Raw genomic sequence first — 62,372 nt, 5'->3', positions numbered from 1 at the left:
TCTCCTTTTTTTAAAAAATATTTGTATGATTTCAGGATTGTGACTGTGACAATAACCCCCGCTTAATTAAGGCCCCTCCCCCCTTCTTAGTCTTTGTAAAGTGTAAGAAATTCAAGTTTAGTGTAATAGTTTTTCATATTCTCTACATAACATCAAAAATTGTCTGGTAAATGTCCCGCAAAATTTAAGTGCATGTTCAGAAATCGTATATTTGAGACAACAAACCTGCATATCCAGAAGCAAATAAGAGCCCAATACTGGTCATATATGGAAAGTGTCATATTTGACCATGACTCACAACCTGGTAAAAACAAAAAGTTTTACAGCTTCATCAAGCACAACAAAAAAGAAAATGTCGGCATTGCCCCCCTTAAATCAGATGGTCTTACCTACACAGACCCCATCCAAAAGGCTACTATCTTAAACAAACAATTTGAATCTGTCTTTTCCCCTCCCCAGCCCCTTAGTCTGAAGCATATATGTTCCAACGTCCTCTCATCCCCAGTCTCCATGATGAATAAGATCCAGGTCACCACTGAAGGTGTGGAAAAACTGCTCTATGGCCTATCCCCACATAAAGCCTCAGGACCTGATGAATTATCCCCACGCATCCTTAAAGAACTCCACCATGAAATTGCTCCTGTACTTGCCCATATATACAGGTTATCCCTCGAATCTGGCCTAGTACCCAGTGATTGGAAAAAAACCACCGTAGCCCCCGTATTTAAAAAAGGTCTCAAGTCTAAACCTAGTAACTATCGCCCAATTTCCCTAACATGCATTGCTTCCAAACTCCTTGAACACATTGTTGTTTCCAATTTTTATGACCTATTTTGACAAGCATAAGCTACTTAGCCAGTTCCAGCACGGCTTTAGAGTCAGTCACAGTTGTGAGACTCAGCTCATTAATTTCACTCAGGCACTTTACAATATACACTGAACAGGGTCAACAAACAGATGTTATTGTCATGGACTTCTCCAAGGCGTTTGACAAGGTCGATCACATTAGACTAATTTATAAACTACAAAGCCTTGGTGTCAACCCACAAATTACCAAATGGGTCAAATCTTTCCTGTCCAACCGCTCCCAGAAAGTCGCTGTTGATGGTCATTTTTCCAGTGAACTTCCTGTACTGTCTGGAGTTCCCCAGGGGTCTGTTCTTGGGCCATGTCTCTTCCTGGTATATATCAATGACTTACCAGATTCCGTCAAATGTAACGCAAGAATGTTTGCAGATGACACCATAATATACCTTACCATCAACTCCATTTCAGATAGTATATCTCTGCAACAAGACCTGATTAGCTTAGAAACCTGGGAGAAGACATGGTCCATGGAGTTCAACCCGGACAAGTGTGAAGTCCTTAGAATTTTTAGAAAGAAAAATCCTGTAGTCTACCCCTACAAACTTCACAACATAGAGTTAAAAACTTGTGAGGCAGCTAAATACTTGGGCATAACCATTTCCAAAGATCTAAACTGGTCCAAACACATTGACAGTATCACTTCCAAAGCAACTTCCACTCTTCGCTTCATACAACGAAATGTCAAAACTGATAATAAAAAGGTCAAAATTGCTGCCTATAACACCTATGTCCGCCCTCAACTTGAGTACTGTTCAAGCGTCTGGCATCCTTGGCAAAAACCCTCACTAGCAAAGTCGAAAATGTCCAAAGGTCAGCTGCTAGTACGTCATGTATGACTACAGTTACACCAGTAGTGTTACACAAATGCTGAAAACCTTAGAATGGAATACACTCCAATATAGAAGGTTACACAATTCATTAGTAATGTTTTATAAAATAAGGACCCAGACAGTTGCAGTCGACCAATCTCATCTTATTCCAACTAGAAACCTAAATTACTTAATCCCCATGTCTCACACTCAGTACTTTTCTAACTCCTACTTCCCTAGGACCATCCGACTCTGGAACTCCCTACCAACTCATGTTAAATCTAGCCCCAGTCTCAGTATCTTTAGAGAGAGGCTGGCGGTGGTCAGTATGTAATTCTGTTGCCTCTGTCCCATTTTAACTGTAGCATACTGTCTTTTTTAGCTTTTATTCTTTTAACATTGTAACATATCAGTTCTTTAACAACTGTTTCTCTGACAGCGCCGCCCAGTGATAGTCGGAAATCGACGGTTGGGTGAAAGATGTAGATGTAGATGTAGATGTAGATAAATCCCTAAGCTCCTCTCTCACTAATTATCCGCTTAAAAGTGACACAAATGACAGTAACGCTGTGATCGCGGCGGGGTATTTTTGACCTGAGGCGCTCGGCATGCGCATGTAAACGCGAGATTATGTCTAGTTGCCATTCTGTGTATTGTATTAATACGTTAATTGCAGAGTGGTAAAAGATAATGTTGAATAGAATTGCTATTATGAACTCATTAAAAACTTGCAGTGATTCGCTTGCAATATGGCTGTCTTCATCAAGTGAATAAATTTTATGTCACAATGATTACATGTACACATTCTACGGAATCTGACCTTTTTGTATCAGAGATTGACAAAAAAAATAATAATATAATGATAATTATAATAATAAAGAAAAAAAAAAGAAGTGATAGGATCGAACGCATGTCTCCAGCGTTTTTGTATTGACATAGCAAAGCAGGCGGTGCATACTCATATAAAATGAAGTAAAATACAGATTACAATCTTTGTAATATAACTGATACTTTATAAATTCAAAGTCAGGGTATCTTTTCACCTTTAAAGATGAGCTTATAAGCATGAAGTCACTAATTAGTAACATTTGAAAACATGAAATCCTGGTTAGAGCATCTATAAAAATTTTAAAAATTCATTGCCATTTTTAGAACGATGGAGCGCATCCCTCTATGTTCTTTTGTAGGTATTTAAATACTTCTTCGCCTTTACTGATGTATATTTTATGATTATTTGTACTTTATATTTTTTGAGTTCAAGTTGAATCCCGAATAGTGTAATTTACTGTTTAAGTTTAAAAAACAATTATTGATGTTTTTTATTTCCACTAACCGACAACCGACTTGATACATTGTTTTACATTCTTATTGTATGCGTTTTTCTTTATTGCTGTAACTCTTCTCGCTCTCATTAAATCATTATATTTTGATGAATTAATTTAATACTTGAACAAAATCTTTTATATTGACCTAATTTTATGGTTTAGGATTCCTTGAATTCTTGTACAGGTTGTATTTATTTACAAAATATTCTGCCCACAGCATCCATTGATAAACTTATTATAACCTAATTAGAGATAATCGATTTTCTTATGGTTCAGGTCAAATAGCTTTCACCAACAGACTACCATAATATTTCGTAAGCATAAAATTAGTTAATATGTTGTTGTACTTTTGAAGGATAGTTTGACAAGTTAAATAACATTTCATTTCATTACGATTTCATAAACTAATTGATTGCGTAACTACATTTTAAATTAATAAACTTGCTGAGTACGACAATAGACAAATACACAGACTTAATCCGTTTTGACTTCTGCGAAAACTATCTATAACGGGGATTAATTACACAGTAATGGACATCCTAGAGGTGTGACTTACTTTGTGTCTTTTGAACCTGATGGGCTGAAATAGACAACCGTATAAGCAGGGGAGGGCAATGATATATAGGTTCAGTCTTAGTTATAGTATTGTGCGTAAGTAGTTTAATCGCCGCCATTGATCTTAGCCATTATTTTTCCGGCACCGATTTCGTTAGTTTAACGTAATATTTGTTACCTGTATTACTAAAAAAATACTAGTATAGTAGTTAATACGATGAAAGTGGTAATGTGCAGTCTTCCAGCTACGCAAGCTATCTCGGGTTTTCGAAACGACTCAAAAACCCCCATTTTAAAAACTGTAATGTTGATGTTAACAATATTGCTTTTACACTTACATTTTTTTATGAACTTATTTCACTAAATTTTAATGATTTTCTCTTGTAGTTATTTATTTTTGGGAATGCTGGTGACCAGTAATTTGTCAGTAAAGCGCTTTTTAATCGACATTATCTAAACGGTTAATGGGATAACCGTTAGTGATAACAGCGTATTTCACTCATAATTGAAGTATAAATTTGTCGGAAATGTGAGAATTTGAGTAGTTGTCTATTATTTTACAGAGAAAGTGTGAAAAAATGGCAAGTTTATTGCTTGATTAAAAGTTGCAATTATGTATATGTACATACGTAGAATTTAGTAGCCAGAGATCAGTTATTTTTGCTATTATGTTTATATGTGTTTACTTGGAATTACGGGTATTCAATATTGTCTGAAATCTGTATATAATGTGTAATTTCATATATTTATGGAGGATATTATTATATAAATAATACGGTTAAGAGTAAGTCTCGATTCATAATCAAGTATTACAGGTACAGGTTTTGACCACACAGCTACTGCACATGCAAAATTATATAAGTTCTATCGTGTATTACGGGAATACGGTTAAGGCATATCAAAGGGCGACACATTACATTCAACGCGACGCTCGAAACGTCACACGAAATTGCACGCGACGGACAAAACAATGTACAACGGGCACACGACGTTTTAACATTTGATCTCTCATTGTCGCGCTAGGGTTTGGCAAAAATTGTACGTTTTTAAAAATTGGTGTTGCGACACCACGACAATGAACAAACGACACTCGACATTATATTGGCCAAATGTTAGCGGAATTGTGCATGTCGATGTAATTTTTTTATTTGAGGTCGACCACGCGACAATCAACGCGGCACACGACACGACGAGGACATTCAACGTGACGGTCTGGAACAATGTACAAGAACACACGGAATTTTAACATTTGGAATGTGTGTTGCCTGAAAAACGCGACACCGGCATTAACCGCGACACACGACAAGGTACAACGACACACAACATTAACCTCGACAACGACATTCAATGCGACTCATCGACAACGGGATTCAAGATTGAAGATTCAACGTTTAAAGTGGAATTATATGCTTTTTGTCAAGGTAAAATCAAGCTTAAATAGATGTGTATGTAAAAAGGGTGGAGGAAATTATAGCTTTTACCCAAACATACCAAAATCTTTCTGTTACAGGACAAAAATAATAAATTTCTGAGTTATGACTTTGCTTATTTTGGTGGGACAGTCTTTTTAAAAAAAAACGCCAAACTGAAGCAGGAGTTGCTTCCTTATACTCTGAAATTTCATTTTCAGGAGTAAGGGTGATCATTGCGCAGAAGATTGAAAAATATCTATTATTTTATCTGTCCGATTTCTTTATTTTTAAGCATCATCTTCAAATACTAATGCGGCATTATCATTAATTTAACACATCTAATTGCACAGCAACCGAAAAATTGCTTATATAGAACATCACCCAAAACAACTATGTGCAGTATAAGATGCGCATAATGCACACTGTTAATAGGGCATCGACACTCGAAGGAAATTGTCACATGTCGTGGTAATTTAGGTAGATGTTGTTAATATATTCCTTTTTTATTTTCAAGTATTTTAAGGTATTTTAAATAAAAAGTTACATGCATTTGTAGAAACTACTATGGACCTATTTAAAAAAGTATAGCGCAATTCTCCACCGCAACCTAAGGGTTTCGTTCTGGCTCGAACATGGGTGCCATGGATGTAAAAAAAGAAAAAAATGCGACGAAAATACATCCTTATTTTTCTTACAAAAAAAGGATTTTAAGTGACATCAACTAAAGACTCTAAGCAACAGACTTTTGGTAAAATATCAATTATTTCTATGGAAAAAATAAATCGCTTAGTTCAGTTTTGTCCGTCTGTACGAATCTGCAGACTTGCTATAGGGACTGCATTATGCTAATTGTTTACGAAAAAAAAACAACATTAATTTCATTTTATTGTAAAAAGCGTTTAAAGTAAGGTATCAAAACTTACAATTCTTTTATTAAGTATGTGAAAATATTGTCTAATCGAATATGAAAAATACAATTTTCTTCTCCGACGGACACGCGTCGGGAACTTTGCTGAACTTTGCCATTATTGGTTAAAAATATTAGCCCGTAAAATGAGGAAAAGTGTTATAAAAATTATTTATTTATGGGTAAATAACTGCAAATAAAAAATTGTTTTGATAGAAAGTGACATAATCTGAAAGAATTATGACAAAAAAAAAAGGGACAACATCTGTTCGTCCGTCTGTTATGTAATTATAAGGATTAAGATAAAAGCTATTTTTCCGTGACTATTTCCCACGGAAAAAGTCCCGTGGTTTTTCACTTCCTAAACGTGATCTCACAAAACTTCAAAGTGTCGCCAGTTTACAATAAATATGTAGTTTAATGTCGAACTTTGAAATATTAAAATGTTCAGTTAACAAAGTTCAGGCCTATGGTTTTATTATCCAATAAATTACTCCAATGGGGATCAATTCAGTTTCAGTATTCAAAAATAACAATAATATCTTAAAAAAAAGTTATTTTTTATTTCTGTTTGTTTCTTCGGAATTTGAAAGTTTGTAATTTGACATTATCAAAGTGGCCGAATGGTCAGTATGTAACGGTTACATTTGATAGTAAGGGAGCGGGTGCGGGGGGGGTGTTTTACACTTACATTCTTTATCTGTTCTATTTTGTGCGGGTATTCATGTTTATCACAATGATTCTTTAATTCATCGGATAATGACTTCATTTGCACGGTACATTTTCGAATGAAAATGATCGAGCATGAAAACATAAAAAAAAATAAATAGAATTTTATATAGGCATTTCTTCAGTGTTGTAGTGATAGTCCTTGAGTTGATTCATATCTTACGATTTAGATTTTTTTTATAATACGCTTTCATCTTTTAAAAGGAAATGTCCATTAAAGTTCCAAATATATAGCATAACATATATTCTTACAGATTTTATGTTACTAGATAGTCAGTGAAAGTTTATTTTTTTATTTCACAAAACAGCTCGGCACGTGATATATTTATTCGGTATTATCACTTAAAATAGCACCTCAGTGACATAGAGCTCGACTGTCATTCAAGGCGGAAAAAGTGTATATAACAACTATTTAATGTGTGTGTAAAAATAGGATATTATTTGATAAAAAAATATGAACTTTTAAACGTAAGGAACAAGTTTTTTTTTTGTATGATGTGTGGAAAAAAACTGGAAATGGCTTGTCTTGTTGGACGAAAATAAGAATAAAGAGACTTTGAAGTAAGATATGTATAAATTAACACACATGTCTTTAATCAAGTATACTGTATGATAAACTACTTGAATGAAATTATCTTTATAATGACCAAAACAATTGTAATTATGGAGGATAATTTTATGTAGGTTTTCTTATGGTTGAGTGTTCTTTTGCTCACGTAAAGAGCGCATGCCCCTTAAAATCCAAAAACATCCGCCGTTAGCATAGTTACCAATAGTGTGTAAAATCATCTATACCAAATGTAAGGTTGATGCAAGGACTTCAGTTGTGAACATAAGTGATCGTTCTAGGCCATTTTATAATCTCCGGTTTAATGAAATAAAACGTTATCTCATGGTTGTACATCTCTCAGCGCATGATATCTGTAAACTCAAGGGCCGACATCTTATCTCGAGGAGTCATGACATTTTACCTCGAGCGGAGCATTTTTACTTTCGTTGGCATCTTATGTCTCATTTCGAGATGTGTGAAACATTCTTTTATTATACCTATTTTTTGTCTACAATGATAAAATCTCATTAACCCGAGAACTTAATATTTTGACTATCGAAAAACTTTCAACCTTTAAAACACGTGACTCCCCCCCCACCCACCACCAGCCGGAAAGTGACCGTTAGGTCATGTGACCGCACTGTATTTAGAAGCTCATATAAGGCAATTAACTGCTTCATGGCTATATACCCAATAAAAGAAATTGCTCTTTGTTACATATAAAGTTCAGCTACTTCAGAAACAATTTTGTATTTTTACTGTTTAGATTTCACGCTGAGTAGCCTATTTCCACAAATATCCATACATGTGCTTCGAGGAAAACGGAAATGAAAAAGGGATGTTGTAATATCCTTAGTATTGCAAGTGAAATGCAAGTCAACTGAAAGTCAGGTTCCCTCAATTTCGCCGCATTTCGAAAGAGGTCCGCGAATAGCACTCTACTTTCAAAGTAAACAACTCGAAATCTGCCAATATTGTTGAAAAGTGTACATTTTATGTAAATTCATTTCACAACTGATTTGCCCATTTGGGCCCTGATCTTACGCGACAAATGTGCGAAACGGAAGATCGAGGATCTATTTATCAGGAATCTCTTTTTTCGACTTCTTCACGAAGAAGCACATTATTGGTACGAATAACTGCTATGACAACTCAACGTTTAGCCAAATGATAGCCTTCCCTTGTACACATAATATAGTGTTGACGTCTCTATTTAGGTGTACACAGGCAATAACCGCGCTAAAGATAAAAACTGTTAAATTAGATTAATTAAAAATATTTTAAAACATCTTGTTACAAAAGTTTGTTCGTTATAATAAATCAAAATTTATACAATATGGCAGCGTTATGTGACACTGGTATTGTTCAACCTCGCCCCACCCCCCCCCCCCCCCCCCCAAACAGAATGTCACCACGCGGCATTCGCTCATCGGTTGACATTTGCCCTCGGGTTGACAAAATTCTGTTTCACGCACGCTGCTGTTTGAGATTTATATACAGAAGTGTCGACATCTAATCTCGACAGTATGGAATTATAATTTGAGCGCTAGAATCTTAGTTCATTCGCACTAATCCCTCATGAGGAGCATGACATTTTTATAACGCCAGCACTCGACATGTTAATTCGAACGCACGAAATCACGTCTCGATCACTTTAACACCTTATATCTATGAAATGTATGAATATATGCGTTATAGAAAGGCCTTGCAACGAGGAATAACACTGAATATCTTGATAGACAACCAATGGCGCAAAACTGATTGATATGCAAGAAGTGTAAACTGCACGATTTGAAACGCCTGTGGCCTTTGCACAAATGAGACCTTTAATCTGTCATGAAGTATTCCTTGTGTACAGTGAAGCTGTGGAAACGAAATGAATTTCTTGCAAGGAATCATGGGTTCTAATTCTGTGTTGACATTTTAGTAAATGTTCATTTTGGCGGACTATCCAGCTGAAGATCATGTGTTGTCCTCATTGCACTTTTCAATACGAGAGTGGTGCCTGATATTTGCCATTATCTTTAGTTTCTTGGCATTACTCCTAGTATCACATTATCATTTATTCACATTTCCAAATTGATCTTTAGTATCTACACTCACCCCACAAATTCAATTTCTGTTTCCCTTAAAATTGTTCTTTACTATATTTAAGATTCCTGTATCATTATTAATATAACAATATTATCATTATTATTATTCCTTTCCCACCTTTACCCAATCCTACCAACGCCTAAATGCACGACATTACATCCCGTATCATTTAGTGGAAACTTGACTCTCCCTGTCACAAACATCTCCCTATTTCAAAATAATTTCACCTTTTTCTTGCGTGACCTCTATCAAATACAGCCAACTATAAAGGAGGTGGTGAAAGGTCCTCGTCTTTCATTTGTACAAGGAAGTAAAATTTAGATAATTATACATGTTAAGGACTGGCTTCTTCAGAAAGTATACATGTAATAGAATGTATAACTCCATTGGGCTTCTAAAGCTAATTCCACATTAATTTTATATTTGGAAGATCAAGCCTATACATAATTGATTATAAATACATTTCTTATTTTCAGTAGGCAGTTGTCGACATTTTAATAGTTCATATTACGATATATGTCTGTGTACAATTCTATGCAACATTTTATTCAAAAGTGAACTTCGATGTGGAGATGATTTTGCGGCCAAAACGTTTGCTTACGGTGGGATGCAACTTTTAATTTTCATTCTTGCGAGTTGAACTGTACTTGCGGAATTACGCTAGTGCGAAAGTATAATAGTGCTTTAAAGTAAAGTTAGTGTATGTTTTTGGGCGTATGTTTAATGCAGGATACGTTTGTTTCTCAGTGGAAAAATTCATATAGATGTGGGACCGGCTGCTTTGTGGGAAGAATACATATTTTCTATTCTATAAATTGACGTAAATACAATGTTTGATACTTGTTAAAATAAATATGGTCATTATATGACCTTCACATTCGTTATATAGGCACATTCTAACACGCCCCGATTATTTATTTCCATTACTAAACAAAGAGACTGAAAAACTGTTTATTTATTATTCAAAAAACCATACAATCGTACCGTCAGAATCATTACGCCAAGGGTAACGTATATCGGTGCACTGTTAAAGAAAATACATGGAGCATGCAAAGATTTAGAGAATATCTGAAAAATGTTGACAGAAATCTTTATAACTTTGCTCTAAACTCAAAAGTATAATATCTCTAATTTCTCGCCATTTGTGGCTGCGTTTCTTTATGAAAGCGACGTTGAACGTGTTTTTCATGATGATGGTGATATTAATGATCTGATGATGATGATGATAATAATAATTAATAATGATGATAATTAATTAATAATAATTGTGTCATGCCCTAAAAATACAACTTAAATTCTAATGATTCCAAGCAGAACAGCAGAACGTGTAGGAAGCTAGCTCGATTTGTAACTAGAGGTTTCCTTGCCATTCATAAACAACGATTTAAGAGCTCTATCTCTCCGCATAAATTAGTTCTGAGTTTTAAGTTTTATCTGTCATTTAATAATAATTGCATATAAATACAATAAAATTGCACCGATTGCACTTAAATTTCGTTGCCTGACACGTAAACTTCCGAACAAATGCTAGCCTATCTGCCTATCGAAGGATCCCTGATTAAATGTACAACAGTGACGTAATATATGCGGGGTCCCTGGACGCGACAAGAAGACACTTATAAGCCGGTGGGTGATTTCTACGGTATTGCAAACTAACAATTTACTCATTTAGTAAACATAGCATATGTTGCACTAAATATCGGATACAAATTTTTTCTTTTCGTTATTCAAATTGAATGTATTCACAATCATTTCCAGGAAAAGACTTAAGTAAACATCAATGTTCGGCAATTAATGTAGATAAGATTGACTAGAAAACTTTACAGCGCTAAAACCTTTCTATTCGGATTTTTTTCTTTTCTTGCGCGGCTTTTTATCCATGCCTAAAAAATCCTCGGACGTCAAGATATAACATCAAAGATTAAGATACTGTGATAATAAATTATATCTATTTCATATTAAACCGAATGAAACTTATTTTTTTATATGTAATTCGAGAAATATATGTATTGTCTAAACAGAAAAAATATATGTCATATGATTACCGTTATATGATATTACAATTACATGTTCATCAATTTTTTATTCATTAAAAACAAGGATGTAAAAAAACTACTTCTTGCCATGAAAAATCAATCTGCATTTATCCCAGTAATGGTGTGAAAACAACCTATGTAGCAAGATTTGTGCTTGCTGATTTAAATGTGCCAACACAAGAAATATAAAATCTTCTCTGTATTTCATAATCACTAAAATTTCAAACTTCCTTTAAAATTTTGAGGAAATATAAATTTAATTGCCATGGCAAAAACTTGCCATGGCAAACTTACATGGTATAAAATTTTGCCATGGCAGAAACTTGCAATGGCCAAAAAATTGCCATGGCAGAACCTTGCCATGGCAAATTGCCAGGCCAGTTTTTGCCATGGCAAACGTAAAAAAAAAACTGAGTTATCGATATGAATCAACAAATTTCTTACCAATACATTCGTCTTGGATATAGTTTTTTATATCACTTTTTAGAAAAATGAAAAAAAAATTGCCATGGCAAAATCATGATTTTCTTGCCATGGCAAACATTATTTTGCCATGGCAACACCATTTTGGCCATGGCAATTGACCGATTTGCATTGGCAAAAACCGCTTCTTTGCCATGGCAAATGTAATTTTTGTACTTTATTAACAAAAAACTAGTAATGTATCATATTCAAAACATACTAACTTTAAAAAATAGGTGGGTTAATGTAACAATTAAGGCAAATTTTCAATTTTGTAAAGCGCGTATAAATATGGGCTGGAATTTGCCAATTACCGGCGTGGCAAAATGAAACCGGCGGCTATTTTGTTAAACGCAGGACCCTAGCGCAAAGGTCAAGGTTACTGTTGGATGTCAAAACGTCAATAGTTTGTTTTGTCCTGTCCGATGCATTATTCTTACATCCTTGATTTCAATATTACTTTCAAATGTTTCCAAAATGAAACGACTTGCCATACATAATACCCAGACTCCGGGTTTTGCACCTGTTACGGGCCACTAGAGATAAAAAAGAAAAAAAATTTAATGACCACCTTAATAACCGCTATATGGGTCATCTTCAAACTTGATTTGTAGAATAATTGTAGGGTCCTTTCTCAAATGTGTTCAAAAGAGATAGAGACCACATTTTGCAATAAACTTTCATCAGACTTGCACACAACTTGTATTGGCGTAATATCTCGGTTCCTTTCGAAACCTGGCCAGACTCCACCTTGTGTTCCAGAGTTATGACCCTTAAAGGGCCAAAAATTTACTATTTTTGGCTCGTGAACACGATAGACACCACAGTTTGCATTCAGTTTTAATCAAACTTACACACAAGTTGTATTGGCATAACATCTTGGTTCCTTTTGAAAACTGGCCAGATCTCATCATTGGTTCTAGAGTAACGGTCACTTAAAGGGCAAAAATTTGCTATTTTTGGTTTGTGAACACGATAGAGACCACATTTTGCAATCAGTTTTTATTAGCTCACCTGTCACATAGTGACAAGGTGAGCTTTTGTGATCACCTGTCGTCCGTCGTCAGTCCGTGCGTCTCGTGCGTCCGTCCGTCCGTCCGTCCGTCAACAATTTCTGGTCTGCACGATAGTGGTTTCATTTATGATTTTATTTTAACCAAACTTGCACACAACTTGTATCACCGTAAGATCTCGGTTCCTTTCTTGAACTGGCCAGATCCCATTATGGGTTCCAGAGTTATGGCCCCTGAAAGAGCCAAAATCAGCTGTTTTGACCTTGTCTGCCCAATAGCAGCTTTATTTATGGTTTGATTTTTACCAAACTGGCACACAACTTGTATCACCATAAGATCTTGGTTCCTTTCTTGAACTGGCCAGATTCCAGTATGGGTTCCAGAGTTATGGCCCCTGAAAGGGCCAAAATTAGCTATTTTGACCTTGTCTGCACAATAGTAGCTTCATTTATGATTTTATTTTAACCAAACTTGCACACAACTTGTATCACTATAAGATCTTGGTTCCTTTCTTGAACTGGCTAGATTCCATTATGGGTTCTAGAGTTATGGCCCCTGAAAGGGCCAGAATTAGCTATTTTGACCTTGTCTGCACAATAGCAGCTTCATTTATGATTTGAATTTAATCAAACTTGCACAAAACTTATGTTGCCATAAGATCTCAGTTCCTTTGTTGAACCGATCAGATCCCATAATGGGTTCCAGAGTTATGGCCCCTGAAAGGGCCAAAATTAGCTATTTTGACCTTGTCTGCACAATAGCAACTTCATTTATGATTTGATTTTAACCAAACTTGCACACAAATTGTATCACCACAAGATCTTGGTTCTTTTGTTGAACTGGCCAGATTCCTTTATGGGTTCCAGAGTTATGGCCCCTTAAAGGTCCAAAATTGGCTATTTTGGCTTTTGCAGCCATATAGAGACTTCATTTATGGTTTTATTTTATACAAACTTCCAAAATATCTTCAACAACAATAAATCTTGGATTCCATGACAAATCAGATCCAATCATAGGTTCCAGAGTTATTTTATATCTGATTACCTTCCCTGATTGTTGTCAAAATGGATTTATATCAGTAAGTACTTATAGGACTTATTTGAAATTTCATTATTGTCATTAGTTGGACTGAGCTAATCAGGGTAGATAACTATAGACTGATTTTATGTCAAATTACCTCCCTTTATTTCAAATTAAAATGGGTATATCTCTGTAACTAATGAATATACTGATCAGAAATTTCATCTATGTCAACAGATTTATTTGGCAGATTCTTCTTTTGTTCACTTACAATAATTTTCTTTTTAATTACTTCCCTTTTACGTTACTATAAATAGCTTGTTTTAGTAACTTTTTTATTATTGGCCGTAGGGAAAAACCGAGGCCACTTTTCTGTGGTACAACATGGATGGTACCTCCAATGTTTAGGTGTATTTTGACATATCTGTAACTTGTAAGAATTTTTTTTTCTTTTTGGTTAAATTTCTTTCCTTTGTTGTTCCTGTCCTTTGGACTTAGATATTCTTTCTGAGGACCTTCTTGTCCTCAAGTGCAATGATAACAGGTGAGCGATATAGGGCCATCATGGCCCTCTTGTTAAACTTGCACACAACTTATATTTGAGCAATATTTGGGTGCCTTTTGGAAACAGGCCAGATTCCATCATGGGTTCCAGAGTTATGGCCCCTTAAAGGGCCAAAATATGCTATTTTTGGCTTGTAAACACGATAGAGACCACATTTTTTAATTAAATTACACAAACATGCACAAAACTTGTATTGGCATAATATCTTGGTTCCTTTTGAAAACTGGCCAGATCCCATCATGGGATAAAGAGTTATGGTCCATCAAAGGGCCAAAGTTCGCTATTTTGGCTTTTGCAGGCAAAAAGAGACTTCATTTATGGTTTGATGTGATACAAAGTTGCAAAATATCTTTAACAACAATAAATCTTGTATACTATGATGAATCTGTCAAATCCAATGATAGGTCCCTTGACTTACGGCCCCGGCTTGATCCCTGAAAGAGCCAAAATTTGTTAATATTTACCTTGTGAACACGATAGAAGTGATACTTTATTAGCTCACCTGTCACGTAGTGACAGGATGAGCTTTGTGATAGCTTTTGTCCGCCGTCCGTCCTCCGTCCGTCGACCGTTCACTATTGATTGTGAACACGACAGAGACCACATTTTGCAAACAATTGTAATCAAACTTGCACACAACTTGTACTGTTATATAGTCCCGGTTCCTTTCAAAAACTGGCCAGATGTCATCATGGGTTCCATAGTTATAGGGCCAAACTTTTCTATTTTTAGATTGGTTTTTTATTGTTTGTTTGTTTTGGGTTTAACGCCATTTTTATGCCCCCACTTTGGGGGTGGGGGGGGGGGCGACTGTACATATTCCAGAGTAACTGTGGAAAAATTGCGGACAAATGCAAAACTTCCATGGAAAATAAGTACTTTCCATGGAATAGTCCGGAAAAGTCACCTGTTATATAACATGTCCAGAGTGATTGCAGATGTTTTCCACGGACATCTCTGGAAATTACTCTGGACATCTATCAAAATGTTCATGGAATATTCACCCACACTGCTGAAATGTAGCACTTGGAAAAAGTTCTGGTCATTTAACTCTGGAAAATAACTCTGTCATTTTCTAAGGGATTTTAAACACATACATCAGAAAACAATTAGCATCAGACTGGGAATACCATGTGATCAAGCTCAGCCAATTAGATGAACTGATCTTACAGAAGAATTTTCAAAATGTGTAACTGGAAGTCCATGTTAACAAGTTGTGTAAAAATTAGTGAAACTTTATTATGTAAGGTAATTCAGTTCAAAATTAATATTGAGTTTGTTTACATGATTGACCAGTGAAACAATACATACATTTGTAATTATGCTAATTAACACATGCGTGTATATTTGTACATCAGTCATTATATGGCATAAAACAAGGAATGCTAAAGTATAACCAAAGGCTTCACAAAGATTTTATAAATAATATGCATATATGAAAACAGATATCTTAAGGTACTTTCTTTGAAAGATTTCATCATTATTTAAGTGTAACTAATCTTTGTTCGAAACTATGTATATGCTTAAAAAATATTCTAGTCAGTCACTTTTAACTGGCAAAGATTCATTTTCCTTGTTCATATATATCATACGGTGTTTGAAACTGCAAAAGTGATCACATGCAATAAAATCATATTGCTTGTACTGAAGTGTTATTGCTCACTATACATGTACTGCAAAAAAGTCTATAAATCACATTTATTGCTATTGAATAATACTGTCAGCAGAACTTCCTGGACGACTGCGGAATAACTCCGGAAAATTGTTCACGGACGTCCATGGAATCACTCCGGAAAATTGTCCATGGAAGGTTCTCCGTCAATCTCTGGACATTTTTCCGCAGTATTCCATGTCAAGCTCCGGAAAGTTTGTCCGATAACTCCGGAGTCTGGACTTCCATGGAAATTCAAAGACATTCCATGGAAACTTCTGGAATTTTGACAGCCGGGCATATAGATTTGCCCTTGTCCGGCCGTCCGAGAATGTTGTGTCGCGCCTAGCTCCAAAAGTATTTGACCTAGAGTCACAAAACTTTACAGGAATGTTGGTCAGCATGTGTAGTTGTGCACCTGGGGTTTTGCGTCCGGATTCGTTCAGTCATGTAGGAGTTATGACCCCTGATTTTTGTAAAAATTTGTCCTTTAAGTGTTGTGTCGCGCCTAGCTCCAAAAGTATTTGATGTAGAGTCACAAAACTTTACAGGAATGTTGGTCAGCATGTGTAGTTGTGCACCTGGGGTTTTGCGTCTAGATTCATTCAGTCATGTAGGAGTTATGGCCCCAGACTTAGTAAAAAATTGGTCATTTTAATGTTGTTTCGCGCCTAGCTCCAAAAGTATTTGACCTAGAGTCACCAAAGTTTACAGGAATGTTGGTCAGCATGTGCAGTTGTGCACCTGGGGTTTCGCGTCCGGATTCATTCAGTATTGTAGGAGTTATGGCCCCTGACCTAGGAAAATATTTGTGTCCTTTGTTATGTAGTGGGGGCATCTGTGTCCTATGGACACATTTCTAGTTCAACAGTATTTCAGTCATGTAACGGCGGGCATTAACCTAACCAGTTTTCCTGGATTCTGTGCCAGTAAAAACCTGTTCTCCGCAAGTAACTACCAACTTCCCCACATGAATCAGAGGTGGAGGACTAATGATTTCAGACACAATGTCGTTTATCAAATAGTCAGGGAGAACATACGCCCTGCCCGAGGATTTTTATCAATTTTAATCAAACTTGCACACAACTTGTATTGGCGTAATAACTCGGTTCCTTTCGAAACCTGGCCAGATTCCACCTTTGGTTCCACAGTTACGCCCCTTAAAGGTCTAAAGACTTGCTGTTTTTGGCTTGTGAACACGATAGAGACCACATGTTGCATTCAACTTTGATCAAACTTGCACACAAGTTGTATTGGCATAACACCTCGGTTCATTTCGAAAACTGGCCAGATCCCATCATGGGTTCCAGATTTATGGCCCCTCAAAGGGCCAAGAAATTGCTATTTTTGGCATGTGATAACAAGAAGACCATATTTTGCAATCAGTTCTAATCCAACTTGCACACGAATTGTATCGGCATAATATCTTTGCACCTTTTGAAAACTGGCCAGATTCCATCATAAGTTCTAGAGTTATGCTCACTTAAAGGGCCAAAATTTGCTATTTTTGGATTTTGAACACGATAGAGACGACATTTCGCAATTAACTTTAATCAAACTTGCATAAAACTTGTATTGACACATAGTCTCGGTTCATTTAAAAAACTGGCCAGATCCCATCATGGGTTCCAGAGTTATGGCCCCTTAATGGGCAAAAATTTGCTATTTTTACATTGTGAACACGATAGAGACCACATTTTGCAATAAACTTTAATCAAACTTGTACACAACTTGTATTGGCATAATGTCTCGGTTCCTGTCGAAACCTGGCCAGATTCCACCTTGGGTTCCAGAGTTATACCCCTTAAAGGGCCAAGAATTTGCTATTTTTGGCTTGTGGTAACAAGAAGACCACATTTTGCAATCCATTTTAATCAAACTTGCACACAACTTGTATTGGCATAATACCTCGGTTCATTTCGAAAAGTGGCCAGATCCCATCATGGGTTCCAAAGTTATGTCCCCTCAAAGGGCCAAAATTTGCTATTTTTGGATTGTGATCGCGATAGAGACCACATTTCGCAATTAACTTTAATCAAACTTGCACACAACTTGTATTGGCATAATATCTCTGTTCCGTTCCTAAACTGGCCAGATCCCATCATGGGTTCCAGAGTTATGGCCCCTTAAAGGCCAAAATTTGCTGTTTTTGGATTGTGAACACGATAGAGACCACAGTTTGCAATCAACTTTAATCAAACTTGCACCAAACTTGTATTGACATATAGTCTCGGTTCCTTTCAAAAACTGGCCAGATCTCATCATGGGTTCCAGAGGTATGGCCCCTTAAAGGCCAAAATTTGCTGTTTTGGGATTGTGAACACGATAGAGACCACATTTTGCAATCAACTTTAATCAAACTTTATAGGGCCAAAATTTGCTATTTTTAGATTGTGAACACGATAGAGACCACTTTTTGTGCCCCCCCCCCCCCCCCCCCCCCCCCCCCTCACATGAGTGGTGGTGGCATATAGATTTGGTCTTGTCCGTGCATCCGTCCGTCCGTCCGAAGTTCGTGACGCGCCTAGCTCATAAAGTATTTGATATAAATTGATGAAACCTTGCATGAGTTTTTATCATGAAATGAACTTGTGCACCTCCTATTTTTCATCTGGCACCGCCCCCTATTTTTAGAGTTATGGCCCCTGAAATAGTCAAAAATGCACATTTTCACCTTGTGACACGCCTAGCTCAAACAATATTTGATATAGATTCATGAAACCTTGCATGAGTCTTTTACATGATATGAACTTGCGCACCCCCTATTTTTCGTCTGGCACCGCCCCCTATTTTCAGAGTTATGGCCCCTGAAAAAGTCAAAAATACACATTTTCACCTTGTGACACGCCTAGCTCAAAAAGTATTTGATATAGATTCATGAAACCTTGCATGAGTCTTAATCATGATATGAACTTGCGCACCTCCTATTTTTCATTTGGCTCCGCCCCCTATTTTCTGAGTTATGGCCCTTGAAATAGTCAAAAATGCACATTTTCACCTTGTGACGTGCCTATCTCAAAATGTATTTGATATAAATTGATGAAACCTTGCATGAGTCTTTATCATGATATGAACTTGCGCACCTCCTATTTTTTGTCTGGCTCCGCCCCTTATTTTCAGAGTTAAGGCCCCTGAAATAGTCAAAAATGCACATTTTCACCTTGTGACAAGCCTAGCTCAAAAAGTATTTGATATAAATTCATGAACCCTTGCATGAATCTTAATCATGATATGAACTCGCGCACCTACTATTTTTCATTTTGGTCCACCCCCTAATTTTAGAGTTATGGCCCCTGAAATAGTCAAAAATGCACATTTTCACCTTGTGATGCACCTAGCTCAAAAAGTATTTAATATAAATGGTTGAAAACATGCATAAGTCTTTATCATGATATGATCTTGCACACCTTTTATTTTTTGGCTTGCTCCGCCCCCTATTTTTAAAGTTATGGCCCCTGAAATAGTAAAAATTGCACATTTTCACCTAATTATGTGCCTAGCTAAAAAAGTATTTGATGTAAATTCATGAAACCTTACTTGAGTCTTTATCATGATGTTTCCTTGCACACTTGGCATTCCTGAGAATCTTGGCATTTATTACAGAGTTATGGCCCTTGAAATAGCCAAAATAGTGGATTTTTTTGTTTGTGATGCTCGTAGCTCAAAAAAGTATATGGCCTAGAATAATGAATCTTTTTCATAAAATGCTATACTCCATTAAGACTGTAAACATTTTAATTATTTCCCCTTATTTGTGACAGATGTACCAGTGGGGGACACATCCTGTGTCCTACAGACACATTCTAGTTGCAATAAACTTGGCCAGATTCCACCTTGGGTTCCAGAGTTATGGCCCCTTAAAGGGTCAAAGATTTGCTATTTTTGGCATGTGAACACGATAGAGACCACATTTTGCATTCAACTTTGATCAAGCTTGCACACAACTTGTATTGGCATAATACTTCGGATCATTTCGAAAACTGGCCAGATCCCATCATAGGTTTCAGATTTATGACCCCTCAAAGGTCCAAGAATTTGCTATTTTTGGCATGTGATAACAAGAAGACCACATTTTGCAATCAATTTTAATCAAACTTGCACACAAGTTGTATTGCCATAATATCTTGGTTCGTTTTGAAAACTGGCCAGATTCCACCTTGTGTTCTAGAGTTATGGTCACTTAACTCCCTGAGGCCGATATCATAATATACATGCTGCGGCGAGATAAGAATTACCACCTGACGTAGAAGAACATAATCTGATTTTCTCATAATCACACTCTCAGGCACTCAATTGAAATCAGGCATGGAAATATTATTAACATGGGTGTAAATTAAACTATACTTATAAAATCTTCCAAGTTTAAACAAATATTTATATTTATCCACTTTCGTCTGTAAGTTATATCCAAATAGAATTATAATTTCACTTCGAAACATTCATCATTTTTACATATCTATTGCGTTTAATAAATCTTTGAACATTTCCGATTTTTAGCTCACCTGTCACATAGTGACAAGGTGAGCTTTTGTGATCACCCTTCGTCCGTCGTCCGTCGTCAGTCCGTCCGTGCGTCCGTCCGTCCGTGCATCAACAATTTCTTGTCTGCACGATAGTGGTTTCATTTATGATTTTATTTTAACCAAACTTGCACACAACTTGTGTCACCATAATATCTCGGTTCCTTTCTTGAACTGGCCAGGTCCCATTATGGGTTCCAGAGTTATGGCCCCTGAAAGGGCCAAACTTAGCTATTTTGACCTTGTCTGCACAATAGCAGCTTTATTTATAACTTGATATTTACCAAACTGGCACACAACTTGTATCACCATAAGATCTTGGTTCCTTTCTTGAACTGGCCAGATTCCAATATGGGTTCCAGAGTTATGGCCCCTGAAAGGGCCAGAATTAGCTATTTTGACCTTGTCTGCACAATAGCAGCTTCATTTATGATTTTATTTTAACCAAACTTGCACACAACTTGTATCACCATAAGATCTTGGTTCCTTTCTTGAACTGGCAAAATTCCATTATTGGTTCCAGGGTTATGTCCCCTGAAAGGGCCAGAATTAGCTATTTTGACCTTGTCTGCACAATCGCAGCTTCATTTATGATTTGAATTTAATCAAACTTGCACAAAACTTGTGTCACCATAAGATATCGATTCTTTTTTTAAACCGGCCAGATCCCTTAATGGGTTCCAGAGTAATGGCCCCTGAAAGGGTCAAAATTAGCTATTTTGACCTTGTCTGCACAATAGCAGCTTCATTTATGATTTGATTTTAACCCAACTTGCACACAACTTGTATTACCACAAGATCTTGGTTCCTTTCTTGAACTTGCCAGACTCCGTCATGGGTTCCAGAGTTATGGCCCCTTAAAGGTCCAAAATTGGCTATTTTGGCTTTTGCAGCCATATAGATACTTCTTTTATGGTTTTATTTGATACAAACTTCCAAAATATCTTCAACAACAATAAATCTTGGATTCCATGACAAATCAGATCCAATTGTAGGTTCCAGAGTTATTTTATATCTGATTACCTCCCTTGATTGTAATCAAAATGGATTTATATCAGTAAGTACTTATAGGACTTATTTGAAATTTCATTATTGTCATTAGTTGAACTGAGCCAATCAGGGTAGATAACTATGGACTGATTTTATGTCAAATTACCTCCCTTTATTTCAAATTAAAATGGGTATATCTCCGTAACTAATGAAGATACTGATCTGAAATTTCATTTATGTCAACAGATTTATTTGGCAGATCCTTCTTTTGTTCACTTACAATAAAAAATTTTTTAATTACTTCCCTTTTACGTTACTATAAATAGCTTATTTTTAGTAACTTTTTTATTATTGGCCGTAGGGAAAAACCGAGACCACTTTTCGGTGGTACAACATGGATGGTACCTCCAATTTTTAGGTGTATTTTGACATATCTGTACCTTGTTAGATTTTTTTTTCTTTTTGGTTAAATTTCTTCCCTTTGTTGTTCCTGTCCTTTGGGCTTGGATATTTTTCCTGAGGACCTTCTTGTCCTCAAGTGCAGTGATAACAGGTGAGCGATATAGGGCCATCATGGCCCTCTTGTATTACTTTTTCAAATGTAAACACATTAGATTCCAATAAATAGAAATACATTATTAACACACAGTATTTACATCAGCATTACTCAAAATTAACACCCATTTTTGAGTGAATATCGATGGTTTATTTTGATGTATGATTTATTTCTAAACATGTACACAAACGTTGTGTGACACGCACTGAGACATTTAAGTTGTAATATTTGCACCTATCTTTGAAGAATTATTAAATTTACAAAAAACGTTTATTTACACACATTTTTATGTATGAGACGTTTTTTGCTGTGTTATTTTTATCCATTTGAATTCATTGCGATGTAAGTGTACGGATATTTCAGCTTTCTAAAAGTTAACATTTTCTGACCATTCATTTATCTGATAATGAAATTTCATCGTCGGAATCATCATCCGACGGACTGATACGTCAACATCAGCATGATAATGAATATTTTCTTCAATTTAAGAAAATTCTCGGACAGCCAACATTATTTTAATCTTTAGAAATACAGTATGAACGAAACACAGTGGAGTTCGTCTTTTTTATTTCCTTTTAATACCGAAAATTTACAAATATTTATTTTAACAAGGAAACTAATTATTAGCATAATTAATAATTATAACATCTAAGAAATAATAGCCGGTATGCAAAATAATTTTGCTTTTATCAGGATTATCAAAAATTATATAAATAAAAATAATAAAAAAAGTATGTGACACAATCAGCATGATCTCGGTGCCGCGACTATACTCGTCAATCGCCGTCTTGGGGAGTCCTGATAAAGCGCGTATAGTCGGATATCGACGCTACAGGGGTAGAAAATATAGCGCCTTTAGTCGCATTTCGGCCCCAAGGAGTTAAAGTGCCATAATTTGCTATTTTTGGCTTGTGAACACGATAGAGACCACATTTTGCAATTAACTTTAATCAAACTTGCACACAATTTGTACTGGCATAATATCTCTGTTCCGTTCATAAACTGGCCAGATCCCTTCATGGGTTCCAGAAGTATGGCCCCTTAAAGGCCAAAATTTGCTCTGTGAACACGATAGAGACCACATTTTGCAATAAACTTTAATCAAACTTGCACACAACTTGTATTTGCATAATATCTCGGTTCCTTTCGAAGACTGGCAAGATCCCATCATGGGTTCCAGTGGTATGAACCCTTAAAGTGCCAGACTTTGCAATTGTTGCGTTGTGAACACAATAGAGGCCATATTTTGCAATCAACTTTAATCAAACTTGCACACAACTTGTATTGGCACAAAATCTCACTTCCTGTCGAAACCTGGCCAGATCCCATCATGGGTTCCAGATTTATGGCCCCTTAAAAGGGAAAAGTTTGCTATTATTACTTTTGCAGCCATGTAGAGACTTCATTTATGGTTTGATGTGATACAAACTTGCAAAATATCTTCAGCAACAATAAATCTTGGATTCCATAATAAATATGTCAGATCCAATCATAGGTTCTGGAGTTACGGCCCCTGATTAACCCCTGAAAGAACCAGAAGTTGTTAATTTTTACCTTGTAAACACCATAGAAGTGACATTTCATTTTATACTTGATTTTAACCATACTTGCAAACAACTTAATTCACAATAAGATCACGGTTCCTTTCGAAAAGCTGCTAGATTCTTCTATGGGTTCTAGAGTTACTGCCAAACGAGCAACACTTTTCTATTTTGGCCCTTTCAGTCATAGAGATGTTTTATTTATGCTTTGATTTGATGCAAACTTGTACAGGATGATTATCTTGGTGATCTCTAGGCCTGGATCGAAACTGAGTTTTGTCGGCTCAAAAACTAGGTCATCAGGTCAAATCAAAGGGAAAGCTTTTTAACAACCTAGATGCCACATTTATGAACCTATCTTCATGAAACTTGGTCAGAATGTGTATCTAAATGATTTGTAGGCTGAATTTGAAACTGGGTCATATTGTGTCAAAAATAGGCCACTCGGTCAAATCAAAGGAAAAGCTTGTTAACACTCTTGTTCATTCGATGTGCATGAAACTTGGTCAGAATGTTTGTCTGCATGAAATATCGGATGTATTTTATATCTTGGTCATGTAGGGCCAAAAACTAGCTCAGCAAGTCAAATCAAATAATGAGCTTGTTTACACTCACGTTTTTGGTCCAATCTTAATGAACATTTGTCAGAATATTTGTCTCAATGAAATCACTAGGTATGTTTACACTGTTATTGTGTGTTAGTCAGGTGAGCGACCTAGGGCCATCTTGGCCCTCTTGTATTTGACTTTAACCAAACTTACATAAAGCTTAAGTCACAATATGATCTCAGTTCCTTTCGAAAACCGGCTAGATTCCATTACGAGATCTAGAGTTACTGCCCCTGAAAGGGGCAAAATTGTCTATTTTTGCCCTTTCAGCCATATAGAGTTTTCATTTACGCTTTGATTTGATACAAACTTACAGGAAATGATTATCATAATGATATCTAGACCTGGATCGAAACTGGGTCAGGTGGGGTTAAAAACCAGGTCATCAGGTCAAATCAAAGGAAAGGCTTGTTAACAACCTAGAGGCAACATTTATGACCCTATTTTCATGAAAATCGGTCAGAATGATTATTGTGAACTTGGTCAGAATATTTGTCTGCATGAATTATCGAACGAATCTTTATTTGGTTCATATGGGGTCAAAAACTAGGTCACCAGATCAAATCAAAGAATAAGCTTAATTACACCCTAGGGGGCACATTTTTTTTCTTACTTCATAAATCTTGGTGAGAATATTTGTTATCTTGAAGTCTTGGATGATTTCAAATCTGCGTTACGTGGGGTCAAAAACTAAGTCACTAGGTCAAATCAAAGGAAAAGATTGTATACACTCGAGAGGCCTCTTTCTTTCTCCAATCTTCCCGAAAATTTGTCAGAATGTTTGTTTTTATAACATTTTGGACAAGTTTGAATCTGGGCCATGTAGGGTCAAAAACTAGGTCACTAAGTCAAATTACAGAAAATGCTTGTTTACACTCTAGAGGCCACATTTTTGTCCAATCTTAATGAAAATTGGTCCGAATATTTGTCTACATGAAATGACTTGGTAAACGTGTTTACATTGTTATGGTGTGTTACTCAGGTGAGCGACCTAGGGCTATTTTGGCCCTCTTGTTAAAATTAATTTTTAAAAATGTGGCTCCTATAACAGCAGTTATGACAAATGACACTTCAGGTAGGGGACTTTTATCGCTGGACAATAGTCTTGTTTATTTTGAATAACTATAATTGCTCCTACACCAGGAGACTTCCCGAAAGGTGTGTGCATATACAGTATTAAACCATAACTATTTACACTTCACATGTATAGGAAACCAAACAAACTGGAGACAAGTATTATTGCAGAAGACACAAAGCATTGCTGAAGATGATACCTGTGAGGAGAAAATAGAAACTACCTTGGTTACAGAATCAGAATTACAGCCTCATGGCACCAATGAACATGCGATAAGTACGTTGAAAAATGTTGAACGGAGTGATGCTGCAGTTGTATCTCAGTCCAGTGAAGAGCACAAGGACATAGTTCAGGAAGAAGGTAGGAATATGTTTTAATATGTTTAAATGCGTTGGAATCATATAGTTATCACAATATATGCCATTCTATGTCTCATTATAACCCAGTTGTTTTCATTCCTTTTTCTTTTTGATAAGAGGTCATTTATTAATGAATTTTCAGAATACTAATGGCACCAGAATAGCAGTTGATGGCACAGGCTCCTTCGTCAATAGGATTGCCTCATTATGAGTTAAAAAGTCTGTAGGTTTCTAAGACCGTACTTCTTCTATACAAGCATGTTGTAAAGAAGTGTGTTAAGGAATTGATGGTTTTAAGTACTTGTTTTATTGATACAGTAATGATCCCGAATGTGTGACCTATTCAGTTATGCTCCTCGAAAATTTTATTGTTTGTTTGTTTTGGGTTTAACGCCGTTTTTCAACAGTATTTCAGTTATGTAACGGAGGGCAGTTAACCTAACCAGTGTTCCTGGTTTCTGTACCAGTACAAACCTGTTCTCCACAAGTAACTGCCATTGAACTTCCCCACATGAATTAGAGGTGGAGGACGAATGATTTCAAACACTGTGTCTTTTATCAAATCGTCACGGAGAACATACGGCCCGCGCGAGGAAAATAAGTTCTAATTTTCTTTTAAAGTTATAATCCTGATCAAAATCACCGTAAAAAGAAAGCAAAAAACTTTGTAGATTTATAGAAAACAGTCTAATGAACACATTCGCCCGTTAGTCAGACTTGGATGGCCAAATATTGTTGAAATACGAATGGATGTAAATTCATAAAATATTTAATGATCCTCTGGTCTCTAATTAACCGGCCAGGCTTCGCCGATTCCGTAAGTCAACGAAGACAGTGTTGCGCGACGGAAATTTAAATACGTGGCTGGTTGGCCGTGATAGAATTTTTGTGCAAAGACGGCCGATAAATGTAGAAATTTACAAATATTTTGCTTTTCTCTGCAATTTCTACAAAACAAATACATTTATGTTATCAAATTACGCCTGTTGTAAAGGCAGTTTACCAGAAATGCGACGCGGAAGCGCTAGACATGCTGTTGTTGTGTTTCTAAAAATAGATTTAGCGTGGCTCTTTGTACGGTCCCGTAAGAACAATCTGTATGATAGTCCCCACAGTCAATAACTGACTATGACTGGGAGGCGACCGTTTTGGTTGCGTTTCATTAAGAGTCGTCCTAAGTCTGAAGACAGTCTTAAGACCAAAACTGTGAGAATTTTGTGTTTCAAAGAAAGTCTTAAAAACAGTCCTAACTGTTTAGTCCCAAGTTTATGACCAAAAACAATTCTAAGTCTAGGACTGCTATTGAGCAGATAGTCCTAGGGTTGTTTTAAGGAAAAAAATACTCCAGAATCAAAGATGATCGCCTTCATTTGTTTCAGAACAAAACTTGATTGGCTTTCACGAAAAATCTCTCAGTAAAATCTCAACTTGTACGCTGAGAATTTTCTCAGATTTCTTGAGAAAAGGGTTGGGCTGTCTCAAAGTCTTTTTCAGTGGAACAAAATGGCGATTGTCTGACGGTACAATATGCGCAAGCATGACGTGGGTGGTAGCACACTTTGGATGAGCCGGTAGTTATCTTAATTTCAAGGGAAGTAATCAAAATAATACTAAAATGGCTCGGGACATTGATTAATGTTTTTAATGTTTCTAAAATGTTTCTTTATTGTCTTGAATACTTCAAAACTTTAAAGACAACACTGATCAACTACAGTAGACGTTTTACTATCCTGCGTTTCCTCCCAGAAACACTCGTACTGCAATGTAAAAGAACAACAACAACAGTGTGTGCAGTTATGTTCCAAAGTATCCTTATACTTATTCTAAGGCCATTTAATTAGTACACAGCAAAATTATGATCTTTCCATCCCACAACTTACTGTCTCAGGGGGGTAAGAAAATGTTCCGTCAGTCCCTGCTTACAGGGCTTATGCTCTACCGACTGAGCTAACCATTCACAATCACACAGATAAATTTCAGCAACAAACATAAAAGAAAAACTAGGCTTTAGCGGTAGCCCTATTAACAATAAATGGTGGATATTTATTGAAAGTGTGTGCTTGTAAAATGCAGTTGTCCCGTTCTCACAAGTTCAACAGCTTTTAATTTTAGATGCAGACGCGTTTTTGGGATAAAAAATCGGACCAGTTTATAATAGTTTATGTAAGGATTACTATGGTTATACTAGTACTACACAGTAAGTACACTGTCTACGGAATAAAAATAAAAATATTTTAAATCTATTATAGTTTGTTTTTATTTGCAGTACAATATCTAGACCGAGTTGATCAAATGATCAACTTAATATTTGTTTCGATTATGAATGCTAATTGTGCAAGGTGCTACGGTTTTGACACTTTTTAATTGGCGCCGACTTTTCTTATTGAATATTTCACAATTTTAAAAAGTTTTGCAAATTAGGGGTCGTATAATTATATATAACGCGGTCGTTAATTAGCACATGATCACTCGCTAATCTCCCGCGGCGAAGATTGCAAATTCGGTAACCATGGTAGCGCTGTTTGACACGTGTAGGTTTCACATGTAAGGACAGATTCTGAAGTACTAGTAGATCTATTCCTGTGGTAATTATGATATTTTTTTTAACAAAAATTGAAAATCCACGAATTTACGTCCCCTCGAAACAGCCGTTTTGGCCAAAACCACGAAATTTCGTGCCAACGAAATTAAATGATTTCACAGTATATGCGTGCGTGCGTCCGTCCGGATTTGTTTGTCCGGACCATAACTTTGACATGCATTAAGAAACCTTGTTTATATTTGGCATGAATGTTAATCTCATTGAGACAGAGTGTCATGCGCAAGCCCCAGGTTCCTATCTCAAAGGTCAAGGTCACAGTTGAAGATCATAGGTCAAGTCATGTCTTATCCGGCTCATAACTTTGACATGCATTGAGGAATTTGTTGTCACCGCCTTTTTCGAAGAAAAACTGGCGAATATAGAAATAGGCTGCGTCTTTCCGCCCGTCACACTTCGTGTCCGGTCCATTAAGGGATTTTGAAATAATTTGGCATAAATGTTCCCCATAATGAGACAACGTGTCGTGCGCAAGACACAGACCCGTAGCTTGAAGGTCTCGGGCACACTTAAAGATCAAAGGTTAACATGGTATAATTCGTGTCCATAACTAAGCATTTTGAAATGGCTTAGCACAAATGTTTCCCATAATGAGAGGACGTGTCATGCGCAAGAATCTGACCCCTAGCTCTAAGGTCAAGGTCACACTTAGAGGTTAAAGATTAACATTAAGATCTCATTTGTTCTCTAAAATGCAGATATCAACATTTGAAAGCATTCAGCAATTATAGATTTCCAGACAATCTTAAAGTACATACCTCTTCATGAATTATATCATATATATAGTTATAATTTATATACATATGGCCATACAGTACACACCTCTTCATGAATTATATAATACATATAGTTATCATTTATATACATATGCCTCCCACCAGCTACTTTGAAAAGAAAATGCTGTATTAGCATGCGGTTTGTAAAAAATGCCCCTAGATGGATGACATTGGTAACAATATATTGTTTGATTTTACCAATCATCTACTTTGATCATCCTTAGTGGCATTGGTGTAAACGTGTGAAGGAAACTGCATACAAAGACAAAATAGGTGACATTAAGACAAATTGCTATGTACAAGAACCTTTTTGACTTATCTTATTTTATCTAATTGAGTTGTCCAGGCTATAACTCTAAAAGTGATGAAGAGACTTTATTCAATCTGCATACAAAATTAGAGGACATTAAGAGACATTCTTGTGTACAAGAACCATAAGTTAACATAGCTTTCTTCATAATAAGCTTCCTTTAATTAATTTTTGTGTTAGGACAACTCCAAAATTATCTAAAGGATTTTGTGCACCTACTTTTTCACATTATGACAAGGTACGTTGAGAGGAAATGTTGCCATAGTGCTTACTTTTTCAAATTATCTCCCTTTATCAAATTTATTTGTCCTGAACATTACAAATGGGAAAATGTTTATATAAACTGCATACTGGGATAGATACATTTACTGTAAATGAAAACATAACTCTTACAACTGACACTTTTAAATTACCCCCCGTTTAATACCTTTTTAAAGATTTTCCAAGAAATGGTTCAAGGAATTGATTCTTAAAGGGACAATTTAAGGAATTGTACACCAACAAACCACATTCTTTTATCATATTAAATTATGCTTGTCCTGAAAAATTATTCAAGGTATCAAGTTGACATTTGATTTGCGCATAATGAGAGGAGATACAATGTGCAGGAAACTGTCTTTACCAGTTTATACCCTTTTTGTTATATTAAGCCAACAAAGCTCTTGACAGTGAACGTTTTTGTACGCGCCACTTTAAGAAATATATTCCGTTAAATGCAATAGAAGGTTAGAAAACAAATTGTACATTGAAATCGTTTCTATTCTACGGGGTAAAGGTATTCAAGTTTATATAGCTTACATAACTAAACAAGCCTGTATCCTGAATCTTTTTAAAGAGTATGCGTTTATTTGTGTTAAAGCCTTATTTCGGATACATGCCGATTTTTAATCATAGAATGAATTAATATACCCAACCCTTCTGAAAAGAGAAAAGAATAATTTATTGGCAATTTTTTCAGTTCTTCCAAATATTAACGTGATTTAATAGTTTATCAATAAAAGTAAGCATTGTTGTAATAATACCCTGTTGTATGCAAGGTTATGTATCTTTTCAGTAGGCAATATGATCATGTTTATTTATATTTCATAGCACTTACTGTGACGTATGACATATATTTGTGACATTTAAACTGAGAAGCATCTGTATGATCAAACTGATTGCATTAGTTAGATAAAGGAAACTTTCTTAACAAGAAATCAGAAATATTTGGTTAAGTAGTCTCACCCCGAATTAAAACAAGTCAGATCCGTCCGTGACACATGTAGCGTAGCCGCTCCTTAAGTCCGTTGGATAAATAACTCATTACACTGTTTTTGTTTCTATTTAGTTTATTTTCCGTCACCAATTGTATAACTTCTAACTGACAGAGCATACAAAATTCCATCTAGCACAAATAAGCCTTTAAGCATTTCATAACTCTCTGTCTCCCTTTTTATTCCTTCTCAGGTTGCGCGCAGCGCAATGCATTTAAGCCCTAGCCGGCTTCCGAGCCACCACGTGGTTGCTGTATGAGCTGTATGCCTGGGTCAGGTGGATTTAAAAACTAGGTCACTAGGTCAAATCAATGGAAAAGCTCTATCTAAAAATTCAAGGTCATAGTTATTGGTCAGAGGGTGGGCTCGACATGTTGCCCGTGGGCATCTAGTGTCTTATAGTTGTTTCAGCTGTTTCTCGATCTTGTTGTTTATTATTTGTTCATTGGCATCAGCGAACTGAATGTTGACGATTTATGTTAAATTTATATTTCAGTTCAAGAACCTGTTCTATTACCGGAAAGTGAAGAGGAACTGGCCAAAGAACAGCAAAAACTGAACCAACAAGAATATGTTATGGTAAAATATTTTTTTCTACAGTTTTATTGAAAGGTAGAACTAGACTAGAATCTGTGAGTTTTGCGCTTCTCGCGAAATTCTAATATTTCAGTATGATGCCAAGCGTATGAAAGCCACTACAAATGTAATTATAGATGAAGTCTTGTCATGGTAGATTGATTGATTGATTGATTTTATTTAGTAAAAGTGTACATATATCAATTATAAAACATGGCAATAAAACAGATGCATGATATATAACAACAATATGGTGGCAAGCAGACTAATACAATCATACATATATTCTAAACCATGAAATGCACACCAATACCAGGGATAACACAAAAAGAGAAACGAAAGTTCCTCTTATTTCCATTGTGGTCCCTTTATTTCCATTGTGGTCCCTGGTCACAAGAACATTACGAGCTCCGTACGAGAAGGTTTTCAGTCAAATTTTGGCAAACTCGTACGGACATCGTTGACTCGTCCGATGGTCGTACGGAATTTTTTAACTTGTAGAGGACTTGGAAACTCAGAGAAATGCAAATGCAAACTCGTACGGCTTCCGTACGGATATCGTTGACTCGTACGAGCGTCGTACGGAATTTCTTTAACCCGTAGAAGACTCGGATACTTGGTGCAAATGTTTCACCGAGCTCCCGAGTTTTTTACGAGCTCGTAGAGATTGTCAAGGTCGGGACCAGGTCGCAAGAGTCCCGTACTGGAAGCACACGGGCCCCGGAAGTGCTCGTACGTGCATCGCAAGGAGTTTGAAAACTGCGAGGCTTGCTGATGCTCGCACAACTTTCGCAGGGGACTAGCATGGTCAACGTAAGATGTCCGTACCATATCAAGGACACCGTGCGGAGAACGTGCGATGTCCCCACAGGGCTCGCAGGGCGTTACGATCAGCTTAGTAGCTACAAATGGACATTCTATCAGACGTCTCCAAACTGGTTTATTCTTGTCGCCGGGACAGCGTACGGACATCGTACGAGCGCCGTACGAGCCAGCGGGCATCGTATGAGGTAAGGCCGGGCTCCTTGCGAGCTCCGTACGACTTGTCTGCGATGTCCGTACGGATATCCAACGATTGAAAATGGAAATTGTTCAGACGCTGCCGAACTGATTCATTCTTTTCGGAAGTACACCGTACGGACACCGTACGAGTGCCGCGCGAGCGCCTTATGAACCCACGAGCACCTTACGAGGTACGGCCGGGCTCCTTGAGAGCTCTGCACGACTTTTCTGCGATGTCGGTACGGATATCCTACGATTGCATCCTCTGAAGATCGTACGGGGCCCGTAGGTATTGTGACCAGACGCTACGATTAAACAGAGACCGTAAGGATTCTAAAATTGGTGGGATCGTACGATTTTTTTAAACCGTACGGACATCGTACGGTTTTGTGACTAAGGCGTAACCTGACCACGAGGAGCTGTGCAAGGCTGAAACCCTCAGAGGTCAAGAAAAGTGATTCGAAGTTTGTGACGTTTATCACTAAGCATCAGAGACTCTTGATTTTAGATATGGTTGCTATCTAATTAACGTTCCTTTTACCTTGGAAAACTTGTGACCACAACAAAAGATATAATTTCTGTTTAAAGAGGTTGGTGCAAAACTCGCCAAAAGACCTAGAGGACAACACAAATAAAATAAACATATCGGTGTGGGACTTTGCTGGGCAGTATGCTTTTTACAATACCCATCAGGTGTTCCTGACAAGGAGGGCAATATACCTCATTGTCACAAATATGTCTAAAGATCTAACAGATGAAGTCAATGATACATGTTTCGAGGATTCAACAGGTGGACGGAAGTTAAAAGTTCTTGGTGAGTTCCTTAATTTCTCACTATGTAGTTTGGAAACTCAAAACATTGCCACAAGTGTAAAACTATTTGGCACAAATTATTTCTTTAATAAAACGATGTGCCATGCACAATTTTCCGAACCCTAGCCTTAAGGTCAAGGTAACAAAAGTCAACGGTAAGCATTTGTTTCGTGTCTGATCCAGAATTCTGCCAACTATTGTACAATACTACTTGATACAAATGTTATCCGTAATCAGGCAACGTATCAGTCACAACACCCAGAGCCCAAAGGTCAATGTCACACTAAAAGGACAAAGGTCAATGAGTGTTTTTTTCCTGTTCGGTTAATATGTATATCGTCCTTAAAGGGATTTCAACAAATGTTCCCAGTAATGAGACGCCCTGATTTTTGCAACACCCCAACCCGTAGTTCGAAGATCAAGGTCATACTCAGAGGTCAAAGGTCAATGTCACACTAAAAGGACAAAGGTCAATAAGTGTTTTTTTCCTGTTAGGTTAATATCTATGTCATCCTTAAAGGGATTTCAACAAATGTTCCCAGTAATGAGACGCCCTGATTTTTGCAACACCCCAACCCGTAGTTCGAAGATCAAGGTCATACTCGGAGGTCAAAGGTCAACAGGTTTTGTTCCTGTACGATCAGTAACTTTGCCAACCATCAAGGGATTTTAACATTATTCGGTGTAAGTTCTCTTTCCTATAATGAGTCAATGTGTCATGCGTAGAACCCAGACCCCTAGCTTAAAGATCAAGGTCATACTTGGAAGTGAAAGGTAAACAGGGCTTTGGGTAAACAGGGCTTTACTTTACTCAACTTGTAATAATACTTGGCACAAATGTTACCCGTAACAGGACGATGTATCATCCTCAACTTACGGAGCCCAAGCTCAATGGTCAAGTCACACTTAGAAGTCAAAAGTAAGCATAGTATTAACAGGTCTGTTTCGTGTCTGGTCAATAATTTTGCCAACCATCGCGGCATTACATTATTACTTGACGCAAATGTTAACCATGATCAGGAAACATAACCGGGTAAAATAGAATAAGAAATATTGCATCGTAAAAAAAGGTTCTTAAGATTTAGGGCAATCCAGACTTTTCTGAGATTTTTTTTTGGTGTATGATTAAAACCAAGCATGTAGATATTTACATTCTTGCTAAAACTAGACATACTAGATATGAAACTGAATCTCAGCTCCGCCTGTTACTAAATGATGATTAAGATCTCTGATCACAGTAGAAATTTATTGTAGCGTGCCATACATATGAACGGTCAGCTAACGGTTTATCATGAGATATCGGTCACAAGTCCTGACCAGATTTTACCAGACTAGATAATCAGAACAAAGACTGATGAAGTCAGAAATTATTTTTTTAAGAAAGGAGAAAAAAATATTTAGTCGGGTAGTCAGACTAGTGTTTGGGGTGTTTCCGGGAAATCTACCCTTACCTTTTATTTTTTACCATCGTCACACCTACAGAGTTACCAAGTTAGATAGCACTAGATGAATAGTGTATACAATGGCTCGTTTCAGACTTGCATCAAGCTATATCTAAATAACAGCCGTATGTACAGGTTCCTTAACTCTATTTTGCTTTTTATACAACTGTTTTGTATCCTACTTATAATGTAATGGAGCGTGCAGACGTGTCTCTGTCAGCCCGTCCGTCATAATACGTGCCCGGAGCATATGTAGGTCTAAGGTCAAGGTCACTAATTGAGTTAAAAGGTCAAAACTCCATAATATTTTGTGTCCTTTCCATAAAAGATATTGACATCCAACTTTGCATGTAGGTTAGTGGCAATGAAATGAGGTGCAGAGCACATGAACGGGGTCTGTAGGTTTAAGGCTAAGGTCACAGATGGAGCTCAGAGATCAAATTTGTCCATCATATTTAGTGTTCTTAACATAACTAATTATTTATTCAAGTTTGTTTGTTTGTTTTGGGTTTAACGCCGTTTTTCAACAGTATTTCAGCCATGTAACGGCGGGCAGTTAACCTAACCAGTATTCCTGGATTCTGAACCAGTACAAACCTGTTCTCCGCAAGTAACTGCCAACTTCCCCACATGATTAATCAGGGGTGGAGGACTAATGATTTCAGACACAATGTCGTTTATCAAATAGTCACGGAGAACATACGCCCCGCCCGAGGATCGAACTCGCGACCCCGAGATCCGTAGACCAACGCTCTTACCTACTGAGCTAAGCGGGCGTACAATTATTTATTATTTATTCAAGGTATTGACCTCAAAACTAGGGATGTAGGTAGGTGGTGATAAGACAACTAGAGAGAACATGACACAATTTGAGCTCAAAAGTCAAGTTTGTCCGTCATATTTAGTGTCCGGAGCATAACGTTTTAACCATTCAAGGTATTGATTTCAAACTTGGTAGGTAGGGTGTGATGAGAAGATGTGCAGAGTGCATAAAACAGGGTGATAAGCCAAAGGTCTAATCTGCCCATCATATTTCGTGTCCAGAGCATAACTTAAAAGATATTAAAGGTATTGACTTGAAACTTGGAATGTAAGCAGGTGGTGAGGAGTCGATGTGCAGACTGCAACCGTCTACATTAAAACACCCTCCCCCTATTAACCCCCCCCCCACCCCCACCCCCACCCCCACCGCTTGCGGGTTAGAATCCTGTCACAACCGCCGCACACACCTACACCTTGCTACTCATCCCACCTCTCACCAAACAAATAATCGTTTTTGCTTTTTCCTGTCCTCCTTTCGGGCGTATATTTCCCCGCTTGGCGGAGCTCTTGTAACAAACTTATGTCCCTTTTTCGACTTAGTAATTTTTGGCAATGTTTTTGTTTGTAAGCTGGTATCTCAGTACTCCCTAATGGGAATAGATTGAAACTTCACACACTTGTTTTCTGCGATGATTGGACATGCAGTGCACAGGTTTCGTAACTCTACTTTACATTTTTACTGTTATGTCCCTTTTCCAACTTCGCAAGTTTTGGTTAAGATTTTGTATATAAGCAGGTATCTCAGTACCTACTTGAGTGAATGGATTGAAACTTCATACTCTTGTTCACTGTGATGATCTGACATGCATTTCTCAGGGTTGATAACTTTGCAGTTTTTAAAAATAATGCCCCTTTTTCGACTAAGCAATTTTTGGTTTAGTTTTTTTTAATGTTAGCTGGAAGCTCAGTACAAACAAATACGAATGAATTGAAACTTCACCTGTTTGTCCACGGTGGTGAGGTGACAGGTATTGTACAGGTTCCATAACTCAGTTGACAAGGCTGCTGATTAGTCGAGCGTTGCTGCCCTAAGATAGCTCTTGTTACAAAATAATGCCCGTTTTTCGACTTAGCAATGATGATATGACAAGCAGTGCACAGGTTCCGTAACTGTATTTTGCATTTTTACAAAATCATTCCCCTTGTAGACTTACATTCATTCAATTGACAATGCTGTTGAATAGTCGAGCGTTGCTCTCCTCCTAATGCTCTTGTTAGTACATAATATGACTCTTTTACAAATCTGTAAACTCGTTTAGTTTTACGTTCCATTGATACCATATAATTGTTGTCTCTACCAAAGTTATGAACTTCATTTCATTATTAATTACTTACCTTTAAAATTATAAAGTTTTAGCTGAAGAATAAGGAGGGTTATTGTACTTGCCATGGTGTCGGCAACGTACATATAGTTTTACGGCAAGCTTTTCAATTTCAATATCCTCTTAACTATTGTCCCTGTTACCATTATATTTCGTGTAAAGGTATGTCCTAGTAAATAGTAAACGTGTTATAGGTTATGGTCACTTATCCTAAACGTTAAGGCATACGTTTTTATCTTAGCAAAGGGCAGACATGTTTTGGTTCAGGGTCAGACGACTCATTTTCACTCCCCCCCCCACCCCCCACGTCGATATCCTGACCCCCAAAAATGTGTTTTTACATTTTTTACAATTACTTACTTAAGAAAGGAAATTTTTTAAATGGTGTCATCAGTCCGGGAGGAAATGAAGTTTATATTGATATATAATACTATATTTATAAAACGCGATTGAGTAAAAACATTAATGTGTCATGCACTAAAAATGATTTACTGGTCACTATAAGTAATTATACAATGATTAAGATACATCTGCGTTAAACCTCATTCAAAATTATACTTGTTTACGCTTTCATTATTGTAACTTTTTAGTGTCAAGACTGTTGTATAATTGGGTGTTGCTGTCCCCCGTCAGCTCTTTTTGCTTTAATTTCTATTGTCTTATACCAGATAATGTTTATAATAACACATAAAAATATAAGATTTTATGTCAATACTTATTGTTTCTGAAGGATTACCTTTTCTCTTTCAATGCCTAAACCCACCGTCACAGACAGAGGAAATCGCAACAAGCTGCTCTTTCACAATGCCTTGTTCTCTTAAATTCCTTAAGCAATAAAAAATTTTTTGCATACCGTATTTTACAAAAAATAAAATAAATAAAGCAAATAGAAATGCACTCTTTCTTGTAGTAGAGTATGTACACAAAGCACGGGAAATTAACGTCCGTAAGCAGAAGTGACGTCATGACGTTTTAGCGACACACAGTAACAAAGTTCCCCTTTAGTTTTATCGTTTGTAGCGTAACGGTATGTTCTTGCCGTAAAATGATGTATTTTAAATCGAGAAATATACTATAAGGAACGGAGGGAAACTATCAAGGTACAATGCATGAATCGCTAGTTGTCGTAACAGCACGAGTGTCATCTGGCATGGGGGGTGCCAGATGGATTTTGCCGGCATGAGTAAAATCACCGGAAACGCCAGTCCGATGTGCATATATATTCTAACACTCAACTGTCAAGTAATATTTGGTGTAGGATATCAATTCAACGAACGTTTTTGTTATTTTAGACTTTGCAAGGTTTTGGCTTAATTCCATACACGAGTTTTGTCAGACAGGGAAAGAAGGCGAGCCACCAGTTCTGCTTGTTGGAACATTTGCTGATGAGTATTCAAAAAGACAAAACATTGATGAAACAAATTACCAGGTAGGTTACCATTAACATCATGTATATGTATTACTTTAGTTATTACATTTTCCTATGTAAAGTGAATTTGAAGTTAATTACCATCGACAAATACTTACCGAAACGGTACAATGCAGTCAAAAGTTCTTATCTTTCAACACTTTTCGTCCGTCGGCCTACATTAATATTTTACTTAAACATCTCCTCTGCAACTACTGGTTAGAATTACATTAAAGATGGCCAGTAGCATCCTGGCATTCAGATGGTTCAGCTTGGTCACTTTGTCGGAGGTAAACAATAGATAAACCTTTAAAGGACCGTCTAAGAAACCACTTGATGGATCTTTAATAAGCTTGGTTGATAACATCCTTGTAAGGTCTCGAGGTTTTTCAAATGGTTCCACTTATCCCCTATTAGGGGGCCACAAGAGCTAAAAATAGAAACACATTTAAACAACTTTTTATGCCACACTTGATGAATCTTAACCTGACTTTGCCTATAACATCGGTTCCTTTATCAAATTTGTCGAAATAATTCCAGTTTCCCCTGTTAGGGGCCACCAGAAGTAAAAATAGAAAATCCTTTAAACGACTTCTTTTCATGTACAACTAGACTGATCTTCTCTAAACATGGTCTATAACATCCTTGTAAGGTTTTATCTTAATCATGTTCAAATCATGTTCAAATGGTTTCGTTTGGTCCTTTTGAGGACCGCCGGCTCTAACAATAGATAAAACCTTTAAACAACTTCTCATGATCCACTAGATGGATCTTCGCCACATTTAGCCTGTATTATCCTTTTTAGTACGGCTGTCATTTTAGCACGAATGGTTCTGCTTGGCCTCTTTTAGGGGCCACCAGCGCTGGCAATAGAGAATCCTTTTAACGACTTCATGTCATGAACCACAAGAGGGGCCTCCATGGCCGAGTGGTTAAGGTCACTGACTTCAAATCACTTGCCCCTCATCGATGTGGGTTCGAGCCTCACTCTGGGCTTGAATTCTTCATGTGAGGAAGTCATCCAGCTGGCTTACGGAAGGTCGGTGGTTCTACCCAGGTGCCCGCTCATGACGAAATAATGCACGAAGGGGCACCTGGGGTCTTCCTCCACCAACCATCAAAGCTGGAAAGTCGCCATATGACCTAAAACTGTCGGTGCGATGTTAAACCAAACAAAAAAAAATGAACCACAAGATGAATCTTCACCAAACTTGATCTGAAGCATTCTTCTGTGATCCTTTCTCAATTTCTTTCTGATAGTTTAGCTTGGCTTCATTTAAGGGCAGTCAGAGCTAAAATAGAAGAACCTTTAAAAGACATCGTGTCACGAACCACTTGATGGATCTTCACTAAACTTGGTTGATAACATCCTTGTAAGGTCTGCTCTCAAGATTTTTCAAATGGTTTCACTTGTCCCCTGTTAGGGGCCACAAGAGCTAAAAAAGAAACATTTTTAAACGACATATTCTTATCCCCCACTTTATGAATCTTAACCAGACTTGGCCTGTAACATCGGTTCCTTTTTAAATTTGTTGAAATAGTTCCAGGGTCACCAGAACTAAAAAAAGAAAATCTTTTAAACGACTTCTTTTCATGTACCACTAGATTGATCTTCTCTAAACATGGTCTATATCATCCGTGTATGGTTCTCTCTTAATCATGTTCAAAAGGTTTCTATTGGTCCCTTTTAAGGGCCGGCAGCGCTAAAAATAGATAAAACCTTTAAACAACTTCTCATGATCCATTAGATGGATCTTCGCCATACTTAGTCTGTAGTATCCTTTTTAGTTCGGCTGCTATTTTAGCCCGAATGGTTCTGCTTGGCACCTTTTAGGGGCCACCAATGCTGACAATAGAGAATCCTTTTAACGACTTCATGTCATGAACCACAAGATGAATCTTCACCAAACTTGATCTAAAGCATTCTTCTGTGATCCTTTCACAATTTCCTTCTGATGGTTTAGCTTGGCCTCTTTTAAGGGCAGCCGGAGCTAAAAATAGAAGAACCTTTAAAAAGCTTCCTGTCACGGACCACTTGATGGATCTTAACCAAACTGGGTCTATAACATCCTTGTAAGGTCTTCTCCTACATATTTACAGATTGTACCACGAAGTCCCTGTTACGTGCCCCCAGAGCTAAAAATAGTTAAAATAACTTTCAACTACTTCATCTCATAAACTGTTTGATGGATCTTCTCCAAACGTTGTCTGTAGCATTCTTGTAAGGACCACTATCAAATTCTGTCGAAAGTTTTTTTCAAGCGGTTCAGTTTGGCCTCTTAGAAGGGCTGCCAGAGCTTAAATTAGAAAGACTTTTAAATGACTTCTTCTAATGAACCACTTGATTGGTCTTCGTGAAACTTGGTCTATAACATCCTTGTAAGGTCTTCTGTAAAGTTTATTATAAATGATTCCAGTCGGTCCCTTTAACAGGTAGCTATAGCCAAAAAATGAATAATGAAAAATGAATGTATAATTATGATATTGAAAGACGATTTTAAGCAGTCGTTACAAAGTTGAAAACCTAGTTATTAGATTTGCGTCGTTGTTGGTGGGCGGCGTCAAACTCACCATGTGTATTGGTGACGGTATAACAAATGAGAGGGGGGGGGGGGAGCGAAAAATCAGCCGAGTCTCCATATATATCATTCTGACCCCACATTACTGATAAACCCTACAATTGATTTGTTTTATCTACCACTTGTATCCTAAATCGACATGACCCTCCGCAGAAATATAGCGGATCACCACGTGACCACCTTTTAACCATTGGGAATGATCATCTTACGGAGAACAAACAAGTACATTTTTATGTACACATTCTGAAAGGTAGCAGACTGAAATTGTTCACTTATTTTGCTTGTTAACAAAAAATGTCAAAGTCACTATAACCAAACTGTTTGCCAAACTGAAAATTGTGGCCATCATTCTGCTTCGAAACAAAGTATTTTTGGTTAATTTTCTATTTATTTCTACTTTCCTTTATTGCTATAAGAGCTATAGCTTGAAACTTTATACCTTTGTTTATCATCAGAAGGTGAGTAGATAGTTCAAGAACCATAATCCCCTTGTGCAGTTTGTTAGAATTGTGGTCATTATGTCTCCCACACCACTATATGGTAGGAAACATATTGATTTACTCCTGCCTGTGTGTGTGTGTGTGTGTGTGTGTGTCAGTCTGTCAGTCTGTCACAAATCTTGTCCGCGCTCTAAGTCGAACAGTTCTCATCCGATCATTACCAAACTTGAAAAAAATGTGTTTGCCAATACGTCCTCGGCCAAGTTCGATAACTAGCCAAATCGGCCCAGGCGGCACTTTGGAGTTATGGCCCTTGAAATACCGAAAATACTGATGCCAGTGATACATGTCTTGGTGCATGGTTTACTCAGATACATAATGAAAAAGAAATGCCAATCTAGATGATTAGGCAGTTGTGGGAGACATTCGCTTTTCTAAAAAGCAGCTCTAGTTTTTTCTACTTTTAATTGTAATATCATATGTAAAGAGTGATTTGTTCAAGGGCAGGGCCAACATTACTCTTTTTGTTCAGTTTGAAATTGATTGCGGTTTGAAAACTCGAGTGTTTGTACGATTTCAATGTCTCTTGTAAAAGTTTTTCCTTTTCGTTTCTATGACAACCAGTATTGTGCATGGAATGTATTTCTTTGAAGGAATATTCCTGCCAAGTTTCATCTACTTCCACGAATTGTTTCAGACTGAAATTTGAGCAAAAATGCGGACAACGATGAAAAGTCAATAGCTCACACCATGTACTTTGTGCTCAGGTGAGCTAAAAAAGTAAATAACAACAGAAAGGAATGATATACTGGAACAAGACTGACATACATTTTGTTAAAATCCTTCAATTTCTGTTGGCTTTCAATGCTTTAAGTGCTTACCTGAAAAAAGTTTGTGGGGTGGGTCATCTAATTTGCTAAGTTCCTTGGTTAGATCTTTCACAACTGTGGCAGTGTTCAAGTACTGAGGGGCCGCCATAAGTAAGATAGGACTTATTTCCACCAACTTGTTTACACATCATCCTTATATTAAAGGGATTTCACATTTTGTTCAAATTGCTAAGTTCAGCTGTAATTAGAACCGCCAGAGCAGATGGTAGAAAATAACCTACTCTTCTTCTCATAAACCACTTGATAGATATTCTCTAAACTTGTTCTGCCATATTCTTGAATTTCTTTTCAGTTTGAGTAAGTTATTCCAATTTACGCTTTTTTAGGGGCCTCCGGAGATAAAAATTATCCCACTCCTGCATACACTTTCTGCATACTATATTATTCAAAGGGTAAGGAAAGCCTGACAGTAAGTTAATTTTATGTAAAAGCCATCCTCAAGCTTTTTATAACGCTAAAATAATTTTAAAAATCGGACCACTGTTGAACAAGATACGGCAGTTTTAAATTTAAGCAAATGGCTGATCATGGAGGCTGCCATTTTAGTGTGTTTATGACGTCCTTTACACACTGCTGAATTCTATATTTAGTAATAACTTTTAAATAGATAAATTTTCATATGTTTCTTGTGTGTAAGGAGTAAAACATGATGATTTCTTTCATGATAACCGGAAAAGAGTAGGGAAATTATTTTACAGAATTAAGTAAATACAGTACAAATGTGTATCTAAGAATCTAATAAATCCGCCATTTTGTTTTTGTTGCCACAGAAACAAAATGACCGCCAATTTGACCAAATATTTGATTGCGCATAATTGGCTATATACCAATAAAAGAAATAGTTCTTTGTTTCATATAAAATTCAGCTACTTCAGAACAGTTTTGTTACAGTTTCTAGATTTTCACTCCGTCGTAGACCTATTTTCCACAAGATATCCATACATTTGCTTTAAGAAAACGAAACGAAAAATGGGGGTTGAATAGTATGCAGTAAAATGCAAGTCAACTGAAGTCAGGTACCCCCATATTACCGCATTTCAGAAAGCGGTCCACAGAATAAACATCCTACTTTCGTTTTCAAGTAAACAACTCGAAAACATGTGAATATTAGCATGAAAAGTGTCGTATTTTATGTAAAATTCATTCCACGAGTGAAATAATGCCCATTTGGCCCCCGATTTAGGCGAAAATGGAAAAATTAGGATCTTTTTATTAGGGACTTCTTTCGACTACACCACGGAAACACATTTTTGACCGAATTACTGCAATATAACCCATAACTTTCACATTTTTACACCGATTTTGAAAATTCATTCATTTCTTTAAATGATTTAAAAATATCCCAGCTGACGAAAGGACACAATTATGGCGCACCTAGAATGCATTTTAAGATCAACCGTTGCTTTAATTCGAACCAAAGAATCACTGGATCCAGTATCTTCATATCTAACAGAACTACACCAGACACCTATTCCGGCGCCTCCTCTGAACTGACCCTTGTGCCTCCAAAACTAACACTGACGCCCCTAGAACTAACACTGACACTCCCAGAATTAACACCAATTCACCCACACGTTTGAAACTTATTCCAAAGCCGACCGAAATACTAGTAGTGACCTCCAAAGAAATAACACCGACGCCCCAGGAATATCTAAAAACATGTTGATACTAGTTAGTGAAGTTCTGTTCCATTGATATATTGGACCAGTCGGTGTTTTGTTACTACAGGTATTATTATTGTTTTATTCTTTTTGTTTGTATAAGAGTAACAGAAAGCACATTTAAATGTTTACTAGGCATTAAAAAGTTATAGGCTAAATGTGCATGACCCTGTGGCGTAACCGCTATTATTTAAGCACAGCAGCAGGCCTGGGCCTACAGATAATTTAGGAAACTGAAAACCTAAACACACCAAAAATGCAATATTAAGGGACCTTGAAAAGAGCAAACGATGCATCTAGAACATGCCCAAATGTGTCAAAAAATGCACCCCTGGACCCACAGTGGCCTAGGCAGACCCCTACACCCCTCCGCTACAACTGGAAAAGGCCAGCTACGTCAATGTATGTCAAAAATTTTGAGGCCAGCTACACCACCGCATACCCTCCCTATAATACCCGGTCAGTTTTGTACATGCATGTGTCAATACAGTTCAACAATAGATGTTAAGAAAACAGACAATATGCTATGGTCGTTGCACAAAAATTAGCATGGGTGCTCGGGTGAAAAGAACTGAAGTTGAGGTGTGTGCTAAAAGTTTAGGTTTTCGCTTTTCAGTTATCACGAAAAATGTTAATTAAATGGATAATCTGCATTGTAAACGTTTATTTATTAATTTGAAACAGTTACTTATAAACATAGCTGAGCCTGAAGTTCATGTGCTAATTTCACTAAAAATACACATTTTACATTTTTAGCTCACCTGTCACATAGTGACAAGGTGAGCTTTTGTGATCACCCTTCGTCCGTCGTCTGTCCGTCCGTGCGTCAACAATTTCTTGTCTGCACGATAGTGGTTTCATTTATGATTTTATTTTAACCAAACTTGCACACAACTTGTAACACCATAAGATCACGGTTCCTTTCTTCAACTGGCCAGATCCCATTATGGGTTCCAGAGTAATGGCCCCTGAAAGGGCCAAAATTAGCTATTTTGACCTTGTCTGCACAATAGAAGCTTCATTTATGATTTGAATTTAATCAAACTTGCACAAAACTTGTGTCACCATAAGATTTAGGTTCCTTTCTTGAACCGGCCAGATCCTTTAATGGGTTCCAGAGTAATGGCCCCTGAAAGGGCCAAAATTGGCTATTTTGACCTTGTCTGCACAATAGCAGCTTCATTTATGATTTGATTTCAACCAAAAGCCCGCCCGCTTAGCTCAGTAGGTAAGAGCGTTGGTCTACGGATCGCGGGGTCGCGAGTTCGATCCTCGGGCGAGGCGTATGTTCTCCGTGACTATTTGATAAACGACATTATGTCTGAAATCATTAGTCCTCCACCTCTGATAATTCATGTGGGGAAGTTGGCAGTTACTTGCGGAGAACAGGTTTGTACTGGTACAGAATCCAGGAACACTGATTAGGTTAACTGCCCGCCGTTACATGACTGAAATACTGTTGAAAAACGGCGTTAAACCCAAAAACAAAACAAATGATTTCAACCAAACTTGCACACAACTTGTATCACCACAAGATTTTGCTTCCTTTTTTGAACTGGCCAGATTCCATTATGGGTTCCAGAGTTATGGCCCCTTAAAGGTCCAAAATTGGCTATTTTGGCTTTTGCAGCCATATAGAGACTTCATTTATGGTTTGATTTGATACAAACTTCCAAAAAATCTTCAACAACAATAAATCTTGGATTCCATGACAAACCAGATCCAATCGTAGGTTCCAGAGTTATTTTATATCTGATTACCTCCCCTGATTGTAATCAAAATGGATTTATATCAGTAAGTACTTATAGGACTTATTTGAAATTTCATTATTGTTATTAGTTGAACTGAGACAATCAGGGTAGATAACTATGGACTGATTTTATGTCAAATTACCTCCCTTTATTTCAAATTAAAATGGGTATATCTCCGTAACTAATGAAGATACTCTATACAAATGAGGGGTTCAAAGGGTTAAACCCTATTCTTTAACGTATTGGTGTGTACAAGTTCAAACATATCTTTGTTTGGTTTGTTTTAGGTTTAACGCCATTTCTCAACAGTATTTCAGTCATGTAACGGCGGGCAGTTAACCTAACCGGTGTTCCTGAATTCTCTACCAGTACAAACCTGTTCTCCACAAGTAACTGCCAACTTCCCCACATGAATCAGTGGTGGAGGACTAATGATTTCAGACACAATGTCGTAAAACATATCTTTGTGCTTGGGCAGATACTATTCTGTACCAGTACAAACCTGTTCTCCGCAAGTAACTGCCAACTATCAGAGGTGGAGGAGGAATGATTTCAGATACAATATCTTTTATCAAATCGATATGTTCTCCGTGATGATTTGATAAAAGACATTGTGTCTGAAATCATTCGTCCTCCACCTCTGACAATACATGTGTGGAAGTTGGCAGTTACTTGCAGAGAACAGGTTTGTATTTATACAGAATCCAGGAACACTGGTTAGGATAACTGCCCGCCGTTACATGTCTGAAATACTGTTGAAAAACGGCGTGAAACCTAAAATAAATAAATAAATAAATGCATGTGCATTCACTCTTCTAATGAAGCGAGGTAACCCTATTAGTTTGTCTCCCGCTCATTGGTAGGAAATATGTTAACATTTTACAATGTATATGTGATAAGTGGTAGGAAATATATGTTTGTCGTTAAAAAAATCTTTTAACATACAGGCGTGTTCAAGTTTTAAAACATCTGTGTGCTTGGGTAGATACTGCATATGAATTCACTCTTCCGTAGAAGTTAGGGAAACTTTGGTTAGGATTTGCTATTTCTAACAAAGAAAACAGTGTCATGCCGAAGAAGGAAATTTCATTTATTTTAAAATTGTAACAAACGGCTGATAAAGTTATTTCTGTTTATTTCAGTTAAGGAAAAACGACTTGGAGGAAACTTATTTTGACCCACTGAGGACAGCGTTGGGTGATGGTGCAGCCGAAAACCACATTTTAAAGCATTTCATGATTGACAACAACTGTACCGTAGACAAAACGTCTAGTCAATTTGAAGAGCTTAAAAAGGAAATTTTGAAAATTTCTAAAAAGCAAAGCTATGTTGGTGACCTTATACCTACAAAGTTTTTGCTGTTGGAGGAAGCCCTTAATAAGAAGAGAAAAGAGGGAAAAAAGGTTTTTTGCTGGCTTATTCTGCTTCAGATGAGATATATAAAACTTCTTTTTCATACATTCCATGTCATTTATTATATAAATTCGTAAATATATTTTCAGTAATTACTAATTCTGTATAATAATTTGGGTTTAAAACTAAAATTCTTAGATGTTTCTGACCAAGTATTGTGAAAACAAAAGTATGATAAAGTAAAATACTCGTACAGCATAATTCATAAACCGGTATTCATAAAGCCTAAAGCTTTGATTTTTAGCTCATCTGAGCACAAAGTGCTCAAAGGTGAGCTTTTGTGATCACCCTGTGTCCGTCATCCGTCCGTCAGTCGTCCGTCGTCAACAATTCGACTGTTAACACTCTAGAGGTCACAATTTTGGCCCAATCTTAATGAAACTTGGTCAGAATGTTACCATCAATAAAATCTTGGACGAGTTCGATATTGGGTCATCTAGGGTCAAAAACTAGGTCACCAGGTCAAATCAAAGGAAAAGCTTGTTAACACTCTAGAGGTCACAATTTTGGCCCAATCTAAATGAAAATTGGTCAGAATGTTACCCTCAATAAAATCTTGGACAAGTTTGATATTGGGTCCCCTGGGGTCAAAAACTAGGTCACTTGGTCAAATCAAAGGAACAGCTTGTTAACACTCTAGAGGTCACAATTTTTGCCCAATCTTAATGAAAATTGGTCAGAATGTTACCCTCAATACAATCATGGACAAGTTCGATATTGGGTCATCTAGGATCAGAAACTAGGTCACCAGGTCAAATCACAGGAAAAGATTGTTAATACTCTAGAGGTCACAATTTTGGCCCAATTGTAATGAAAATTGGTCAGAATGTTACCCTCAATACAATCTTGGATGAGTTCGATATTGGGTCATCTGGGGTCAAAAACTAGGTCACCAGGTCAAATCAAAGAAAAAGCTTGTTAACACTCTAGAGGTCACAATTTTGGCCCAATCTTAATGAAAATTGGTCAGAATGTTACCCTCAATAAAATCTTGGACAAGTTTGATATTGGGTCACCTGGGGTCAAAAACTAGGTCACTTGGTCAAATCAAAGGAAAAACTTCTTAACACTCTAGAGGTCACAATTTTGGCACAATCTTAATGAAAATTGGTCAGAATGTTACCCTCAATACAATCATGGACACGTTCGATATTGGGTCATCTAGGGTCAAAAACTAGGTCACTAGGTCAAATCACAGGAAAAGCTTGTTAACACTCTAGAGGTCACAATTTTGGCCCAATTTTAATGAAAATTGGACAGAATGTTACCCTCAATAAAATCTTGGATGAGTTCGATATTGGGTCACCTGGGGTCAAAAAGTAGGTCACCAGGTCAAATCAAAGGAAAAGCTTGTTAACACTCTAGAGATCACAATTTTGGCCCAATCTTATTGAAAATTGGTCAGAATGTTACCCTCGATAAAATCTTGGACGAATTCAGCATTGGGTCACCTGGGGTCAAAAACTAGGTCACCAGGTCAAATCAAAGGAAAAGCTTGTTAACACTCTAGAGGTCACAATTTTGGCCCAATCTTAATGAAACTTGGTCAGAATGTTACTCTCAATAAAATCTTAGATGAGTTTGATATTGGGTCATCTGGGATCAAAAACTAGGTCACCAGATTAAATCACAGGAAAAGCTTGTTAACACTCTAGAGGTCACAATTTTGGCCCAATCTTAACGAAACTTGGTCAGAATGTTACCCTCAATAAAGTCTTGGACGAGTACGATATTGGGTCATCTGGGTTTAAAAACTAGGTCACCAGGTCAAATCGAAGGAAAAGCTTGTTAACACTCTAGAGGTCACAATTTTGGCCCAATCTTAATAAAACTTGGTCAGAATGTTACCCTCAATAAAATCTTGGATGAGTTTGATACTGGATCATCTGGGATCAAAAACTAGGTCACCAGGTCAAATCAAAGGTAAAGCTTGTTAACACTGTAGAGGTTACATGTATGAATGTATCTTCATGAATCTTGATCAGAATGTTAATCTTGATAGTCTCAAGGTCCAGTTTGAATCTGGGTCATGTAGGATCAAAAACTAGGTCACCAGGTAAAATCAGAGGAAAAGCTAGTTAACACTGTAGAGGCCACTTTTATGACCATTTCTTAATGAAACTTGGTCAGAATGTTGATCTTAATGATCTATAGGTGAGGTTAAAATCTGGGTTAGGTATGGTTAAAAACTAGGTCACTAGGTCAAATCAAAGGAAAAGCTTGTTAACACTCTAGAGGCCACATTTATGACTGTATCTTCATGAAACTTGGTCAGAATTTTAATCTTGATGATCTTTAGATCAAGTTCGAATCTGGGTCATGTTGGGCCAAAAACTAGGTCAACAGGTCAGATCGAAGGAAATGCTAGTTAACTCTTTAGATACCACATTTATGACCATATCTTAATGAAACTTGGTCAGAATGTTAATCTTGATGATCTTTAGGTCAATAGGTCAGGTGAGCGATACAGGGCCTTCATGGCCCTCTTGTTTTGTATTGTGATTTCATGTCGCACATTGGCCCCATTGTAGTATGTTTGATTATATGTATTTTTTTTTCTTTTAGATATTAAATAAAGAGGTGGACTTCTCAAAGTGCAACGAAGAATCACTTTTCAAACTAGATGAAAAAGAGGTGGATGTGTTCTTGAGATTTTATCATGAAGTTGGGAGTATTATATACTTCAAGTAAGGCTTTATTCAACTGTGTTGGCTATATTTTGATTTGTTGCGAGCTATATTTTTCTTTGTTGCGTGCTATGTTTCCAGAGGTACTTCCTGCAGATTGTATTAATGAACACAACAATAGTCTTTAAGTGCTGTATTACAGCCGTAAAAAGTGGTTGTTCCTAATCCCCGTAACATACCCGTATCTCACACCCATATTCGGAAACAATTGGTTTTGTACGGAAAATGGCGAAAACGTACGGAAACCGCAGTCTGTTTTTTGTCGAGCCCGCTTGCGGAAGCGAAGACATAGTTTTCCAAATAACTGTTCGGTGTATGTGCGAGTATGCGTTCGAGCATGCGTGCGCCCCTCCGTGCCAGCGTCCGTCCGGATTTGTTTGCCCGGACCATAACTTTGACACGCATGGAGCAATCTTGTTTATGTTTGGCATGAATGTTAACCTCAATGAGACGGAGTGTCCTGCGCAAACATCAGGTTCCTATCTTAAAGGTCAATGTCACAGTTGGAGGTCAGACGTCATGTCAGATCTTGTCCGGCCCATAACATTGACATAATATTCAAATCCGAACGACTTAGATACTGTCGAACTTTACTATTTAATAAAGTTTGTAGCGAAGAGTCTGTGATTGTCATCAAGGACACAAATGCTTTTGCCTTACTTTAAGTCTGAAAAAAAAATACATACTAGTCTAAAGGTGGTAAAATCGCAAGGATGAGAACCATCTAAAAATAATCACGTTACTGGGGACAAGTTCTTGAGGAATCTTGTTTATATTTAGCATAAATTTTTAACTCGATGAGACGGAGTGTCGTGTGCAAACCCCAGTTTTCTATCTCAAAGGTCAATGTCACAGTTAGGGGTCAAAGGTCATTTTATAGCTTGTCCTGGTCATAACTTTGGTAAGTATGAAGCAATCTTTTTTTTCGTTAATGTTCACCTCTTTGAGACTGAGTGTCATGCACATCCCTCGGGTCCCTTTCTCAAAGGTCAGGGCCACACTTGGGGGTCAAAGATCATTTTTATAATATATTTCAGGAGGGACAATCAAAATCCCCTTGATCAAAATCCCCTCCACTGAAAAATAAAAGCGTGTTAGAAAATCCCGTTCACACTTTTAAAGGGGGTATCAAAATCCCCTCAGTTTCAAGACAGAGATATTTGAAATGGGCTATGATACTTAAGAAATAATAAATATGTCCCTTTATTTTATCAGTTAATAAAATATGGGCAGGAGTTCGCATGCGTAGTAATTAAATCACGAGTGCGTAGCACGAGTGATTTAATATTCACATCCGAACGACTTAGATACTGTCGAACTTTACTATTTAATAAAAGTCGTAGCGAAGAGTCTGTGATTGTCGTCAAGGACACAAAGGCTTTTGCCTTACTTTAGGTCTGAAAAAAAATACATACTAGTCTAAAGGAGGTCAAATCAGAAGGGTGAGAACCATCTGAGAATAATCATGTTACTTGGGACACGTTCTTACTTGAGGAATCCTTAAAGGTATACGTGCGCGTTCTTTGCGAATATTTTAGACATCTTGCTAGAAACGGAAATGTAATAGAAATAAAATTACACTAAGTCACAGCATTTTAATTTTGATCTCAGGAAAAATCTCTCGAAAATGGCTTTCTCGCCATCGTGGTTTTAACTTAAAATGGGGCAAGCTATCTGTACATATTTTTTTTACTTTATATAGAAAGTATAGACAACAGGATTAAGTACATGCATGCCTTTTTCTGTCTAAAACATTTTGACCACAGTGCAACCGAATTTCTTCCTTTAAATCAATAGTAATACACGGGGTTCCATCAGAAGAATGAATAACTACATAACAAAAACAGCAATAAATTGCTGTTTAGACTAGAACGTTATCAGGAGATAATACTTATCGCAGTTTCTGATAGATAAATTAAATAAATAAAGGTACCTTTCCCGTGGAATTTGATGAAAACGAATACAGAAGAAGAATCCGAAGCTCCTGAATTACTGCATTTTGCAGCCGCTGATCCTTTGGCTCCTAGAAAAGACAATTTGCTTACCAAAACCACTCAATTTGATCCGAGATCATGCGTTACTGATATGATCCGGTTTTTCCAAGTAACGATTGGACGCGGTGTTTGATGACACTGCAACATACGCACCAGAACATTGTGGCATATAAACACGTAAATAATATAATTTATTTAATGTCAAAATAAAATCTAGTTGACATTTGTGGTGCCTACAACTCAGAAATTGTAAACTACGTACACGACCAGATATAGATGCTGAAACTTACCGGTACATGTACATGTATCGTGTAGACTGTCTGAAACATTTTCTTACGGTAAAAATATAAACAAATTCATTAGTTAGGAATTGTTTGTTTCAGAAAATTTGATGTACTTTTTATAACTACTTCTAAGAACTAACAAAGTCGAGTATATTGTCGGCATACAACGGAAAGCAGAGTAGAATCTCACAGTCGTGTTACAAGGCTTACCGTAGGGTGGAGTGGAACAGCTGTATTTTTTGTCGTAGAATTATATATAGGCGATTCCGCTATATGTTTATATAGCAACTGCTACGGATCGTGTTAGAATTGATGTTAACGAATATCTTTAACTGTTTGACACGTCTGTAGACATGATAATTTTCCCCCTTTTGTGAGAAGAAAAAGTCAAAGTATACAGACCCCTTGACTTTGAAGTAGTGTTAACTATTTAAAGTGTTGCTAATTGGTTGGCATACTTTAATTGCAATTTAATGCCATCTATGAATTATCAGTATAGGTTAAACACATGATAGATTTTTATGCCCCCGAAGGGAGGCATATAGTTTTTGAACCGTCTGTCGGTCTGTCGGTCTGTCAGTCTGTCCGCAATTTTCGTGTCCGGTCCATATCTTTGTCATCTATGGATGGATTTTCAAATAACTTGGCATGAATGTGTACCACAGTAAGACGACGCGTCGCGCGCAAGACCGAGGTCCGTAGCTCAAAGGTCAAGGTCACACTTAGACATTAAAGGATAGTGCATTGATGGGCGTGTCCGGTCCATATCTTTTTCATCGATGGATGGATTTTCAAATAACTTGGCATGAATGTGTACCACAGTAAGACGACGTGTCGTGCGCAAGACCCAGGTCCGTAGCTCAAAGGTCAAGGTCACACTTAGACGTTAAAGGATAGTGCATTGATGGGCGTGTCCGGTCAATATCTTTGTCATCGATGGATGGATTTTCAAATAACTTGGCCTGAATGTGTACCACAGTAAGACGACGCGTCACACGCAAGACTCGGGTCCGTAGCTCAAAGGTCAAGGTCACACTTAGACGTTAAAGGTCATTTTTCATGATAGTGCATTTATGGGCATGTCCGGTCCATATCTTTGTCATTCATGCATGGATTTTAAAATAACTATGCATGAATGTGTGACACAGTAAGACGACGTGTCGCGCGCAAGACCCAGCTCCGTAGGTCAAAGGTCCTAAACTCTAACATCGGCCATAACTATTCATTCTAAGTGCCATCGGGGGCATGTGTCATCCTATGGAGACAGCTCTTGTTTACCTATATATTGGCAGTTTCATGTTTTGATAATCATCATTTACACAATTTGCCATGTGGTAATAGTGTTTAGTTGGTACTTGTTTATGAATTAATATTGATATTTATTTGATTTGGAAATTGCTACTCTGATAATAACTTTAATGATAAGATAAGAGGAATGTATTATTCAGTTTGTTTAACATATTTCACTTCTACCATTTCAGTTTTTCCGGTTTTTAGCTCCAAATTCCATTTTGTTGAATTTTAGATATCAAATAGGTGTGTTATACTACGTATCTTTAATATAATACTTAAAGTTAGTCCATTGATTATTATCACTTTATGAAAAATAGGAACCACACAATTCTTCAAATATTAACTTAAAAGTTATCCTTTCTGATATTTTTTTCAGTAAAGGGGATTTTAATCAAGGAGATAGCCCTGACATTTTCCTGAAGGGGGTTATGATACCTCTGCTATTTTCACAGAGGGGATTTTGATACCACCCCCCCCCCACCCCCACCCCCACCCGCAAAATTATGAAGGGAATTTTGTAACATCCTACGTTTTTTCAGTGAAGGGGATTTTGATCAAGGGGATTTTGATATACAAATGTACACTCTATTTCAAGCATCTTTTGGACTCGAAAATTCTAATTAAAGTTTTACATGCAAGTTACTATCCCCAAAACTGATGTAAATATTGAATTGAAACTTCACAGGTGTCTTCGGGGTCATAAATGTAGGTGATAGTCTCAAGGTATATAACTCTGACATGCATTTTGGCCAAATTATACCCCCATTTGGACTTAGAAAATCCAGGCGAAAGTTTTGCACGCCGGTTCATATAGCTATTACTTAAAGGCATATAACTCTGAAACTCATTTTTCTTCTCTATGGCAATTACCAACTTCACAGGGTCAAGTTCCATAACTCTGATATGCATTTTAGGCAAATTATGTCCCCTTTGGACTTAGAAAATCCTGGTTATATGTTGCATGCAAGTAACTATTTCCAAATCAAATGCAGATATTGAATTGAAACTTTACCTATGTCTTCAAGGTTATAAAACTAGGTTATTTCATCAAATCCCATAACTCTGACATGTATTTTATCCAAATTATGTCCCCTGTGAACTTAAAACTTCTGGTTAAAGTTTTGCATGTCCAAAACTAATGCAGATACTGTATTGAAACTCTATAGATGTTCTAACATTTACGGTAATATTCCTGCTTTTGGGACAACAATTTGAATAGTCGAGCATTTGCTATCTTACGGACAGCTCTTGTTTCTTTTTCTAGATCAATTACCAACCTAACTGGGTCAAGTCCCGTAACTCTGATATGTATTTTGGGCAAATTATGTCCCCTTCAGGACTTAGAAAATCCTTGTTAGAGTTTTACGTGCAAGTTACTATCTCCAAAACTAATGCAGATATTGAATTGAAACTTCACATGTGTCTTCGGAGTTATAAAAGCAGGTGACAGCATCAAGTCCCATAACTCTGACATGCATTTTGGCAAAATTCTGCCCAGTTTTGGACTAAGAATATCCTTGTTAAAGTTTTGCGTGCAAGTACATATAGCTATTACTTAAAGAACTTACTTTTTCTTTTTCCAGGTCATTTCTTACCTCACTAGGTAAAGTCCCGTAACTCTGACTTGTATATTGGGCAAAGTATGCCCCTTTGGGACTTCCTGTTGTTTAAATCCTTTATTTTGATTTAATTTAATTATTTAAATCCTGTTTTGCATGCAAGTTTCTGTCACCAAAGCTAAAATGCAGATATTGAATTAAAACTTCACATGTATCTTTGGTGTCATAAAACTAGGTGATAGCATCAAGTCCTGTAAGTCTGACATGCATTTTAGCCAAATTATGCCCCCTTTTGAACGATTTTGTCCCCTCTCTATCACAACAACACTTAAAGCGGAAATCGACGTAGCCGTCTGGTAGCAGCGTTATTGGATTATTGGTTTAATTGATTTTTATGCTTCCCGCAGGGCGCGCATATAGTTTCCGCTTTGCCCGTCTGTCCGCTCGTCCGTTAGTCCGTCCGTCACACTTTAGTCTGGAATATAACTTGAAAAGTATTAATGGTATTTGATTGAAACTTCAAATAATCATAGAGACTATTGAGACATAGTGCAGTGTCAAGGAACCTTAACTCTACCTTACCTACTTTTTTTAGCCCACCTGAGCACGAAGTGCTCAAAGGTGAGCTTTAGTGATCGCCCTGTGTCCGTCGTCTGTCGTCGTACGTCCGTCCGTCCGTCGTCAACAATTTGACTGTTAGCACTCTAGAGGTCTCATTTTTGGCCCAATCTTAATGAAAATTGGTCAGAATGTTAGCCTAAATAAAATCTTTGAAGAATTCGATATTGGGTCATCTGGGGTCAAAAACTAAGTCACCAGGTCAAATCAAAGGAAAAGCTTGTTAACACTCTAGAGGACACATTTTTTGCCCAATCTTAATGAAACTTTGTCAGAATGTTGCCCTCAATAAAATCTTTGACGAAAACAACATTGGGTCATCTGGGGTCAAAAACTAGGTCACCAGGTCAAATCAAAGGAAAAGCTTGTTAACACTCTAGAGGTCACAATTTTGGCCCAATCTTAATGAAACTTGGTCAGAATGTTATCCTCAATAAAGTCTTGGACGAGTTCGATATTGGGTCATCAGGGGTCAAAAACTAGGTCACCAGGTCAAATTAAAGGAAAAGCTTGTTAACACTGTAGAGGCCGCATTTATGACTGTATCTTCATGAAACTTGGTCAGAATGTTAATATTGATGATCTTAAAATCCAGTTTGAATTTGGGACGTGTAGGGTTAAAAACTAGGTCACCAGGTCAAATCAAAGGAAAAGCTAGTTAACACTTTAGAGGCCACATTTATGACCATGTCAGAATGTTAATCTTGATGATCTTTAGGTCAAGCTTAAATCTGGGTCAGGTGGGGTCAAAACCTAGGTCACTAGGTCATATCAAAGGAAAAGCTTGTTAACACTCTAGAGGCCACATTTATGACTGTATCTTCATGAAACTATGATGATCTTTAGGTCAAGTTCGAATCTGGCTCATGTCGGGTCAAAAACTAGGTCACGGGGTCAAATCAAAGGAATAGCTAGTTAACACTTTAGAGGCCACATTTATGACCATATCTTAATGAAACTTGGCCAGAATGTTAATCTTGATGATCTTTATGTCAATAGGTCAGGTGAGCGATACAGGGCCTTCATGGCCCTCTTGTTTAATTATCTCCCTTTATTATACAAAATAAGGCTAGTCCAGAGCATTACTTGAAAAGTATTAATGGCATTTCATTGAAACTTCAAAAAATGATAGAAGCCATTGACTGAAAGTGCAATGTCATAGAACCATAACTCTACTTTACCTAGTTTTTATACGCCCGTTCAAAAAACGGGACGTATTATGGGAACGCCCCTTGCGGGCGGGCGGCGTCCACAGACTTTGTCCGGAGCATATCTTCTTCATGCATTGAGGGATTTTGATGAAACTTGGCACAGTTGTTCACCATCATGAGACGGAGTGTCTTTCGCAAGAACCAGGTCCCTGGGTCTAAGGTCAAGGTCACACTGAGGTTAAAGGTCAAATTCAAGAATGACTGTCCGGAGCATATCTTCCTCATGCATGGAGGGATTTTGATTTAAATTGGCACAATTGTTCACCATCATGAGACGGAGTGTCATGCGCAAGAACCAGGTCCCTAGATCTAAGGTCAAGGTCACACTTAGAGGTAAAAGGATACAAGAATGAAAACTTTGTCCGGAGCATTTCTTCTTCATGCATGGAGGGATTTTGATATAACTTGGCACAAATGTTCACCACCACGAGGTGGAGTGTCTTGCGCAAGAACCAGGTCCCCAGGTCTAAGGTCAAGGTCACACTTAGAGGCCAAAAGTCAGGTACAAGAATGACTTTGTCCGAAGCATTTCTTCTTCATGCATGGAGGGATTTTGATGTAACTTGGCACAATTGTACACCATCATGAGACGAAGTGTCATGCGCAGGTCCCTTCTTTAGAATTTCTTCCCTTTGTTGTTACTATAAATAGCTTGTATTGTAACTTTTTCATTACTAGTCGTAGGGAAAAATCGAGACCACTTTTCTGTAGTACAACATGCATGTTACATCCAATTCTGAAGTGTATTTTGACCAATCTCTACCTTGTAAGGATTTTTGTGTGGACTTAAAAAAATTTGGGGGGGGGATTTTTTTTTTTTTTTTAAGATTAACTTCCCTTAGTTGTTACTATAAATAACTTATATTGTAACTTTTCTATGATTGACCGTAGGGAAAAACCAAGACCACTTTTCTGTGGTACAACATAGATGCTACTTTCAAATTTTAGGTGTATTTTAAGGTATCTCTACCTGGTAAGGAGTTTTATGTGGATTTAGGAAAACAAAAGAATTACAATAATTACTACCACAAAATTAAAATTCCATTTGCAAATACAGGTGCTAGTGTAAAGAAATTTGCTGTGACGGGCGTATATTGTGACATTCTGGCACTCTTGTTGAATTATATCCCTTTATTTTACAAAATAAGGCTTGTCCGGAGCATTACTTGAAAAGTATTAATGGCATTTCATTGACACTTTTCAAAATGATAGAGGCAATTGACGGAAAGTGCAGTGTTAAAAAAACATAACTCTACCTTACATAGTTTTTGAATTATCTCCCTTTATTATACAAAATAAGAAGATAAGGCTTGTCCGGAGCATAACTTGAAAAGTATTAATGGCATTTCATTGAAACTTCACATGATAGAGGTAAAAATTACACATACGCTTAAGCATATATATAAGAATAAGAGTTGATGTATTTGAATTAATCGCCGATTCTGTTTGTTGCTGTTAGAAATTTAATTTCAGGCAGAGTCTCCAAAAACAATTCCTCATGGGCATACCTCCAGCTTTAAATGTACTCTATGGGAATTCCCATGTATTTTTACGATATAATCATTTTTGTTTTGCGTATACTTCATTCCGTATTATCGTTTACTGTAAACATTGAAGAAAGTTATCAATCTTTGATGTCATCAATATTTTTAAAAGTATCATGTTTGGAAATTATTTCTAGCACATAAAAGAATTAACTTTATGTTTTAGTTAATTAAAATGTACAAAAGGTGAAAAGGACTACGTTCACGAAACTATCTAATTTACTCTAACTAAACCCGAGTCATGTGACGAAGCGTATTGGGTTTTAGCACTATCTGTTCCTTAATGTCACATTCAATATATATCAAAATTATTCAAATATATCCATGTCAGAAAAAACGTCATTACTGATTTAGCTTTACTTTTTGAAGAATATGGACGACTACTAGAATACTTTTAAATGTGTACTGAGAAAAATATTCAGATTTTATTGTCAGAACAATAGTTGTCTAGAGGGCTATTATTAGTTATTTATTGATAAATCATAGCTTTTCATTTTATAACTTGTTCATTGCATGTTATTGGTAATTTACCGACATAAATTAGAAGTGTTCTATAAATTCCATTTGTTTAAATATACATATTATATTTAGGTATACGTTTGTCATACTTGTTTAAGGATGAGAATGTTTTATTGCAGTGAAAACACTTTGAAAGACTATGTTCTGCTAGAGCCTCAATGGTTGATTGATGCCTTCAAAAAATTAATTACAGCAGAACAGTTTATGCGAAATACCGATCAAAAAAAATTCATAAGATGGAAGAAGTTTGCTAAAACAGCAATACTGGAAAAAGACTTAATTGGTATAACTGGGAATTTTTTTTACAGTAGAATAAAACATGAAGCCCCTTAGACACTATTGCGATAGCAGTATTCAATACAATTGATATAAACGAATATTTCACTGTTATTGCTAGATTATTTAATTGAACCATCTTTCTTGATTTAGTTAATAATGCTTCTTGTAAACAGGTTTTTATGCTCTTTCCACTGTAGAAGCGTGTAATGCAAGACTCAGTTTATATAATGTAAGCAAAATAAAAATTCTATGATAACGCATTACTGGCTGGTAGATTCGAAGAGTATTTGTTCTAAATAGAAATTATAAGTTTAAAACATTGTATTCATAGACATGTGTTGGAAAGATATGGTGATGTCAGATCGAACACTATTGTTAGAATATATGGAAAAGCTTGGATTGATCGTCAAAGACAGAAAGGTAAATAGAATTTTTGTTTTCTCTACATAGATATATATTTTAATAGAATATTTGCTGAAAACAGTTTTCTTGGAATCCTACAGTCCTAGACTGACGATTTTGTAAATTTTGGTTTTAAATGGCATAAAAACGCTTGTGAACACTCTAAGAGGCCACAGTTGTGACCCATTATTTATTAAACTTTGCCAGAATGTTTGCCTTGATGATCTCTAAATTAATTTGGAAACTGGGTCATGTGGGGTCAAAAACTAGGTCAGTAGGCCAGATCAAAGGAAAAGCTTGTGAACACTATAGGCCACAGTTGTTACCCAATATTTATAGAACTTTGTCTTGATGATGTCTAGGTCAAGTTCGAAAGTGGGTCATGTGGTGTCAAAAACTAGGTCAGTAGGCCAGATCAAAGGAAAAGCTTGTGAACACTCTACAGGCCACAGTTGTGACTCAATCTTTATGAAACTTGGTCAAATATTTGTCTTGATGATCTATAGGTCAAGTTTGAATCTGGGTCATGTGGGGTCAAAAACTAGGTCACCTGGTCAAATCAAAGAAAAAGTTAGTGAACACTCTAGAGGTCGCAGTTGTGACCCAGTCTTTATGAAACTTAATCTCTAGGTCAAATTCGAAACTGGGTCATGTGGGGCCAAAAACTAGGTCAGTAGGCCAGATCAACTCTAGTGAGTGATATAGGGCCATCATAGCCCTCTTGTTTTGAATTTAGCAGTTTAAAAATAATTCATTTTTCTTTTAAATAGGTATTACACATATATGTTTTGTGACTATTATTAAGAAAATACACATACAACATAGAAATTCATGAAATATTAGCGCATCAAAATATTTGTTTTACTTTGCCTTCGTTTACGTATAAATATGGCCTTGTTTATACCTCTAGGCAATTATACCTCTTTTAAAAGCCAACATATTCTCTTTATAATTTTGTCCTCGTTAGCAGACTTATTGATATCATTCATTGTAAAGACATTTACATAAACATAGTTCAGAAAGGCCTATTTTACCGTCATACAAGAGCATCGGTTACCACATTACTATTTCGTTTTGCAAGAACAACTGTTTAGCTCTAGTCATACTATGCAACTGGACGATTTAACCAAACTGGACACCATTCTTTTTCCCCTCTAACCACCAGCCAAAGCCTTCAAGCGGCGGTGCAATGAAACACCCCCCATAACTCGACGGTTGGCTGTCAAAGTAATGAGGAATATTTAGCGGACCAACGGAACAAGGCAACGTACTGTGATTCTAAGCAAAGCGAGCAAGGCTACAGTACACCACAATATTTAGCGGACCAACGGAGCAAGGCAACGTAGTGTAATTCTAAACAAGGCAAATACTATAATGAGCAAGGCTACAGTACACCAAAGTAAATTAAACATTCCCCATAACTCGACGGTTGGCTGCCGAAGTAATGAAGGAATATTTAGCGGACCAACGGAGCAAGGCAGCGTACTGTAATTCTAAGCAAGGCAACTATACTATAATGAGCAAGGCTATGGCATAAGCAAGGCTATGACACATTTAAGCAAGGCTAGTCAGATATTGCCAAAGCACTAGAGCAATACCTTTTACACAGTAACATCCATACTATGACAACGTTCGAAAGCACGCCCGATCGCCCCCGCGGTCGACAGAATTTTTCTCGGCCACAATAAATTTGCCAAAATTTATCCCCCAAAAATTCTGAGTAAAATTTCTTAAATCAAATATAGTACCTTTACCACAATTATATTTGTTCTATAAACGAACCTAATTCAACCATGTAACTATAAATATAAATAAACTGGCAACTTAACAGACATGCACAGCAAATCTTGCCAACATCACGTGCAGATTAAATGAAATCACGTTAAACCTGTGTATGAGACCTTTTTGTCTTGAAAAAACTTTCAACCAAATCGTTGTTTTCGTGATAATGGTGTATAATACAACTCAGGTTCAACCTTTGAACGAAATAAGTAATAGATTAGGTAAAATTTATTTGCTTTGAATACAAATTTGAGTTAAAGAATTATGCCCCAATTAATCCATTTAAAATCTGAATCCAACCTTTAACCCCATCAATTAAGGCGATAAAAGCTGTTTTCGTATCAATATCTAGAGAGATGCTATGTTGTTTACGGCCTATCTTTCCTTTTAATGAGTTCGGAAATTAATCGTATTAGGTATGACGATAAAATACAGTACATTTCTATACAAATCTTAATAGTACATATAATAGATTTCCTCGGTCCAGTAGCACCAACAAACCATTCTAAAAATAGATTGCACAATAGCACTGAAGTCCCATTACGAATAAATGGTCAAGCAAGCACGTGTCTATTTCAATATTACACTTCGCTTCGGTCAGCGACACACTTCTCTGAATGACATAATCTGACCTAATTTTAACCTTGTAATAGTGTTTGAATATCTATGAATAGTTTCCTCAATTAAAACAACGTCAATGTGTTGCCTTCGTATTTGCGTGACTAAATGAAATGTTTTCTTTGAAATCTTGTATTTGTCTCGTATTTTTGTATGTATATAAACTGAGAACTTATGAATAAACTTGAAACTTATGGTGTTTCAAAATCTTCAACACGCACACGAACACAGACTCAATCCAATGCATATACATGACGTTAACATATCTGTCTTTAGTAAAAGTATCAGTTAAATTTTGTCAATTCAAAGAAATATTTAATGTATGTAGACTTAAATTGTTTATATAGCAAATTCGGTAATGATTATCTTAATCCAACAAATTTTACGCGATCCCAGGAATTATTGGGATAAGTTTTCATAATGGACAATATCCCTACTCGCTAAGATTGCCCCGTCATAAATATAAAAGAATCTGAACATCGAATAATTTTGACTAATGTGTAAATTCTACCTACACTGATTTAAAAACACATTTCCGAATTAATACTATTGTGACCCTGTCAAAACTTACACTATGTTGTGTCGCAGTTTCTAAAAGAATTCCAGAAGTTTTAAACTGCGGCTACAATTGACCTTTATTAAGCAGAAGCTTAAAACTGGTTTGCTCTTTTGAGGTCTGATGTGACTTACAAACATCGAATACTGATTATCGTGATACAGATTTATATCGTTGACATGTGTTATATGATCTATTCGAAAATGATTTGGTTTTGACAATTCGCCTACTCAGACCAGACCAAAAATAAGACAACGAATTTTTTTTTTTTTTTTTTTTTTTTTTTTTAACATAGATATATATAACTTAGCGGACAACTGGTATA

The 62,372-nt window shown here is 36.8% G+C and overlaps 1 protein-coding gene across 1 annotated transcript; it reads left to right on the top strand.

Moving 5' to 3' along the window:
• Positions 1-25,420: 25,420 nt before the first annotated feature.
• Positions 25,421-59,629, top strand: LOC128552223 (probable serine/threonine-protein kinase roco6; the record flags this gene model as incomplete). The annotated part of the gene is made up of 8 exons (XM_053533251.1): positions 25,421-25,645; positions 31,079-31,161; positions 32,749-32,974; positions 37,852-37,988; positions 46,431-46,691; positions 49,267-49,388; positions 58,530-58,693; positions 59,021-59,629. Coding segments are annotated over 8 exons (1,337 nt in total), but the record flags the coding sequence as incomplete, so codon positions are not given.
• Between the last annotated feature and the right edge of the window lie 2,743 nt (positions 59,630-62,372).

Source organism: Mercenaria mercenaria, unplaced genomic scaffold, assembly GCF_021730395.1.
Source record: "Mercenaria mercenaria strain notata unplaced genomic scaffold, MADL_Memer_1 contig_2174, whole genome shotgun sequence".
In the NCBI taxonomy this organism is placed as follows: Eukaryota; Metazoa; Mollusca; class Bivalvia; order Venerida; family Veneridae; genus Mercenaria; species Mercenaria mercenaria.
This window is presented reverse-complemented; position numbering and strand designations above follow the sequence as displayed.